At 40.4% G+C, this 71776-nt stretch overlaps 6 protein-coding genes and 2 pseudogenes across 9 annotated transcripts; 5 read left to right on the forward strand and 3 right to left on the reverse strand.

Annotated features, from left to right (window-relative positions):
• The first annotated feature begins 16656 nt into the window (after nt 1-16656).
• Nucleotides 16657-18281, forward strand: LOC121761005 (annotated as a pseudogene).
• Nucleotides 18282-24551: 6270 nt separating this feature from the next.
• LOC121760539 lies at nt 24552-25127 on the forward strand. Its single transcript, XM_042156192.1, has one exon. The coding sequence runs from the start codon at nt 24552-24554 to the stop codon at nt 25125-25127; it is 576 nt and encodes a 191-aa protein (XP_042012126.1).
• Nucleotides 25128-28266: 3139 nt separating this feature from the next.
• LOC121760047 (ankyrin repeat and zinc finger domain-containing protein 1-like) lies at nt 28267-32594 on the forward strand. The gene is given in 8 exon segments (XM_042155649.1): nt 28267-28612; nt 28615-28628; nt 29233-29696; nt 30078-30192; nt 30657-31334; nt 31721-31798; nt 31931-32041; nt 32134-32594. Coding segments are annotated over 8 exon segments (1800 nt in total). The 5' UTR covers nt 28267-28536; the 3' UTR covers nt 32398-32594.
• Nucleotides 32595-34361: 1767 nt separating this feature from the next.
• LOC121760540 (phenolic glucoside malonyltransferase 1-like) lies at nt 34362-45524 on the reverse strand (the record flags this gene model as incomplete). The annotated part of the gene is made up of 4 exons (XM_042156193.1): nt 34362-34670; nt 39356-39672; nt 42291-42301; nt 44845-45524. Coding segments are annotated over 4 exons (1317 nt in total), but the record flags the coding sequence as incomplete, so codon positions are not given.
• Nucleotides 45525-49937: 4413 nt separating this feature from the next.
• LOC121760219 lies at nt 49938-51842 on the forward strand. Of its 2 annotated transcripts, none has more exons than XM_042155865.1 (4): nt 49938-50096; nt 50361-50434; nt 50542-50884; nt 50971-51842. In XM_042155865.1, the coding sequence occupies exons 3-4, from the start codon at nt 50591-50593 to the stop codon at nt 51568-51570; spliced, it is 894 nt and encodes a 297-aa protein (XP_042011799.1). In that variant the 5' UTR covers nt 49938-50096; nt 50361-50434; nt 50542-50590; the 3' UTR covers nt 51571-51842. The 2 variants fall into 2 exon arrangements, with proteins under 2 accessions (XP_042011799.1, XP_042011800.1); XM_042155866.1 differs by having other exon boundaries at nt 50375-50434.
• Nucleotides 51843-52322: 480 nt separating this feature from the next.
• LOC121761175 (putative nuclease HARBI1) lies at nt 52323-54558 on the reverse strand. 3 transcript variants are annotated; one of them, XM_042156780.1, is made up of 5 exons: nt 54429-54558; nt 54324-54353; nt 53268-54174; nt 52969-53184; nt 52323-52877 (listed from the first exon to the last, which is right to left on the reverse strand). In XM_042156780.1, the coding sequence occupies exons 3-5, from the start codon at nt 53275-53277 to the stop codon at nt 52426-52428; spliced, it is 678 nt and encodes a 225-aa protein (XP_042012714.1). In that variant the 5' UTR covers nt 53278-54174; nt 54324-54353; nt 54429-54558; the 3' UTR covers nt 52323-52425. The 3 variants fall into 3 exon arrangements, with proteins under 3 accessions (XP_042012714.1, XP_042012713.1, XP_042012712.1); XM_042156779.1 differs by having other exon boundaries at nt 53268-53828; nt 54134-54174; nt 54324-54558; XM_042156778.1 differs by having other exon boundaries at nt 54324-54558.
• A 4309-nt stretch (nt 54559-58867) lies between these two features.
• LOC121760293 lies at nt 58868-60605 on the reverse strand (annotated as a pseudogene).
• A 6000-nt stretch (nt 60606-66605) lies between these two features.
• LOC121760981 (peptidyl-prolyl cis-trans isomerase CYP18-1-like) lies at nt 66606-70076 on the forward strand. Its single transcript, XM_042156561.1, has 5 exons — nt 66606-66759; nt 66897-66971; nt 67832-67993; nt 69434-69592; nt 69705-70076. Exons 1-5 carry the CDS (start codon nt 66757-66759, stop codon nt 69786-69788), a joined length of 483 nt encoding a protein of 160 aa, XP_042012495.1. The 5' UTR covers nt 66606-66756; the 3' UTR covers nt 69789-70076.
• The last annotated feature ends 1700 nt before the right edge of the window (nt 70077-71776 follow it).

Below are 71776 nucleotides of genomic sequence, written 5' to 3' on the forward strand. Positions count from 1 at the left end.
TCGTTTGATCGATTCTTCCGGATTGTTACATGGTTTGGTTATGGAAGAAAACTATGGAACAAGAAGGTATAACATGTATGCAAAGCTACTACAACACATGCTTTGAGATAGAAAAGAATTATACCTCCAAGATAGTTGAAAATGGTAGAAGAAAACACAAAGTGGTGGCTCAAGCTTCCTCCTTCCCTCTCGGCACTCTCTCTCGCCGCTTCTCCTTTTCTCTTCTCTCTTTTTTTGATAAGTGAAAGTGATGAGTGGGTTAGAGGGGTTTAAGGAGGGTGTAGATATTGATGGGGGAAGTGGAGAGGTGGAAAATGAGGAGTCTCCCCCTTGAGGAGGAAACCGCCGAATCATGGGGGTGAGGAGGAAACCGTCGACGCGGGGGGGGGGGGGGGAAAGAAAAGGAAACTTTGGGCTTAGTTAGCTTAGGTCCATTTTGGGCTTCCATAAATTAATTTCAATTGGGCTAAAATCAACAAACAAGTTACAAGCCCCCCCAAAAAAAACAACCACTTGAAGAAACTAAAGAGTGATTAGAATTCAAGTTGTTTGATACTTAATTGTACTTCAAATTTATTTTGGAAAAACCAAAATAAATTCGTACATTTTTATATATCTTTTTTTTTGGTATTTTCCTTCGTTAATTAAAATTCACGGCCTTTATTAAATTTTGTTGTCTCGTCCTTCATAACCAAGAATTAAAGTACGAGAAATCATGCAAAATTTATATTTGGTATTGTTCCAAACATAATATTCCTTCAACCGTTCCTTGATTTACGCACATCGTTATCCAAAAACAAACATATATTCCTTTCTACATAAATTCATTTGTGTTGCTAAAAAAATAGCAATTTCATCGTCATTCCTTCGACGAGACCTTCAACATGTCTCCCATCATCCATAATTAAACAATTAAGCACGTTCATTTTCACATTTAACACATAAACCATAACTTTTCCCATATCACATTTGACGTGAAGCACAGCATCTCGAGAAAAAAATTTTATCAATTATTTCGTTACATAACATTAATTTCTTACTTAAGGTACGAGTGTTACATTCTACCCACCTTAACAGAAATTTCGTCCCCAAATTTACTCATTTCTAACGAATAACTCCGGGTATTTCTCTTTCATTTTATCCTCGAGTTCCCAAGTAGCCTCCTCGTGGCCATGGTGTTTCCAAAGCACTTTCACGGACACGATCGATTTATTCCTCAACTCTTGCACTTTCCTGTCCAGAATAGCTTCGGGCTTCTCCTCGTAACTCAAGTCAGGATTCAAAATCATTTACTCCTGATGAACCACGTGCTTGGGATCGAACACGTACTTTCGTAGTTGTGACACATGGAAAACATTGTGCACAGTCCCAAAACTTGGTGGTAGTGCCAACCTATACGCTACGGGTCCCACCTTCTCAAGGATTTCGTAAGGCCCTACGTATCGTGGCTTCAACTTCCCCTTTACACCGAACCTCGTTATTCCCTTTGACGGAGATACTTTCAAGAACACCTTATCTCCCATATTGAATTGTAAATCGGTACGCCGGACATCAGCATACGACTTCTGTCGGTCTTGAGCTTCCTTTATCCTTTGTCGAATTTGTCGCACGATCTCTATCATTTCTTCGACCGAATCTAGCCCGAGTATTCTTCTTTCACCAACCTCATCCCAGTAAAGTGGTGATCTACATTTCCTCCCATACAATGCTTCATACGGGGCCATATTTATTATCGCCTAGAAACTATTGTTATAGGCGAACTCGATCAATGGTAGTACTACTTCCCAATTTTCTCCTCTGTCGAGCACCACGGCTCTCAGCATGTCCTCAAGAGTTTGAATCGCTCTCTCGGACTGTCCATCGGTTTGTGGATGGAAGGCAGTACTAAAATTCAGTCGTGTACCAAGCTCCCGTTGCAGACTTATCCAAAACCTTGAAGTAAACCTTGTATCCCTGTCTGACGTGATTGTTACTGGCACTCCATGTAGCCGAATGATTTCTTTCACATAAATCCGAGCTAGCTTGTCGGATCCATGTGTTATAGGGATATGTATAAAATGCGCACTCTTGGTGAGGCGGTCTATGATTACCCAAATGGCCGTATTCCCTTGCCGGGTCTTTGGTAAGCCTGTCACAAAATCCATAGTGATATGTTCCCATTTCCACTCCGGAATCTCCAACGGTTGCAACTTCCCATAGGGTCGTTGATGTAAAGCTTTTACTTGTTGACATGCCAAACATCTCTCTACAAACGAAGCTATGTCCCTCTTCATTCCATCCCACTAAAATGATCCATTCAAGTCCTGGTACATCTTTGTACTTCCAGGATGGGTGGTGTATGGAGTCTCGTGTGCTTCGGTCAAAATTTCATTTCGAAGTCCTTCGTCGCCTGGCACACATAGTCTCCCCTCGTAGGTGAGAGCATTATCAGCCTCTTCTCGAAACTTCTCTTGTTCGCTCTTCCTCACATTCAGTCGAATTTTCTCCAAATTTTCATCGTTGCGTTGCCCTTCTATTATCCTTGTTCGTAGATCGGATGCAATTACCAAGGTGGCAATCTTTCCCTTCACAGTTTCCGGAGCTCTCACCACCTCCAATCGCATCTTGCTAAATTCGCGAATCAACTCCGCTTCCTGAGTGAGAAATGTAGCCAACTGCGGTTGAGCTTTCCGGCTCAGAGCATCCGCCACCACGTTTGCTTTACCCGGATGATAGTTAATACCACAATCATAATCCTTGACTAGCTCGAGCCATCTGCGTTGCCTCATGTTCAAATCTTTCTGCTCAAAGAAGTATTTCAGACTCTTGTGGTCGGTAAAAATCTCACACCGAACTCCATAGAGATGGTGCCTCCAAATCTTCAATGCGTGTACAACAGCTGCTAGTTCTAGGTCATGAGTAGGGTAATTCAACTCGTGTGGTCTCAACTGCCGCGAAGCGTAGGCAATCACCTTACCATTCTGCATCAAAACACACCCCAGTCCAACCTTCGATGCATCAGTGTAAACCACATAGTCTACTCCCGGTTCCGGCACGGCTAGAATAGGTGCGGTGGTCAATTTCTCTTTCAACCACTGGAAGCTAGCCTCACACTCCGGTGTCCAATTGACCTTGGTCCCCTTCTTCAATTGTTGAGTCATTGGTCTTGCGATTTTAGAAAATCCTTCAATAAATCTTCGGTAGTATCCTGCCAGTCCAAGGAAACTCCGAATCTCGTTTGGGGTCTTTGGCGCCTTCCACTGTTGTACGGCCTCCACCTTTGCGGGGTCAACTCGAATCCCTTCGGCTGTCACAACATGCCCCAGAAAATTCACTTCCTTTAGCCAGAATTCACACTTACTGAACTTGGCGTATAACTTCTCTGTTCTGAGTGTTTCCAGTGTGATCCTTAGATGCTCCTCATGTTCCTTTTCATCCTTCGAGTAAACCAGCACATCATCTATGAATACCAGGACGAACTTGTCCAAGTATGGATGGAATACTCGATTCATTAGGTCCATAAATACCGCTGGTGCATTTGTCAGTCCAAATGGCATTACTACAAACTCATAATGCCCATACCTCGTTCGGAATGCCGTCTTGGGTATGTCCTCCCTTCGTACCCTCAACTGATGATATCCCGACCTTAAATCCATCTTCAAAAATACTCCTGCTCCCCTGAGTTGATCGAACAGGTCGTCTATTCTCGGCAGAGGATACTTGTTCTTGAGAGTCAACTTGTTCAATTACCGATAGTCTATGCACATTCTCAGTGTCCCGTCTTTCTTCTTCACAAACAGCACAGGTGCTCCCCACGGCGATACACTTGGTCGGATAAAACCCAAGTCCAGTAGTTCTTGTAGCTGGATTTTGAGTTCTTCCAACTCCTTCGGTGCCATCCTATATGATGCTTTCGATACTGGTACGGCTCCTGGTTCCAGATCGATAGTAAACTCCAACTGTCGGTCAGGCGGAGGGCCTGGCAACGCATCGGGAAATACGTCGGGAAACTCACGTACCACCGCCATATCTTCAACTTTCCTCTCCTTCTTGTCATGTCCTTGTAAATACACCAGATAGGCCGGACGCCCCTTTCTAATCATCGTGGTTGCTTGAAGTGCCGATATCACACAGGTTCGTTGATTCATTGAAATTCCGTGGAAGGTAGAGGGCTCCTTCCCCGGGGTTTGTAACGAGATTTGCCTCTCTTGGCATCGGATAGTGGCATAGTTTTCAGCTAGCCAGTCCATCCCCAGAATAATGTCTACATTATCCATCGGCATAACGTGCAAGTTGTGCGCCACTAAACTAAGTTCTCCCACCATGAGTTCTATGTTCGAGCAAGATTGTGAGATTTCTACAAGGCCTCCTACCGGTGAGTTCACATTCATCTTATGTTCAAGTTCATCAACAGGCGGTCTTAAAGCATTCACGCAGGAGTGCGATATAAAAGAGTGCGACGCACCCGTATCAAACAGAACAGCAACAGGCATGTCAAGTAATGTTCCCATACCTGCCAGATTTTCTTGTTTCGGTTTCCCCTGTGGGGCTTTCGCTTGCTTGCGTCCCAAGGCATAGGCCCTAGCTTGAGTCGGGTATGGCTGGCGACGCTGCTGCTGCTGTGGAGGTGGTGTAGGATTCCCTCGAGGTCCGTTCGGCGTTCCCCCACCTCCAGTATTGTTGTTGCTCGGGCACTCTTTGGCGAAGTGTCCGACCCCACCACACTTGTAGCACACGTTGGTCCCGACTCTGCACTCTCCCATGTGGTTCTTCTGACATTTGGCACAAGGAGGTGCTCTCTGACGGAAATCTCCACTGTACTCTGGAACCTCTTGTTGTCGAAGGGTGCGCGGTTCCCGTCCCATTTCCTCTTATCCCAGAAATTCTGCTATGAGGTCGGCGGTGTTGGAGTAGTGGGTGTAACCGTCCTTTCCCGTGGCATCGCTTCCTCCACGTCCAATGCACGAGATAATGACTCGGCATACGAGAGTCTACCACAGCATGCCAACGCCATCCTGATTTCGTGCCTCAGACCGGCACAAAACTTCTCCGCCATCTTCTCGTCGGTGTTTACTTGCTCGGGTGCATATCGAGACATGTCACATAGGGCACGGTCATATTCTGTCACAGTCATCCGCCCCTATTTTAAATTGTAAAACTCGGCCTCCTTTGCCTTACGGTAGCTCCTTGGAATGTATTTGTCATACAGTTCCTCCTTAAAGTCTTCCCACGTCAGGGTGTCTAACTGTTCCTGCGTCATTGTCCGCTGCTTCGTCTCCCACCAGAATTCTGCGGACTCGGTGAGCTGATATGTCACGCACGATAGGCGCTCCTGGTCAGTGCACCTCAAGAACTTAAAGATGCGTTCTATGGCCCGAATCCAGGTCTCGGCGTTGGTTGGATCTCCCATTCCATCGAACACGGGAGGACGTTCATTTCGAAACTCTTTCTCGATGTTCCGTTCCGGCTGTGGCGGTGGTGGAGGTGGTGGTGGTGGTTGTCCTTCAGGACCCACACTGCTTTGGGTCTCGTTGCTTGCCCCATTCTCGTGGTGAACTGAGGCACGTCGGGGAGACATTCTGTTCAGCACATGCGTTAGTACAAAATCCAACTTTTACCATCACCACACCACACAACCTTTCCAAAACGATAACACAACTTTCCATACACAACGAGGTAAAATAAACACAACGATAAAACAACGGAAACTTAATTATCTTAAAACCAACAAGTACGTGTTTCCACAAGGTCTTTGAAACAGAGAGGGAAAACAAACGGCAAAAGAAACTACTACATAGTTCGTCAAAGCAAAACATTCGAAACTAACAAAACAGCAACAGAAGCACTACTCCTCGGGAGCTCTCTCGTAATTCGCCCTTTCCTCGCTTTCAACCTCAACCTCCCTTTCAAGGGGCTCTTCTTCGGGGTCTTCCTCATCCTCCATGGGATCCTCCTCGTCTTCAAGGGGATCTTCTTCCTCTTCCTCATCACTCTCCCGCACATAAGTAGCAACATCGATATGCTTATCGACCACAAGAACTTCCGTCGCGGGAGGTGCGGAGGTGCGCATCCCAAGCCTTCTTCTCTTGGGGCAGTTTGGTTGCGGCGTCTCACTCTCGTATCGACCCCCGCTGTAGGGGCTGCGGCTCGATGAGGACGCCTCCTTCCTAGGAGGAGCATAGGGTGGCGGTCCATCACGAGCATCGACCAGTGCTTCCAAGAGAACCTTCACAAAACCATGCATGTCTCCCTGCATGCTGTAGCCGGGAAGCTTATGCCAGATGTATGACCGTGAAGCCTCGTCGGCCCACCTATTCCAAGGTGCCGGTAGTCCATCAATCAATCTCTTGATTCCCTCATAGTGCCTCACTCCGCAGCCATGAGCATCCCGCCATAAGGTCAAGTAATCAGCGACATAAGATATCAAAGGGGCCCTCGCGTCCCTCTCGAACTCGCGATACATTTCCACCGCCCGCAATCCATTCTTGACGTACCTTCCCCTTAGCGGTGCGTGGATCGTGATCGCCATCTACATAAAAGGTAAGTTCCCTTAGCAACCAATCGTAGAAAAACAAAAAGGGCGAGGTAGAAAAGATAAAATGTATAGAGAACGTCATATGTGTTACCGTGCATATACCTGTCGATTTCCATAAGGAAAAAGTCATAACAGTTCTTTTCTTGTTAAGTTATCATCTAAGGATAGATGTTTCGTATTTTATAAACGTGGTACTATTACAATTTCGTCTATCCTTCAGCCTAACACTAATCGCGCTTCACAAGGTTTTCCTCGTCTCGTCATCTCATCATTCCTTGGGATTCGCGTCTTTCTGCGCCCCATTCATTCTTTTACCTCTAATATGCTTCGTTTTAAACTTTTGCCTTCTTTCATGTTGAGCGCGGTGAGACGGAGTGTTGAGCTTTAAACGGATACTCTTTTAGTCTAGCGAATAGAGTCTAGACTAGATTGAATAAACGACTCTCGGTCCAGAGCGGAAGGAAAAACACGGCTCTGATACCATTCTGTCACGACCGCACTTCCTAAGGATAGGAAGCACGGGAAATCGTGACTAGTGGGGGAAAAATAAGAAGCGGGGAAGAAGGGGGAAACAATCAAACAGTTCAAGGCAATACAACTTAACAGTCAAAGGTGAAATGCCATTCAAGTTAACTAACGTTTCAATCCCGAAGTTTACAAAATGAAAGATAACAGAGTTCGATAATAAGGAAAATAACAGAGTTTCTTAGGACATTGAATAGCGGAAGCAATTTGAGAGTTTAGCTACTACTACGTATGATGACATAGTGGTAACCGGACCAGTTCTTGAATCATCACTCAACATCCTCCGCCTCCCGACCTCGCCCAACCTGCACATAGGGAGAACATATGCAGGGGCTGAGTACTTGGTACACCCAGTGAACTCACACCCGAAAACATTCATCGTTAAGATACGTCAAGCCATCATCGTGTGAATCTCGGGTTTTACTTTAAAAAGAACCGAGAAGCACAAAAATTCATTTCCATAAAATAGTGTCCGCGCAGACTAACATCATCCTCCATCATATACCATATCTGAACCATCATGTGAAACGAGACTGTGGCAACAATCTCGATCACTGGACCGGCCGACCTAGGGGACGACTCACGATCCCCATCAGTGCACTAGTCTAAGTAGGGCGTAGACCCTAGTTAGACCCGAATTCGTTAACCATCAAAGTCTAGTAGAGTTTTATTCTAGTAGATAATCAGATAGGCAGTTTCAAACATAAACACGGCATGACATACTTATAGAAACATCCTTATAACACCGTAAACATATTGATTAAAAAAGAAAATAAACGTTAAAGAATAAAGCCCACCTCAAATGCTTAAGTTTTCCGTAAAAATTCCTCGTTCCGACTTTCAGCGTGCGTGCGAACCACCTTTTCGGAAAACACATAAAATTCATATCAAACCTCTGTAACGACGATAATTAGAATGCATGCACTCTAATTAAAATCTTTTAATTTTCTTTCTCGATTTTCGCACATTTTCGACTATTCGGCGGCCGCCCAAGACGTCGCGTGCGACGCCGGTCGGCCGCTTACGCTCGTTCTTTCCTCCGTTGGCTCCTCGTATTTTCCACAACATCGAACATAATTTCTAAAAAAAAATTTATTTAAGCGCATACTTAAATTTTCGTAATTATTTACCGTTGAAACAGTATTATTTCAAACTTAGGTAAATTATTTATTCTTCAAAAAAATCTTCCGGGAATTAATTAAATACTCTCCCCCGATTTAATTTTAATTACTGGCCCAAAAGATTAAGCTTAGCCCACCTTATTCCTCAAAATTAATTAAGAAGCCCCAACAATTAAAAGTGGGCCCAAGCATCAATTAAATTTCCCAATCATTTATAAGGGCCCAACAAAAGATTCAAATCAAGGCCCAACTAAAAAGAAAAACACATGGCCCAAATCTCTCTCTACCATCTTCCTCTCTCTCTTCCCCCTCTCTCTTCTCCCTTCTTTCTCTCTCCCCGACTCTTTCTCTCTCGGCCAACCCTTTCTCTCTCGGCCAACCGGCTGCCACCACGAGCAGCCGACCCATCCCGTCACCGTCGCTCTGGAGTCGCCCGCCGTCGCCGTCCCTACTCGCAGCCGCCGCCGCTGCTCGCCGTCGGGAAGCTACTGCCGCGGAGGAGGGTGCACGGCGCCGCTGCCGTGCGGCTGGAGCTGCTGTCTCGCCGTCGCGCCACTGCCGCCGTTGTCTACCGTCGCAAATGGAGATGCCTGCCGTCGGGGAGACGTCGAGCGGCTGTCCGCCGCTGCCCGTCGCAGGCGGCGGCCTCTCCTCTTCCGAAACCACTCCGAAACGTCCCGCAACACACGTTATGTTTATAAAGTTACGTTCTTTCTTAGTTTCAGTTATGCGCGGCGATCGTTTGATCGATTCTTCCGGATTGTTACATGGTTTGGTTATGGAAGAAAACTATGGAACAAGAAGGTATAACATGTATGCAAAGCTACTACAACACATGCTTTGAGATAGAAAAGAATTATACCTCCAAGATAGTTGAAAATGGTAGAAGAAAACACAAAGTGGTGGCTCAAGCTTCCTCCTTCCCTCTCGGCACTCTCTCTCGCCGCTTCTCCTTTTCTCTTCTCTCTTTTTTTGATAAGTGAAAGTGATGAGTGGGTTAGAGGGGTTTAAGGAGGGGTGTAGATATTGATGGGGGAAGTGGAGAGGTGGAAAATGAGGAGTCTCCCCCTTGAGGAGGAAACCGCCGAATCATGGGGGTGAGGAGGAAACCGTCGACGCGGGGGGGGGGAAAGAAAAGGAAACTTTGGGCTTAGTTAGCTTAGGTCCATTTTGGGCTTCCATAAATTAATTTCAATTGGGCTAAAATCAACAAACAAGTTACAAGCCCCAAAAAAAAAAAACCACTTGAAGAAACTAAAGAGTGATTAGAATTCAAGTTGTTTTATACTTAATTGGACTTCAAATTTATTTTGGAAAAACCAAAATAAATTCGTACATTTTTATATATCTTTTTTTTGGTATTTTCCTTCGTTAATTAAAATTCACGGGCCTTTATTAAATTTTGTTGTCTCGTCCTTCATAACCAATAATTAAAGTACGAGAAATCGTGCAAAATTTATATTTGGTGTTGTTCCAAACATAATATTCCTTCAACCATTCCTTGATTTACGCGCATCGTTATCCAAAAACAAACATATATTCCTTTCCTCATAAATTCATTTGTGTTGCTAAAAAAATAGCAATTTCGTCGTCATTCCTTCGACGAGACCTTCAACATGTCTCCCATCATCCATAATTAAACAATTAAGCACGTTCATTTTCACATTTAACACATAAACCATAACTTTTCACATATCACATTTGACGTGAAGCACAGCATCTCGAGAAAAAAAATTTATCAATTATTTCGTTACATAACATTAATTTCTTACTTAAGGTACGGGTGTTACATTCAAAGACATGATGGCAAACAAGGAGAAACTACAAGACGAGGGGATCGTGGCATTGAGCATGAATTGCTCACAATTGATTTCGGGAATGATGCCAATGAAGAAGAGGGACCCCGGAAGTTGTGTGATTCCTTGTGAGATCGGGAATACAATCTTCACAAAATGCCTACTAGATCAAGGATCGGGGATTTCACTTATGGCTTTGAAAACTGCTAGAGCCATTGGATTAGGGGAGAGGATAGAGCCTATTGATATTGCTCTACAATTGGCGGATCTTTCCATCATGAAGCCCACTGGAATAGTAGAGGATGTTTTGGTCAAAGTCGACAAATTTGTCATCCCCATTGATTTCATAGTCTTGGATATGCCCGAGGACAAAGAGGTACCAATTCTGTTTGGTAGACCATTTCTTGCTACGGGGGATGTGTAGCTTGGAGCAAAGGACAACTCTGTCACGTTCAGAATCAATGGTGAACAAGTGACCATTAATGTAGAGAAGACGATGAAGCACCCTAATGATGCAAAAGCGTGCTTTAGAGTTGATGTCCTCGACAAGTGCATATTTGACAAGATGTGTTGCTCGGCTACAATGGAAGGAAGCGTATATGACAAGGGGAGTTGGATAGAGACTATGGTTCGACAATCAAAGTAAATTTTGATGAATTCGAAGATTCTCAAGTTGATCAACCAAGTCTCGAAAATGATTGTGTGGTGGATACTTTCACGGCATATGTGAAACCTTCCATCGAGGTACCACCAAAGTTAGAATTGAAGCCACTCCTGTCAAATCTGAAATATGCTTTCCTTGGTGATGATGAAACCTTTCCGGTTGTAGTATCGGCAATGTTGAATGATGAAGAGGAATCCAAGTTAATAGAGCTACTGAAGCTGCACAAGCAAGCTCCAGGATGGTCCATTGCCGACATCAAAGGAATTAGCCCCGCGATTTGTATGCACAAAATTTTGATGGAAGATGGAGCTAAGCCGGTAAGAGAGAGACAGAGGAGGTTGAACCCGCTTATGCAAGAAATGGTAGAAAAAGAAGTGAAGAAACTGTTGAAATATGAGATGATCTACCCCATTTTCGATAGTGAGTGGGTTAGCCCGGTGCAATGTGTACCGAAGAAAGGAGGAATAACCGTGACTGTCAATGAAAAGAATGAAGTATTAGCAACTCGATTGGTGAACTCATGGAGAGTTTGCATGGTCTATAGAAGATTGAACACGGCGACAAGAAAAGATCACTTCCCGTTGCCATTTCTAGATCAGTTGCTTGATAGGATTGCGGGTTATTCTCACTACTGTTTCTTAGATGGATACTCGGGGTATAATCAGATTGCAATTGCCCCGGAAGATCAAGAAAAGACGACATTCACATGTCCTATTGGTACGTATGCCTTCCGCCGGATGCCTTTTGGTTTGTGTAATACACCGACTACATTCCAACATTGCATGATGGCAATTTTTTCCGACATGAATAAGACATCATGGATGATTTCTCCGTCTTTGGATCCTCATTTGACTTGTGCTTAGAAAATTTGAGAACGGTCCTACAAAGATGTGAAGAGTCGAATCTCGTGCTTAATTGGGAAAAGTGTCAATTCATGGTCAAGGAAGGCATATTTTTGGGACACAAGGTGTCGGAGTTGGGATTGGAGATGGACAAGGCGAAGATTGATGTGATTTCAAAGTTACCTCCCCTAACGAATGTGAAGGGCATCCGTAGTTTCCTTGGTCATGCGGGATTCTACCGAAGATTCATACGAGATTTTTCAAAGATTGCAAAGCCACTTTGCAACTTACTCGAGAAGGATGCCAAGTTCGTCTTTGATGATAAATGCCTTGAGGCATTTGAATTGCTTAAGAAAAAGCTAGTCGAAGCTCCTATTATTATCACACCTGATTGGTCGAAGCCATTTGAGTTGATGTGTGATGCTTCGGACTATGCTGTGGGGGCCGTTTTAGGCCAAAGGAGAGACAAGGTCCTACATGCCATCTACTATGCTAGCAAAGTACTCAATGAAGGTCAATTGAACTACACCACGACGGAGAAAGAAATGTTAGCAGTTGTGTATGCTTTCGAGAAGTTTCGTGCTTACTTACTTGGCACGAAGGTGGTAGTGTTCACGGACCATTCAACTATCAAGTATTTGATGAATAAGAAAGATGCAAAGTCTCGGTTAGTGAGATGAATCCTCTTATTACAAGAGTTTGATGTGGAGATTAAAGACAAAAAGGGGACCGAGAATTTGGTAGCTGATCATCTTCTAGGCTAGAAGGATTGGAAGAGACGGAAGATGAGAGAAAGAAGAGGATCAATGAAAAATTTCCCGACGAGCAAGTGTTGCAAGTGGAAGCTCGGGAAACGTATGTACCGTGGTTTGCTAATTTGGCGAACTACCTTGTCACGGGCATTATACCAGAAGGGTTGTCTTCTAACCAAAAGAAGAAATTTTTTAGTGACACCCACACGTATGTTTGGGAAGATCCATTTCTCTTCCGTATTTGTAGTGATGGAGTGATTCGAAGGTGTGTGGGAGAGCATGAACACCTTCAGATTTTGTTTGCATGCCATGATTCTGTGTATGGCGGCCACTTTGGAGCACGTCGAACCGCATTTAAGGTGCTTCAGTCCGGATTCTATTGGCCATCGATCTTCAAGGATGCAAAAGCCTATGTAGTGAGATGTGATAGTTGCCAAAGAACCGGCAATATCTCGTGGAGAAATGAAATGCCGATGAATAACATTCACGAGGTAGAACTCTTTGATGTTTGGGGAATAGACTTCATGGGACCGTTTCCCAAGTCTAATGGACAACAATACATTCTCGTAGCTGTCGATTATGTCTCCAAGTGGGTGGAGGCAGTGGCCTCGGCAACCAATGATGCCAAAGTGGTGTTGAAGTTTATTAAGAATCACATCTTTAACCGCTTTGGGACACCTCGAGCTATTATCAGTGATGGATGAACTCATTTTTGCAACAAGTTGTTCGAAAACTTCCTAGGGAAGTATGGTGTCCAACACAAGGTTGCTACCTCTTATCATCCCCAAACTAGTGGCCAAGTTGAAGTCTCCAATCGAGAGATAAAGCGGGTGCTTGAGAAAGTAGTGAAGCCGTCTCGAAAGGATTGGGCTCAAAAGTTAGATGATGCTTTGTGGGCATATCGAACGGCATATAAGACCCCGATTGGAACTTCTCCATACAAGTTGGTATTTGGGAAGGCTTGTCATTTGCCGGTGGAACTTGAGCGTAAAGCTTATTGGGCTTTGCAAAAGCTCAACTTGGATTATGATGCGGCAACCGAGAAGAGAATGTTTGACATGAACGAAATGGATGAGTTTAGACTTAATGCATATGAGAGCGTTGATCTCTACAAGGAGCGTGGTAAGAAGATACATGATGCAGCAATCAAGCCTCGTCATTTCCATGAAGGACAACTGGTCCTTTTATATAATTCTAAGCTCAAACTGTTTCCGGGCAAGCTCAAGTCAAGATGGTGGGGTCCTTATGTGGTGCACAAGGTGTACCCCTATGGCGCTGTGGAGATTCGAGATCAGAAGAATGACACTTTGTGGAAGGTGAATGGCCAACGCTTGAAGGCCTATGTTGGAGTTGAAGAGGGCATGGATGCAAGAGAAGAGGTCACACTAGAGAGTCCGAAAGTGTAGACCAAGGATGAAGAAGGTCGAGCCAACGACTATAAACAAAGGCGTTGATTGGGAGGCAACCCAAGTTTTTATTTTTTCTTTTATTTTTGATTTTATATGTTGGAGGTTTTGTTTGCTCAATTCTTTCCTCTAACATTTATTTTGAATTGAGTGTTTCTTTTTGTAGGTTTTGTTTCTTTTTGTAGGAGCAACATGGAGATGTGATGTGACTTATGTTGGAGCTTAGGAGGAAGCACACCCACAAAGGAACTTGCACCCGCCCTCCCACCCGAATGCACTATGGACGTCATGCCAAGTTTGGGGGAGTTTTCTTTCCCTTTACTTTATATGTGTTCTTCTTTGCATGCATTGAGGACAATGACGCATTCAAGTTTGGGGGGGTTGTTTGAAGTTGAATGATTTTTATGCTTGATGCATGTTTTTGGGTGTATTGTTTAATAAAAGTGTTTTGAATCATGTAATTGACGGATGCATGCTAGATCTTCGGCTTTCTGGTTAGGAAATCTTGCTTGATTTTACTTGATCTTTGAAGCCTATGATGAATGGAATTTGTGCATGATTTATTTGAAAGAGCATGTTGTGATTACATCCGATTTCTTGAGTTGAGGAGAGTATGAAAGTCACATGTCTTGTGGAAATTATCTTGGATCGATTTGCTTTATCGAGATGCGTGCTTGCATTCATTTGTGTTAATGATATGGGAGGATAAGGCACTAGGATGAACTCCATAGCCAAATGATCACATGCCTAGTCCTACATACGTTCCCCTAGAAGCCACTTTGAGCTTAATTCTCTATTATTTGTGTAAACACTTAGCCAATCACTTAGCCACTTAAAAAAGCCTCATTTTAGCCTCATCAATGGACCTTGCTACTATTTGGGTGCTAAATACAAGTTTGAGCTTTGGTGATTTGAGTTTTGAGTGTTGGGTGGTGAATTGTAATGTGTAGACATTTTTAGACGTGATGTAATGTATATGTGAAAAGAATGAAGTTCTTTGCAAAAAAAAAGAAAAAGAAAAAGACGACCTCCAAATTTGCAAAAAGTCGATGTCTTATTTAGAAAAAAAAGAAGAAAACAGTTTGTGAAATAAAGTTAGAGCTTCTATTTGTGTTTAAGATGTAATCGTGTCTAGATTTGATCTCAAGTTTGGGGGAGTGAGAGTTGGTTGTAAAATCTTGTTGTTTAATCTTTGGAAGGAAGTTGTAGGAGGGAAGAATTTGGCACTCAAATGTGTAGCATTTGAGCTCACTATCAATATCTATCCTACCTCATCCCTAGCCCCATTACAACCTTGAATTAAGACCTTGGACCTTATTGTTGATGCATGTGGATGCTTTGTAAGTAGCTTGGTAGAGTTAATGAAGTTTGATTTGAAATCCGCGAGTCTATGTGATAAGTAATGCTTGACGAGTCGATAGTGACGATTTGAGTGTTATGATCACATGCTTGGACTTACTTTGAAATACACCTTGACTTGAAGTTCTAGGTTGATAAGTGATGGTTCATGAGAGTGAGAAATCTTGATTGGAAATGTTGGAGGTGTAGATTTTGTCACTCTCGTGCCTACTTGATTCTTTGTGATGAAAACATTTTGTGGGTCAGAATTTGTTGAGCTATTGTGTTTAAAGTTCATCTTGCTCGAGGGCGAGCAAGAACTTAAGTTTGGGGGTATTTGATGCGAAGCATATTTCCTATATTTTTTCCCCTTAGACTACACATTTTTATGTTAATTATGGCTCATCATATTGTGCTTTTATTGAAGTTTTGGAGGGTTGAAAGCTGGAAGTTCGCCGGAAGTGCACACTCAATGCTCCATGAGGATTCCAGAAAGTTCGCCCAATCGGGCGATTCTGAGCTTCAAAACGCCCGGTCGGGCGAAACGCATTAGGAGTCCAGAAAGTTCACCCGGTCGGGCGTTTCTCTCTTCTAAATTCGCCCGGTCGGGCGTTTTCAAGCTTAACTGCATTTCGGCAGTTTATTTGGCAGTTGAAAAAGAAAAAGGCTGAAGAAAATGGGGGAGAGAGAGTGTGGATGTGACGGTTTTAGGGGGCAGAGAGAAAAGAAAGTCAAAAAAAGGGGGCTGAAGTGACGTCTTGGAGGGGGGACGAATTCAGAGAAAAAAACAGAGAGAAAAGGGAGAAAGAGAGGAGAAGAAGAAAAGGAAGGAGTTCCGGCCAACATTTTGACGATCCGTCTTCAAATCTCAATCCCACTCATTGAGAGCATGGTTCCTATGGTTTTATTTGCAAATTCCATCATGTGTTTAGGCTAAGCTCTCTATGTTGCTCCAAGTTGTAATCTAGAATTTGTATGGATGTTTTTACACCATTGAACTCATGTGTTTGATACCAACAATGTGCTTAATGTTATTCACTATGTTTTTGGCTAATAATGTAGTGTGATTATTTCATTTGCTATTGTCTCTTTAACATAGTTTAGGATTGTATGATTGTTGGTATGCTATTGAATTAGAATTGTTCAGAGGATAATTTGATAGTGGATTAAGTATGTGATTATAGTAGATGTTTATTTCTCTAGCGCTTCCGTAGGAGTTTATAAACATTGAAGATTAATTCATGGAACAAGTGTTCAGCTGACTGTGAATTATACGTCGAAAACATGTTCAGTGCAAGCGATTAGGTTGATTAATTAATCTCAAATATGTGCTTTTGATATAGGTGTATGACCATACAAACCTAGTGAGCAATTTGGAGTGGCATATTTTTCCCATTTGAATAGTCTTTCTTTAGTTAATTTGTAGCTCTATTTTGTCTTTAACTTTCGAAAATCAAACCTTCAAAACAAATCATCTTTTTGTATGACTTTCCTTTGTTTTAGAGTTAAGTAATCAATTCCTTCTCTGTGGATCGACACTCGAAGTATTACAATCGACACTGTATTCTTGCAGTATTGCTATAATATTAGAGTCAATTAAATTAAACTCGTGTGATCATACACTTTATAATTGAACTCGAAAATTACACATCACTCTAACAATGATAAAAACTTAAAATGGCTTTCGATCAAAATTCCTTCTAGCATTTGAAGCTGAACGCTGCTCTCTCTCCTCCAACGGCTTTAAATTCGACGTGGCACCCACGAGACTACATCAAAACCCTATCCCCAATTCACTCCCAGTCAGTCCAAGCAAGCAAGCAAGCAAGCAACAATGGCCGCCGCTTCCCTCTCCCTCTCCGTCTCCCTCTTGATCATCGCCCTCCTCTCCGCCGCCATTTCCGCCAACAACATCACCGAAATCCTCTCCGGCTACCCCGAGTACAGCGAGTTCAACGACCTCCTGTCCAAGACCAAACTCACCGACGAGATCAACAGCCGCGAGCCCGTCACCGTCTGCGCCCTCCCCAACGGCGCCCTCTCCCCCGTCACCTCCAAACACCCCCTCAACGTCGTCAAAAACGTCCTCGCCCTCCACGTCCTACTCGACTACTTCGACGGCCCCAAACTCCACAAAATCTCCGAAGGCTCCGTCCTCTCCACCACCCTCTACCAGACCACCGGCAATGCCGCCGGCCAGCTCGGCTTCGTCAACATCACCGACGTCAAAGGCGGCAAGGTCGCCTTCGGATCCGGCCTCCCCGGCTCCCCCCTCGACTCCACATTCACCAAATCCGTCAAACAATTCCCCTACAACCTCTCAATCATCGAGATCAGCCAGCCAATCGCCCCCGCAGCCGTCCTCTCCGCCCCCCCCCCCCCCCCCCTCCGATGTCAACATCACCGCGCTGGTCGAGAAGGCAGGCTGTAAAACGTTCGCCTCTCTCATTGTTTCAACCGGAATGGTCAAAGTTTACGCCTCCGCCGCGGGGAAGGGTTTGACCGTTTTTGCCCCCAATGATGAAGCGTTTAAGGCGGCGGACGCGCCGGATCTGAGCAAGCTCACCAATGCGGAGGTCGTTTCTCTCCTCCAGTCCATGCGCTCGCCGCATACAGCCCCGTCGGAACTCTCAAGCAGACCAAAGGGAGGATCTCCACGCTCGCCACCAATGGCGCCGCGAAATACGACCTCGGCGTGAAAACTGCCGGCGATTCGGTCAGTCTCGTCACCGGAGTCGACGATTCCAGGATTGCTTCCACCGTCATTGATTCCACTCCTCTCTGCATTTTCACCGTCGACAGTTTGCTCCTCCCCGTCGAGCTCTTCGGGAAAGCTCCTTCTCCGGCTCCTGGACCGGCGCCGGAGACATCTCCATCTCCTTCTCCGGCGGAGGAGCTCTTCGGGAAAGCCCCTGCCTCCGCTCCGGAGCCTGCCGCCGCGCCGTCGCCGTTCAAGTCTTTACCGGCGCCGCCGACGAGCTCGCCTGACGGAGCGCCTCGCAGAACAGCTCCTCCGACAACTCCAGCGCCTCGTTTGAAGCTCCGGCGGTGATGAAGGTGCTGCTCACAGTGGCAGTTTCGGTATTTGGTAGCATTTTGACGTCCTAAATCGTCATTTCCTTCCCTGGTTTGTTAATTTCTTTTAATTTATTTCTTTTACTTTATTTGTGTGTATTTCCGATTTCGTGTTGTTTGTGGAGGAAACGTTTTTTAGTATTTTATTTATTTTCTCTTTCTTTGTGTAATTGTTGTGTTTGTTTAGCACATTTTATGTGAGACACAGACACTGAATTCAAGTGATTTATATTTTCCCCTTTTCTTAATCTTAACGATCACTGGTTTGGATTAGTGTTGCCCACGGTTCAAAAACCGGCGGTTCCGGTTTTGTCGAAGGTGGAATCGGAACCGAACCGTGAGGCTATTTCACGGTTCCGGTTCGAAAACCGGCGGTTCCGGTTCCGGTTCGGAACCGCTGGTTTTTCCGGCGGTTTCGCGGTTCGGTTTTTTTTTTGTTTTTTTTTTTGAATTTGAAATTTGGATTTATATAACAAATTGGAACAAGACAATGTATAATTCAAATAGAAATACGGCGAATAAGGAGAAAATGATATCAATTTTATTGAGTTTGAGTTGTAACGGACAACGATACATTACAATTTACAATACATATACATAATACATCTACAAGACTACAACTACAAGTATACAAGTATACAACATACAATAATGTAATATAATTTACATTGAAAAAAACATGAAATGGGGGGAAAAAATTGAAAAGGGCTTGAGCTCAACTTAAACTTTCAAAGTTAAACTTTTCAAATTTAAGTTGAGTTGCCTACGTATCCACAATTTTATTGAGGAATCAAAGTCCACGTAGTTCTCGGGATGATGACATATTGCTATGTAGAAATGTAGAAATATGGAATAATATATATTTTTTTGTTTTAGCAATTGAGAAAGAAAGACAACTTATAGAACTACGGGAACAAGTATAAGTGTATAACAATGCGTAATAAGAGTAGCACTTGCGTAATTAAATGGAAGAACGATAGCACAAATGAGAAATTGGAGACAAAGAGAGAGAATTGGGAGATTGAAGAGAGAAACTCTTATAGAAGAATTCGAATTTGAAAAAAAAAATTTGAATATTCGGAAAACCGGCGGTTTTGGCGGAAAACCGCCGGAACCGCCGGTTTCCGGGCAAAACCGCCGGTTTTCACGGTTAACCGCCGGTTAACCGCCACAAAACCGCCGAAACCGGCCGGTTTTGCACCTGAAAAGCTGCCGCCGGCGGCCCCATCCCCGATGCCTTGATATACGCGCCCGAACCGGCGGTTCCGCCGGTTAACCGCCGGTTCCGAACCGTCCCGAACCGCCGGTTCGGTGACGGTTCCGGTTCGGAATATCTTGAACCTGAACCGGACCGCGACCCGAATTGCGACGGTTCCGGTTCGGGAAAATTGCGACGGTTCCGGTTCGGAACCGGAACCGCCAGTTCCGGTTCGGCGGTTAACCGTCGGAACGGGAACCGGTGGGCATCTCTAGTTTGGATGGATGATTTAATTTTTTTAATAGTAGTAGATTAAATTAGTGGCCTCGTTCTTGAAAAAGTGAAGGTTCTTGAAGTGTCGGTTGTGAATCTTGATATGAGCAGGTGGAGAGAGAAAATCTTGTAGGAACGGACCCACAGGTCAATTTAAGACTGCAATTATGAATGTCGCAAATCTTTAATTAAAAATGTAGCAAATCTATCATTTTCCGAAATGTCGCACATCGAATATTTTTATCAACTGTCACTTTAAATTGCATTCGAACCCATGTACCTATTTAATGGTATTCAACAACCACACCTCGAATTAATAATATTGCCCCTATGTTTTTTAATCACTTCTTAAATTCTGCTATTTCAAATGGTCATTTTATTTTATTTGGAGGACCTATTTCAATAGGTCATTATTGATTTATAACAAATATATTGAACCCTATTCTAATGGGATAGAGAAAGTAAAATTTTATCGATTTTTTTAAAAAAAAAAAGTTATGACAACTGTACAAAATAATAATTATTATACGGTTCAAATTATTATCTTGGCTTGATTACCAAAAGATATAGTTACAAAATTAAATCATCATTACTTCTCAAACAGTGTTCTGCTTTCATCTGCTATGTAATTGGGCTGGCATGTTTTTATTGAGCCTATACATTGAAATTCTAGGGCCCAGCTTGGGCCCAGCTAATTTATAACAAAAATTATTTTGTTATACTAACTACTGCTCGTCTACTCCCTCCGTCCCACAGTAGGAATCACTCTTATTATAGACACGAATTTTAAGAAATGTAAATGATAGTAGGTTGAAAAAGTTAGTGGAATATAAAATCCACTTTTTTATATTAGTTTTATAATAAAATGTGAGTAAAGTAAATTAGTGGAATGTGGGACATACTTACCATTTATAGTAAAAATAAAATGCGACTCTTAATGTGGGACGGACCAAAATGACAAAATGTGACTCTTATTGTGGAACGGAGTGAGTGCTATCAACTTTTTAGAAATTAATGTAATTCCTTTGAATACGATTACACATTTTGCTTTGTTTAAAAAGTAAATTTTATATTTTATTATAAAATTATTATATAAAAATAGATTTATGTTAGTAACTTTTTTCATTTTTCTTTCACATTTCATACCACTTGAAAATAAAAAATAGGCTGAGTAATCCGGATAAATCGAGTTTTTTTTATTATGACTACCTTTTTTTGAAAGGACTAATACCCAAAAAATACAACAACTTTTAGTCAATTCAATTTTTCCGACGAACCTTGAGTTCAGTCAATTTCTCATAAAATCAATTTCACCTTTATTTTATGTTATGTGGATGATCAAGATGTCTATGTCATCTGACCGCAGTTTGTGAAAAAGCACACAAAATGTGAATGTTGTAAAAAAATAGATGAACAATGAATGTTTAAAAAATACATAACTTCTGGATGATATGTTCGTAACACCTTGGATATAAGAGCACCTGCATTGGTGCTCGATGCTAAGGCGGGCCGCCGTGCCGCTGGCGCGGCAAACACTTGCTCGCCGCTATGCTCTTGCCAGTGGCACGGCCCTGCTCGATGCATCGAGCACTGCCATGCCCTGATCAGGCTGACGTGTTGCGTTCTGATTGGCCAACGACAAAGCCGTTGGCATTTTCCTTTTAAAAAAAATCGAACTATATTAAAAATTCAATTTAAATTTTTAAAAAAATATATTTTTCCACTTCCCAGTAAAATATATCCGTTTTTTCTCCACTTTTAATTTATTTTTCATTATTTTTATCCAAAAATTCACATTTTCATCTATAAATACCCACATTTCCACACAAAAATTTGTACACCACACTACACATCAATTCGCTCTTAATTCTCTCATCAATTCTCTAAATTCTCACTCTTTCACTCTTGCATAAAATGTCCGGCTCCGGCGATCACCCCTCCGACTCCCGCGGATGGAACCATGAATGGTTCGGCTCATCGCCATTCCCTAATCCGGATACGGATTTGTCGCCCCCTCCTCAAACCCAAGGTTCGCATATTCCGGGTGGCTACCGGCCTTACCCGGTGGATGAGCAAGATGCCAAGGGACAATACGGGTGGGCTCCCGAAACTGGCACGGGAGGGAGCGCCCGACGCCACCGGAGGGCGGTTCCGACGCTCCTCCTCATCCTCGTAGTGTACGTGTTCGTACTCGTGGCAGTACCAGAGGTGACATCAACGTCCGCACCCCGTACACTCCGAGCAATTTGATTCACATCACGCAATGATATGAACTCTCCGAGCTCAATTGGGGATACCGCCATCGGGCTAGTATTCTTTGAATTTCCACGGATGTATTAGGATTTAATTATGTAATTTTTATTTTTTAGGATTTTAACTATGTAATTTTTATTTTTTAGGATTTTAATTATGTAATTTTTATTTTTTTGTAATTTGTAATAGTATTTCGGGTATTTTTAATACATTTTAATATTGTGGAAATGTTTTTATTTAAATCGAATAATAGTATGGTGGGACCCTTGAGCATGCTCTTGCGGAAGAGCATGGATGTTGGTGTTGTACTCTTGGCAAAGAGCAGATAGTAAAAAATAAATAAAAGTGAGTCCGGGCCCACTTCTATGTGGATGCTCAAAGACCACGTTTATCGGTCAATTTGGTCGACCTCCATGCCACATTTACAATTTAAAAAAAAGAATTAAAATAAAGGTGTGTCTCTCTCCTCAACCATGGTCGGTTGGTTGGCAACCAGCGACCAAATGGTCTCCCAAATGAATTCATGAATCAGCCAATGATATTGTGCCACATGGCACAATTTCATTAGTTGATATTTTTTTAAAATTGATATATCTTTTATATATTATATTGAAAAAATAAAAAATTATACCAAAATTTTTAATTTTTCATTCTATATAAATAGAGACCACATTTGCTATAGTTTTGCACACAAAAAAAATCTTATCTTTTCTCCTCCTATAATCCTTTCTTTGGTATAATTTCTTATTTTTTTAGTCTTCTTTGTTGTTCATCATGGATGATGATGAGAATAACATATTCTTTGATTCTCAAAATTTCTATTCAACATAAAATTTCAATCCTTCCCAAACTTTCAATCATTCCCAAGATTATTTCCCCAGCTTTGATGATTTTTCGAATTCTAGCCAATTTCAAACTAACATGAATGCTTCAAACGCTCCACATGGTTCGAGTGAGCAAGAAGACATCTCACTAATGTCTGCTTGGTGTTTCATCAACACAAATGCAGTTGTTGGCACTAACCGAACTAGTGTGAATCTATGGGAAAATATTCTTGATCAATATGAAAAAACAAGAAAAGAAAATCCAACAATGGGCGAACAAAGGAGTTTGGAGTCATTGAGACAGTGCTACAGACGGAGTCATTGAGACAGTGCTACAGACGACTCAACACAAATGTCTCCAAGTGGATTGGTGCATACAAGCATGCGCACGATCGAGCTACGAGCGGCCAATCTAATGAAGACATTGAGAAAGCCGCTCAACAAATCTATTGTAAGAGTAAGTTTACTCACCATAAGGTGTTTGAGAGCGTGATGCGACACAATCCCAAGTGGGAATTGAAGTTGAATAGCACCGGTTCATCGCGATTTCAGCCAGATGGCGACAACCTTGAAGAAAGTCGTGGAATCTCAAAAAGGTCTAGGACTAGTGAGGAGGGAGGACCTCAAATCATCTCCACGCCTGTGAGTGTTTCTTCAACATTACAACGTCCTATTGGAAGAGATAAAGCTAAGGCTAAGGCTAAAAGAAAAGGCAAAGAAGTTGCAACACCATCATATACAGTTCCTAATGATTTCACTGCAGCACTACGTGAAAGGGAATGTGATATTCAGGAACGAAGATCAAGGCAACTAGTGATATTCAAGAACGAAACATCAAGGCAGCTATCCTTACTCCGCTGATGGCTAGGAGGGACTTAACTCCTAAAGAAGAAGATCTGAAACGCGATCTATTAGCAGAATTGTTTGGGAAGTGATCGTAGTTTATCTGTTTTCAATGTATGCTTCTTAGTATATAACTTTCAACTTCTGTTGCTTAGTATGTAATCTTCAATTTTCGTTGCTTAGTATGTAACCTTTATTTTCTGTTGCTTATGTAACTTCCAGTTTATGTGACAAGCCCTTCAATCAAAGCATGAATAGATAAAATGTGCTCACAAGTCATGGAGGAATCCAATGACATCTCATGTGATCACGAAAATCAAAGTTTGACTAGATGACAACACACACTCTATCACAAGTGGTGGTGGAATCCAATGACATCCCATGTGATCACGAAAATCAAAGTTTACTAGATAACAACTCACACTCTATCAGAAGTGGTGGTGGAATCCAATGACATTCCATGTGAATACGAAAATCAATGTTTGACTAGATGACAACTCACACTCTATCACAAGTGGTGGTGAAATCCAATGACATCCCATGTGATCACGAAAATCAAAGTTTGACTAGATAACAACTAACACTCTATCACAAGTGGTGGTGGAATCCAATGACATTCCATGTGATCACGAAAATCAAAGTTTGACTAGATGACAACTCACACTCTATCACAAGTGGTGGTGGAATCCAATGACATCTCATGTGATCACGAAAATCAAAGTTTGACTAGATGACAACTCACACTCTATCACAAGTGGTGGTGGAATCCAATGACATCCCATGTGATCACGAAAATCAAAGTTTGACTAGATGACAACTCACTCTCTATCACAAGTGGTGGTGGAATCCAATGACATCCCATGTGATCACTAAAATCAAAGTTTGACTAGATGACAACTCACACTCTATCACAAGTGGTGGTGGAATCCAATGACATCCCATGTGATCACGAAAATCAAAGTTTGACTAGATGACAACCCACTCTCTATCACAAGTGGTGGTGGAATTCAACGACATCCCATGTGATAGTGGTAGAATCATATGCTCAATTCTATATATTTACCTATATGCTTCACGAAAATTACACACAAATCCTCTCACAATTATTGAGCCATCTCTCCCTAAAAATGTCATCAAGTTCTAATTTTGAAGCTTTCAATCTTCTTGAAGACAATGAATGGGAAGAAAAAATTGTTGAACAAAATCAGCAACTCGATCAACTAATCGGGGATATAGCTATTTGGCCAACAACCTTGTCTTCACAACCTACAACCCAGACGGTTAGAGCTAGAAGGAGATACATTGAAAGGAAACGCGAGGAGGGTCATGATACTATTTTCGAGCAGTACTTTGCTGAAGATCCAATCTATCCTCCACATTTCTTACAAACAAGGTATCGCATGCGAAAACCTTTGTTCGAAAAAATAATGAACAAGCTCGTCAAGACCGATAATTTTTTTGTGCAAAAGCGTGATGCTACTGGTCGGCTTGGTATGTCTGCAATTCATAAATGTACAACAGCGATGAGGATGTTGGCCTACGGGACGGCGGCCGACTTGCACGACCAATATTTGAGAATGAGCGCACAACTCATTCGCAAATCTCTCATCAAGTTCGTTGAATGTGTAATTTCTAACTTCGGCGATGAGTACTTGCAAAAGCCCACCGAACAAGACTTGGCAAGACTTCTGCATATTGGATAACAACGTGGGTTTCCAGGCATGTTGGGTAGTATTGACTACATGCATTGGGAATTGAAAAATTGTCCCACTTCATGGGCTGGACAATATGCCGGAAGAAGCGGGACTCCGACAATCATCTTGGAAGCAGTAGCATCTCAAGATCTGTGGATCTGGCATGCTTTTTTTGGAACTCCAGATTCGAGAAATGATATTAATGTGCTTGATCAATCTCCTGTTTTTGATGATATTTTGGAAGGTCGAGCACCGAAGGTCAATTACATAGTAAATGGTCACGAAAAAATATAGGATATTATCTTACTGATGGCATATATCCTCAATGGGCGGCGTTTGTCAAATCTATTCCAGGTCCACAAACGATGAAGCACAAGTTGTTTGCTCAACATCAAGAGTCCGCGCAAAAAGATGTTGAGCGAGCTTTTGGTGTTTTGCAAGCTCGTTTTGCTTTTATCAAATGTCCATGTCTTATTTGGGATCGTGATATTATGGGGAAATAATGATTGCTTGCATAATCTTGCACAATATGATAGTGGAAGACGAAAGAAGCACATATACTTGTGATCCAGCAGAATTTATTCAAGATCGACTTGGACAAAGTAGTTGTGAGAATGAAGATGGAGATGAGAATAATGATTTCATATATTCTACAAATAAGATTGAGAATCTAGCTTCTTACATGAAAAATAAAGCCAACTTCTAAACAGAGAAGCTCACAAAGCTCTGCTAAACGATTTGATTGAACATATATGGGCAAAACTCGGCAATTGCAATTGAATGTCTAGTTTTTATCTTATGTATGAGCACCAATTATGTATTTTCAATTTCGTATTTCAATTATTGTAATTTATGTTTGTCTTTATAATTTTTAGTTTGTCATTTATTGTGTTTTTTTATAAATTTTATCATGCAATAATAAATACTATTCATATTATTATTAAAAATATAATAGAAAACAAAATACTCCCTCCGTCCCGGACTACTCGCACATTTCCTTTTCGGCACGGAGATTAAGGAATGAGTGTATAGCAAAGTCAACAATTGCGGCTGTAGGTGATAATTTTTACTAAAAATGGAAAGAGTGCAAATAACTTGGGACGCCCAGAAAGGAAATAAGTGCAAGTAGTCCGGGACGGAGGGAATATATAATAGTGTGGTTGGGTGGTCATTGATAAACCATGAAAATGGGTGTGGTTGGGTTGGATGAATATTAATGATGTGGAAAATGGCATGGAGGAGATAGAAATAAATTAAATATTGAAAAAGTGAATGGTTGGGTTGAGTTGGATGGTTGGTGATAAACATGGTCTAAGAAATAGTCTAAGAATGATTTCTTGATTTTTTTTGTACAACCACAATTTGTACTTTAACATATCCTACAATGTTAATGTTCATTTGCTGGTTCGTGCATTATTGTAATCATAAATATGAAGATTCTACTGCTAGTATTTATGATATGAATTGGGAAAATTGGGAACAAAATAAAAATTGGAAGCAAATTAAATTCTGGAAAAAAATTATACTGTGCTTATTATCTTACAGCAGTCAGATTTTGTGTATATGATTATTCCATGAAAAAGAAATCTAAGATTTGATCACCAATGCTAAAAATATATTAGCTTTTTAATAAGGCCAACTTAACTGACAAAAACTATTTAACATAACAAAAGTTGGAGCACATTTTGACATCATTGAAAGTTTTTTTTTTTTTTTTTACAACATTCATAGTTTGTGTATTCACAAATCGGTTGGTAGATGATATGAACATCCAAATGCGCGACATAATGTTAAAACCGAGTGAAATTGAATTTTATGGAAAATTTACTATAAATTCAAAAGTTGATGAAGTACTACTCCATTTTATCACCTTTTTTCAAAGTTGTTGGAAAAAACTTGAATCAACAAATATAAATATATTTTTGGCTAAATGAAACAATTCTTCACTCGCAGTACACCGCAGTGGTGTATCCAAGGGGTAATTTGGGGTACTTAACAATAAAATTGAATTGCAATTATATCCTCAATTTCTGGCTAAATGAAACAATTCAATAAAATTGCAAGACATCAGGTGGTTGAGCAACAGCATTCTCAAGTTTTGATTCATCTATTTTTTATGTTCCATTTCTCTTTCTTTATCTTAATTTTAATTTTTTTTTTATTCTCAACTTGAGACATGAGATCGAGTTGTTTTACTCTATTTGTGGTTTATGTCTATTTTTCTTTCTTTATCTCAATTTATACACTTATTTCTTTATCACAATTTTAATTTATATTAATGAATAGTTTGTATTTTTTATCTAAATTTGTACTCTTATATTAATGTTTTGGCTAAATAATTTATAAGACTGAATAATTTGTCAATTCTTTCTTCTTTCTATCCTATTACTTTTGATATAAATATATTATTCTTTTGATAATTTAGTTTTTATTTAGATAAACAATATAGGATTATATCACATCGAACGATTATTGCAACATAAATTGCTAAATAAATGGTGTTACACTTGTTATTTATTATAGAGTTTTATTTTAAAGATTATTTAAGGAGTACTTGTTTAGGTAAACAACATATAATTATCTCAATTTATATATTCACGTCGAATGAATTTGGCGTAAAATTGTTAGTTTAATTGTATTATAAAATAAGTGTTATTTGTATTTTAAAACATGCAATTTTAAAATTGAATAGTATCTATTATTTAATGAGTTATATAATTATTTATCATACATTTCGCACCCGAATTAAATATACTGGATACGCTACTATTACACCGATCGGTTTTATCAATTACTCATGGATCACTTTTATCAAAGTTTTGTTGCACTCATGATTTTTAAGCGATGGTCATAGATCATAGATGAGTTTAATTAAAAATGCCAATAAGGCTCTATGCATATGCATATTATACTAAAAAGTAAAAACTATTCCACATACATGCCCATTAAGGTTAGTTATTATTTTAATGTAAAATTCAGAAAATTTACAGTAATTTAAAACCTTAACCTTTTATATTATATGTTTGCAATAATATTTGTACATGTATCGATAAAAAATTCTGTTATAAATCGGAAAATAATTAGCAATAAGATTTATTTTAGCAATAAGATTTATTCTTGAAAGATATAACAAGCGTGGAACGGAATTTCTGAGCGTCTCAAAGAGGGAAGTTATTTAATAGCCATGGCTAGCGACGCCGGCGGCGGCGAAACCACTTCCGCGGAAGCACAACAAGCCGGACCAGACGAGGCGACACCGTTCGATATTTGAAGTCCCGCCGAACTTCTTCGATTCCTGCCGCCTCTTCAACTCCACCTCCTCGGTTCGCCCGACGATGGCGTTGAAGAATCGAAATCGGAAAAAGAAGCTTCCGAAAACACCAATCATGACGGAAATGTTAATAGCAGTGGTAAAATTATGCAGAGATGGTCTTGCAATACGTGTAAGGCGGAGTTTGAGTCTCTCCAAGACCAGCGCTACCACTTCAAATCCGACTGCACCGTTTCAATGTATGTTATCCTGTTTTCCTATGAGGTTTCTTTTAATTCTCGATTGCAGATACTGAGCATGTGTGATTTAATGGAGTTGGAATTAGTTTTCAGTTTATTCATTTTTAGGTCATTAAGCATTTTGATTTCGATTTGATGATTTGGAGCGTATGCGGTCTGTGATTCAGTTTGTTTGTCGATAGGGTAGTTGAGATGCTTGCGGAAAATTTGAGTTTGGAAACTTGCAAATTGCCTTCAATTTTCAGGGCAGGGGTTCTTAACTACGCTAGATTGCCTTCAATTTGTTGATGCCTAAGCTTTAGTCAGTTATATGGCTCTGTTTGGTAATCCAATTGGCTCATAGGGTAATATAATCTGCAGCCAATTTTAAGCATAAATTCTTGTGAATTTTATTAATGTAAACAAGTTTTTTTTTTCTTATGACAAGGACTGATTGGTTGATTTGTTGTTGTATTGTTCGTATGTAGTAGTGCACTTCTTTCGCCTACATTTCAAGTGGAGTGTTCAAAAAACACAATTGTTCACCCACTCCTCACCTGTAATATAGGCCTCATTTTTTTGGCATCTTGATTTACTTGACGATGTGTTGATGTCTGATCCCCAGATAAAGCTAAGCATTGCTGGAAAGAGCATCCTTAACGAGGATGATTTTGATGAAGCAAGTGCAAATTCATTGTCTAAAGACTACGATGTGTCAAGTATTTCTGGATCAGATGACGAGGACGAGAGAGAGACTAGTCTTCTTGGTGACAGGAAACGTGAATTCGGTGGACTATCAAAACGTAAAATATGTATAAAACTAAAAGATGGGGAGATAGTTTCAGTCTTGAAATGCTTATTTCTTGATGACTCTCATAGTATTTCATATGACACTGATAAGCCCCATTTCATGGATGGGGCTGGAGTTGTATATTTGACCCCAAGAGAAGTGATTGAAAAGCTGAGATACATAGTTCATGAACCTAGAGATAACTCCAGATTGAGGATTGTCTTACTTGCAAGGGGTGGGCATTTTGCTGGATGTGTATTTGATGGGAATTCGCTTGTGGCTCATAAGACATTTCACAGGTTAGTTCCTTACTTCCTTAGTTCAGAATACAAAATGTATGACCAATTTAAATTGTTTTGGTTTTTTGTTTTATCTTGCTTGCACCTCAAAGGACGTCTTCCTGCCCTCATTTGTAACAAAATTGATTTGGACTTCTATTTCTTGGTTTTATTTTGACCTAAGTATGCGAAGATGGAAAAAGTGTTGCAATTGTTTCCAACTTCCAACTTGTTTTGCAGTTAGGAAAAATTTTAAAGTTCATTCATATAACAATTGAGTGATTTATATGTGAATATTGTCATCCTCTTCCTCTTATTATTTTCCTTCCTTCAGGATTCCATGTATCCTTTGCCTTCCATTGTCCTAGTTGATTTAATAGCACAAGTGGTTCTTTGATGTAGATATGTTGTGAGGGCCAAGGCTGGTAAAAAACAATCATTAAAAGACGCAGGTGGACAAGCTATTCATTCTGCTGGGGCTTCACTTCGTCGCTATAATGAGCTTGGTCTCAAAAAGGTATGAGGTTCTTGTCTAGTCATGTCAAATGATTTTGGTAGTATGTGCTGAACTTTGTTCTTTTTTTTTCCTGAAGAAGGTTTGGTTTAATCTGTGATTTGCGCCTCCACATTACTTAGACAAACGGTGAAAATATTCTTCGAAAATATGTTCTAATATGTTGAAATTCTTGCATTTTTCATACTTTAGTGTATGTTTCTAGAGTTCTATCATATGCGATCCTGTCTAGTTGCCACGAAGATAATTTGCCCTACCATGACAAGCAATTTTATATCGTTAATAACTCTATACTTTTGTTCTGCAATCAACTCCTCTCTGCAAAACCAAATCATATTTAGCATGTAGTCTATTCCAGCCTCTTACTAGTTTATTTTGTTGACTATATTTGGCAAAAAATGCAGCCTTTATTTTGAAGTTAATATTCTTTGGGATGCTGGACTGATTCACGTTTCCTCAATAACCAGGATACCCAAGAACTACTTACTTTATGGAAGCCTCATTTTGCCATGGCCTCCTGCATCTTTATTTATGCTCCTCCTAATAACCGTCAACTACTTTTTGATGGAGAAAAACCTTATTTCATCTGTCAAGAACGTGCAATAAGAAATATTCCATTGACAGTTAGGAGGCCAACCTTGAAGGAAGCTAGGCGAATATACAGCTTGCTTGTACAAGTTTCCTCCGAGATCGTTGAGGAAACAACCCCTGATACAAAAGAGGAATCATTATCTAGTGTAAAGAGTGGAAACCACAGCTATACTGAATCCAGTGGATTGAAGTCCAAAGAAGATTCAGATGGTACAAAAGTTGCTGAAGCCAGTTCCTTAGTATCTCAAATGGATGGTTTGTCTGTTTCATATGAATCCAAAGATGTGCTAAATGCTGTTGGCATATCAACACTTTTGCATGAAGCAGCAAAGTCTGGAAACGTTCAAAAAGTTCTGGAACTCCTAGAGCAGGGTTTAGATCCTTGCATTAAAGATGAGAGGGGCCAAACGCCATATATGCTTGCCACTGACAAGGAGGTTAGAAATACGTTCAGACGCTTCATGGCATCAAACATGGAAAAATGGGACTGGCATGCTGCAAAAGTACCCAGCCCTTTGACAAAAGAGATGGAGGAATCTCAAGCAGCTAAGCAGGTAAAGCATTTCTTTATGAATTTGCATCAATCCTTTTCAGCCTCATAACTAGATACAAGTTTGACTTCTTAACAGTTAACCCCTGTGTGTAATAAAAATATGTAAATCAAATCAATTTTGCTTCCTCTTATCTCCATTATCATCTGAATAGTATCTTCCAATTTACTTGAACTTCATCATCTGAGGGGACCACTAGTGGTGGAATATTTTCAAGTTGATAATGTGTAGTAGTGTTACTTAAATGCATTTTAAATTGGATTCAAGATCTTATGTTCCTACTGTGACGTACAAGTTTCCATTAGCCTACTTGATGCTATGGTTGTGCTAGTCAGCAAATAATGCTGTCACTTATTTCTAATTTTTGTTTTATCTGAAATTTATATTAGGCAGAAAAAGATGCCAAGAGGAAAGCCAAAGCGAAAGAGTTAAAGAAAGTTAAGAAAGCGAAAGAAAAGAAGGCCCAGGTTTGTCTCCTTTTTGTTTTGCTTGCCCACGTATTTAATCCCAACACTAGTCATTTATATTCTAATTGCTGTGTCATGATCATCTGTTGTTAGTCTGTATCCTTATTTATACATTTTTCATGCGGTGAACAGGCTGAAGCTGCTGAATCCAGTAATAACTCGTCTAAGCCCGGTAATCCAGGAAGTTCTTTATTAACTAATAAAGGCCAGTCTCACTCTACCGGTTCAGCAGCATCAAAAGAGGTATCCATGTGTTGCATTTCCCAATTCTGGTATCCATCTTGCCAGCTTCATCAGATGCCTAAAACCACTTAAAATTTTCCCCAAATATGTAGGAGGTGCTTAAAAGAAATCAAGATGCGGAGAGGGAAAAGAGAGCTGCAGCCGCGGAGAGGCGAATTGCAGCATTAAAAGCTCAAGAATCTGCACCAGTTGCTGCTCCAAGTAATCTGCAGTCAAATAATTCAAGTGGAAGTGATGTCTTATGCTCGTGCTGTTTTGTGTCGTTGGCTGGTATAGTACCCTTTCATCGATACCATTACAAATACTGCAGCACTTCATGCATGCATGTGCACACAGAGATCCTTGAAGATGGATGAACAGTTTCGGATCATTGGCCTTCTCTTTTCCAATTTTTTTTCCAGAAATATTAATGGATATATACATTTTTGGGTTTGAGATACTCAGTCTTAGATTTTTGGTGGCTACAGTTTTTGTTTTCCTCTTCTACTCTTGACATTCTATTTTAATAATGTTAATGAAAAATAAAACTCTATTGGTTGGTAGTATGGCTAAATATTGAATTTTATCTCATTGTTTTTGTGTTTTAACTTATGATGTATCAACCTTATTGTAATTAAAGAGAGGTATTAAAAGTTTCGTCGCTTAAAAGTGTACTGTGAAAATTCTGGTCCATTGAATTTGTCATGTAAGTTGATAGGAACCTCATGCAACATCACAAACATATATTTTCCAACAAGATTACGTAAGCTCCAAAAATTATTTGATTTAACATTATCTTTTATAATCTTCTTGAGTATTTTATAAATTCTTCTAGGTTTTCTATATCTATACTGCTATACATATTCTATACGTATATTTAGCTCAAAAAATTCAAATTCATTCTTGAGTATAGGTCCCCTCAAAAAGTAGTATCACTTCATTCATTTACAACAAACTCAAACTCAAAAGAATATTCCATATTCACCTACTTTTGATGTTTTTTCAATTATACCATATACTTAATTAAATTACTCATTAATCCCATAAAACTTTAACAATATTTTAATTAATTAGCTAATTTTTTATTAACATATTTATATAATAAATATACTTTATCGTCAAAAATAAGTACACTAACTTAAAAATTAAAAAACACTAAACATGCTATAATAAAACTGAAATATAAATTGTAGTAACACATTTAAAAATATTGCAGTTACACAAAACATATCACAATAAGCATGTAAAATACTCCCTCCGCCCAAAGAGTATGCTAGTTCCTTTTTCGCTCGTCCCTGAATAGTATGAACTTTCTAATTTTGAAAATTTCAAACGACTTACATAATTTTATTTACAACTTATATTATTACTATTAACAACTTATATCATTACAATAATGTGGACCTCACTCTCCACTAACATTATTTCCACTACCCTTTCTCTCCCTCTCTTACTTTTCTCCTTATTTATTAAAATCCATGTTGAACTCATTGTTCATACTCTTTGGGGACAGAGGGAGTAACTAAAATTCAAGACTCGAAATTTATGTGTTGTTCCCACAAATGATCAACTAGCGCATTTCGAAGTTCTAGATGAACTTTTTTAATTTCTCATTGCGTCATATCGAGTCAAGTACTCTTGAAATCGAGCATCTTCATTGTCGCCATCTCAACTTTTGACTGTGGCGCTTGTCTAGCTATGAACTTGAGCTCCATAGACGATCCTCATAGTCGTGCTTATTTTTAAGCTGAAAGAAGACGCATTTTAAGAAAGAACTTAACAACAAGAACAACCAAATGATGATGCAAATAGAACATATTTTTACTTCGACAATATTAGAGGATCTGGTTATGATTTATCGGATTATTAGATACGTTTTTTATTTTGTTATTGTAATTTATTGTTGGTATTTTAGTTCACATTAGTTAAAAAATAATAAGCTGATTTGTAATAGTATCATATTTGGTATTGTATTTCATATTTGTAGAAAAATTAAAAATGGATTTGGGTTTATTGTGTGGTTGGAGATGTTTTCAGGATTTTGGTTATGATTAAAAACAATCTTATAAATGTTTTCTACACGGTGTAGCCATGAAGATCAAATTAGGCATATTCAGTTTATGTGACGGAGTTAGTATGAAATTTTACATCAATAAAAAAAACATTGACAGCGTTCTTGTTCTTGGTCTTTTTATCCACAAAATATAATTCTGAGTATTTTATTAAACATTTTAAATTGAAAATTGAAACGCATGGTACAATCTCAAAAACAATGGAAGCTAGTAGTTGAAAAAGTGGAAATTCATAATGGAATCCATGATAGAAGGCAGTTGCAAAGGTATCAACGGCTCTCTTCCACATCGAAACCCTCAAAATCCCTAGATTTGCACAGCGATATGGACGCATTGGGATCGCCATCAATCGACACCGACTCAAACTTCGCCGCCTTCCCCAACCCGAAATCCACGCCGTACACGTCGAACTTGGGCGATCCCGCCACCCCGAACGCGCGACTCCCCAACAGCGGCCCGAATTTCACCAGCCACTCGTCCGCATCGCTCAGCAGTTCCCCCTTCCTATTCACCTTATCCCTAACCACCTTCGCCGCCGCCAGGAACCCCTCCTCCCCTTTTATCACCCCTGAAACGCTCTATATTGACGATCAAGATGATGAAAAACTCAAGAACACAATTATGGAGAGAAATCTTTATTCAACAAGAATGAATGAGAATACACGATACAATGTGTTGTATATGAATACAACTTTAGCTTCTTCACATCCAACAACTTCTAACTAACCGAATCAAATCTAACGCCTAGAATTATATCAGCTAACTAATAAGCATCGGACGGCTCAGATTGTTTACACACATCTTGTTCACCTTAGCTCATAACCGAGCTTGATTAAGCTCCATGCTTCACGTTGCATGCAATCACACAACAGTCTCCACCTTGATTGAATGCCTACTCCTCTATCAGCCTGCATACATTCACCAAGGATTTGCATTTCTCAAACTTGTCTTTAAGCAACGGCTTTGTCAACATATCAGCCGGATTATCCTCCGTGTGCACCTTGAAGACCTTTACTTCACCCCTCTCTATCCCCTCTCTGATGAAGTGTATATGTTTGCTCCGTTCATGATATACCTTGTGTTTAGCCAAACACAATGCACTATTGTTATCACAACCGATTGAGATAGCTGCTTGCTCGAAGCCAAAATCAGTAGCTATTCCCTTCAGCCAGTAGCTTTCCTTCACAGCTGCAATCAAGGCCATAAATTCAGCTTCTGTAGTAGATGGAGCAACCACACTTTGAAGAGATGATTTCCAACTTATAGCTACTCCAAACATTGTGAACACATAGCCGGTTTGTGATCTCCTATTGTCAATATTTCCTGCAAAATCAGAGTCACAAAATCCAACTATTGCATCACCTTCATACTCATCATCACCCTTGAACAGAATACCAAAATCACCAGCTCCTGCCAAGTATCTCATTAACCACTTGAGTGCCCTCCAGTGTTCTTTCCCATGATTGGCCATATATCTGCTAATTACACTGATTGAGTGAGCCACATCTGGTCTTGTTGAGATCATGGCATACATTATACTCCCAACAAAGTTAGCAAATGGGATTTTCTGCATTTCAGCAGCTTCTGTCTCTGATTTTGGAATCTGCTGCATTGACAGTTTAAACTGTTGAGCCAATGGAGTTGCAGTCTCTTTTATGTTGTTCATCTTGAATTTCTTCAAGAGTCTTGATATATAGTCATGCTGGTTTAGCCATATCAGCTTTCTCTTCCTGTCTCTCACAATGCTCATGCCCAATATTCTCTTGGCCGGACCAAGATCTTTCATGTCAAAAGCTTCTGTCAGATCATTCTTTACAGATTGTATCTCCTTCTTGCACTCACCAGCTAACAACATGTCATCTACATAAAGTAGAAGGTAAGCAACAAGTACACCATTCTTGCTCTTGATATACACACATTCATCATATAGAGATTTCTTGAAGCCACAAGTCACCATGTGATCATCAAATTTCTTGTGCCATTGCCTACTTGCCTGTTTCAACCCATAAATGCTCCTCTTGAGTAAACAAACTTTCCCTTCATCTCCTGGACTCACAAAGCCCTCGGGTTGTGCCATGTAAATGGTCTCTTCAAGTTCACCATGCAAGAAAGCGGTTTTCACATCAAGCTGTTCCATTTCCCAGTTCTTTCTTGCAACCACAACAAGCAATATCCGGATGGAGGTATATTTTACCACTGGAGAAAATACCTCATTGAAGTCCACACCTTGTTCTTGAGTAAATCCCCTGGCCACTAACCGTGCCTTGAATCTGATGTGATCTCCATCAGTTACTAACTCCAGCTTCTTCTTATAAATCCACTTGCGCTGACTACCTTCCTTCCCTCCACCTTCTCAACAAGTATCCAGGTACCATTCTTTAGTAGAGACTCTATCTCCTCCACCATTGCTAGCATCCATTTATCTGCCTCCTTGCTCTTTATGGCTTCTCTGTTGTTGGCTGGCTCATTGAACTCCACCTCCTCAGCAACACAGAGCATAAAATAGCATCTCTGAATCAGAAAACCTTGCAGGGGGCTTCACATTTTCTCTTCTCAGCCTATCTCTTGCAAGCTGGTAATTCTCAAGTGGATCTGCATTTGCACTTGATGGATCTGCACTGGCACCTGATTGTCCAGAATCATTGTTGATGTTCTGATGTGAATCAGTGTCCTCAACACCAGGTTGTACCTCATTTTGCTCCACCTCAAAATCAATATTCCATGATCTCTGATCTGCTCTTGCTTTTTCTTTCAGAAATGGCATCTCTGACTCCCAAAATACCACATCTCTGCTAATTATTATCTTTGCATTTCCAGGTTCTATGCACCATAGCCGGTATCCCTTAACTCCACTTTGATACCCAAGCATAATGCACCTCAGTGCTCTGGCTTCTAACTTCCCTTGCCTCACATGAGCATAAGCTTGACAGCCAAACACTCTTAATCTGGAATATTCACCAAGAGTCCCATGCCATCTGAAATCAGGAATATCCCCTCCAATACTGGTAGCTGGACACATATTCAGTAGTTTGACAGCTGTGGAGGCAGCCTCGGCCCAAAACTTCTTTTCAAGACCAGCCGAGATCAACATACACCTAACTCTCTCAACAATGGTCCTGTTTGCACGTTCTGCAACACCATTTTGCTGCGGGTTCATGGGGACCGTTCTATGCCGCTTAATGCCCTTACTCTTACAGTAATCATCAAATTCTCGAGACAAATATTCCAAGCCATTGTCAGTTCTGAGACATTTCAAAACAACTCCCTTTTCAAGCTCAACTGCACAGCACCATTCTGAGAATTTTTTGAATGCCTCTGATTTTTCTCTAAGTATGTAGATCCAAATCTTTCTTGAGAAATCATCGATTATGGTCATGTAATACTTGCCACCTCCTATAGAATTTATTTGAGCAGGCCCCCCAGAGATCACTATGGGCATAGTCCAGTGGCTGAGTAGACAGGTGTTTACCTCTTGGGAATGACATTTTCTTTGATTTTCCAAGCACGCATTCTTCACACTTTAACTGCTGCTTATCAAAGACAGCCTCCAAAGCTCCCTTTCTCACTAGCTCCCTCATACTCCCTTCCCCAGCGTGACCCAATCTCATGTGCCAGAGCATCACATTTTCTGTCACTGAGTTGGCTTCAACCATTGGGACTTGTACTTCTGCCAGTAGATAGTATAAACTCCCTCTTCTCTCAGCCTCCATTACCTCATTTCCACCCTTACTGACTGTCATTCTCCCCCCAGAAAAAGCAAACATACATCATTTTCTCTCCAGAAGTCCAAGAGAAATCAAGTTCCTCTTTACTTGAGGAATATATCTCACATCAGTAAGCGTTCTTGTACAGCCATCTTTCATCTTCTACTTTATAGAACCAATTCCTTCAACCTGGCAAACTTGATTGTTGCCAAGAATTACTAATCCAGTGCTCTCACTAAGATCCTGAAACCATATCAAGTTGGAACTCATATGAAAACTACAGCCTGAATCCATAATCCAAGATCCACCAATTCCATTCTCCATTACATTGAGAATCTGATCATCTCCATCATTATTCAGGCTGTCAGTTGCATTAACCAACTTTTCCCCAGATTGAGCTTGCTTCTTCTTCCAAGCAAAGCAATCTCTCTTAAGATGTCCAGGCTTCTTGCACCAATGGCAAGATCTCTTCTCAACCCCACTATTCTGGACATTCTTTGAAGAATCATAGTCCTTCTTCAATGGTTTCTTGAACCTATGTTTCTTAACATTTAGGCTCTCTGCAACAGATGAAACGGCCTCAATTCCCATCCCCTCCTTGTGAAGTTCCTTAGCTCTTATAGCAGTTTGAACTTCCACAAAAGTGATAGCCTTATCTCTCCCATATAGCAACGCATCACGCAATTGATCAAAGGATCGAGGAAGAGCGTTCAACAACAAAATTGCCTTATCTTCATCTCCTATGGCCACATCAATATTCTGAAGATCATCTATCGATTTATTAAACTCTTCCAATTGCTCCAAAACACCTTTATTCTCCAGAAATTTATATGAATACAGCCTACGCTTCATATATAACCGATTGGCCAAGGATTTTGTTAGATAGAGGTCCTCTAACCTTGCGAGAATGCCTGCAACTGTGGTCTCTTTTGCCACTTCCCTCAAGACTTTATCAGCGAGTCACAAAACAATTGTGTTGTGAGCCTTGGCTTCAATTTCCGCTTGTTTCGCCAAGATCTTCTCATCAAGAACCCCTTTCTCTTTTGGATCCTTTTGCTTCGTTTCCAAAGCCGATGCAAGGCCCTGTTGCGTTAGCATGGCTCGCATCTTCATTCGCCACAATGCGAAATCATTCGTACCGGTAAATTTCTCAGCTTCAAGGCGAGCGGCCATCCTCAAGACTTTGATCCGTTCCTCTGCTTCGATCAACAAGAAAAAAGAAATTGTGGATTCGATTCCGGCAGACGGCGCCAATTGAAACGATCTATATTGATGATCAAGATGATGAAAAACTCAAGAACACAATTATGGAGAGAAATCTTTATTCAACAAGAATGAATGAGAATACACGATACAATGTGTTGTATATGAATACAACTTTAGCTTCTTCACATCTAACAACTTCTAACTAACCGAATCAAATCTAACGGCTAGAATTATATCAGCTAACTAATAAGCATCGGACGGCTCAGATTGTTTACACACATCTTGTTCACCTTAGCTGATAACCGAGCTTGATTAAGCTCCATGCTTCACGTTGCATGCAATCACACAACAACCCCGTGCCTCGACTCCGCCAACACGAATCCCACGCAGTCACCGAAATACGTCGCCGGCAGCGGCGGATCCGTCCTGCTCCGTGCATCCGCCGCGAACCCGAAGTATTCGGCAACTTCGTCGCCGATCTGATCCCCTGCCTCCGCCGCGGATCGGTCGGTGCACCACCAGAAATAGGCTGTCGCCACGGTGAACGACGAGATGTGGATGGAATTGGAATCCGGTTCCCCCTCCAGCACCAGCTTCTTCAGCTTCTCGATATCGGTTTTCTGCAAAATGAACGTTGCTCTGACTTTATTGGTAGGGGTGATTGTGAAAGCTATACCAGCAGCATTGTTGCGTTTGAATATGAATATAAGAGAAGAAGATATTTTGGAGACTTTGAATCTATTTCTTTATTGATTGAATTGAAAAATACAAGCGAAACACCACCTTATATACTATCATGGTGGTGGTGTAGATACAACAAGATACACACGATAACATCTCAAGTAACTAACTAACTAACTTGACAACTAACTCCAGCTGTACAACGGTAACTACCAACGGCTCTTTCCACGTGTGATGAGCTGAGCTAAGATGACTTCACGTCGTTGCATGATACAAGCGTCGTCGCATTGCATGGCTCTTCTCTAATACTCCCCCTTCAAGATGGACTATAGACTGATTTGAAGTCCATCTTGAACAACAAATTATGGAAGGGTCCTGTTGCCAAAGGCTTGGTAAAAATGTCTGCAAGTTGAAGATCATTACGCACATGAAGTGGTTTGATTATTCCGTCGGCAAGCTTTTCTCTAACAGTGTGGCAGTCGATTTCGATATGTTTGGTGCGCTCATGGAACACTGGATTTGAGCTTATGTAAACTCCAGCCTGATTATCGCAATAAAGGGGTACCGGTTGCTTCATTTCTATCCCAAAATCTTTGAGCAAGGCGATGATCCAGACCACCTCACAACATGCAAGAGCCATGGCTCTATACTCAGCCTCTGCGGAGGATCTGGACACTGTGTGTTGCTTCTTCGAGCGACATGATATAAGCGAAGTCCCTAGAAACAAACAAAATCCAGAAATGCTTCGCCTAGTATCTGGGCAAGCTGCCCAATCGGCATCAGAAAATATGCTCAATGATAGATCTGATTTGGCTGAATAATAGAGTCCATGACCAATGGTTCCCTTCAAATACCGTAGGATTCGTTCACCAACAATCATGTGAGTAGTGTGCGGTTTTGCTAGGAACTGACTAAGCTTGTTGACTGCAAAGGTTATGTCAGGCCGAGTGATGCATAGATACACAAGTCGCCCTATTAGTCTTCTATAAGATGTAGGATCAGCAAGAGGTTCACCTTCATCTTGTTGTAGTTGCTTGCTTGAATCCATTGGTGTAGCAGCAGGTTTACAACCTAGTAGTCCAGCATCCGTAACAAGATCTAGAGCATACTTATGTTGTGAGATGAATATGCCACTCTTGTTTCTTGCAATTTCAATACCCAAAAAATATTTGGGATTCCCGAGATCCTTGAACTTGAAATGTGCTGCAAGAAACTCCTTAAACTCAGTAATAAATGTGGTGTTACTGCTAGCAACAAGGATATCATCCACATAGATCACTATCCCAAAGAAACCACCATCTGTAGACTTTTTGAAGAAATAGGAATGATCTGATGCTGACTGAGATAGGCCAAATCCAGATAACACTTGAGAAAACTTCAAATACCACTGCCTAGAGGCTTGCTTTAATCCATAAAGTGACTTCTTCAATCGGCAAACAAGTTTCCCAGATTCTGGATTTGGATGCTGAACTTCCAATCCAGGAGGCAGCTCCATGTAGATTTCCTCATCAAGCTCACCATATAAAAAGGCATTGTTGATGTCTAGATGAGCAAGGTGCCAGCCATTTACAGCAGCCAAGGCTAGCAACATCTTGACTGTAGTCAGCTTAGCAATGGGTGAGAAAGTGTCATGAAAATCCACCCCAGCCTGCTGTGTGAATCCTTTGGCAACCAACCGTGCCTTATACCTTTCCACCGTAGCATCTGCTTTGAATTTGATCTTGTAAACCCATTTACAAGATATAGGAATCTTGCTCGATGGCAAAGTAGTGATCAGCCATGTATCAGTTCTCATCAAAGCTTGGAGTTCCTCTTGCATGGCCAAAACCCACTCAGGGTGTTGTGAGGCTTGTTTATATGAGGAAGACTCAGTGAGAATGGAAAGGAGTATGATGAATCTTTGATAAGGTTCAGAGAGTTTATCCAAGGAAAAATATGAAGAGATAGGATATTTAGAGGATGAGACTACAGAATTGCAGATGTAGTCTCCAAGATGATGAGGTGTTTTAATGTTTCTTCCAGATTTGGATTGAAGAGGGGCTTGGGAGGTATTATGCTGCGGCTGAGTATTATGCTGCGGCTGAATGGTGTTTTGAGAGATATGATACTGAGGCTGAACAGAAGTGTGTAGGGAATCAGTGTGAGATGAAGTAGCAGAATTGTGTTCAGGGAAAAAAGATGGTGACTGATGTGATAAGGGAAAATCAGATTCATGAAACACCACATTTCTGCTAATGAAAATGTGATTAGTCTCCAAATCCATAACTTTGTATCCCTTATATCCAGAGGGATATCCAATAAATATACACTTGATAGCTCTTGGAGAAAATTTATTTTTGCTTTTGTCTAGTGTTGAAGCAAAACAAAGACAGCCAAAAACTCTAAGATTGGAGTAGATGACTGGTTTGTTGAATAGGGTCTGGAAAGGAGTTTTATTGTGTGGAAGAACAGAAGAAGGCAGCCTATTTATAAGAAAAGAGGCTGTGAGAACACACTCCCCCCAGAATTCCAAAGAAAGATGTGATTGGAATAACAAACTCCTTGCAACATTTAAAAGGTGTTGGTGTTTTCTCTCAACCCTCGCATTTTGCTGAGGTGTTTCCACACATGAGTGCTGAGTGATAGTCCCATACTTTGAGAGTATAGAAGTGAGGTTAAACTCGGGTGCATTGTCACTCCTTAGGATTTTGATTCTTTTAGAAAACTGAGTAAGCACAGTGGAGAAGAATTGTGCCATTATGGATGGGACTTCTGATTTTTGAGAGAAAAGAAAAGTCCATACAAATCTAGAATATTCATCCACTATAGTAAGAAAGTATTTGTGTCCAGAGTGTGTGGGGGTGGAAAAAGGTCCCCAAACATCACAATGAATCATATCAAATATAGCAGCTGAACTGTGGTTTGATATGGGAAAAGGTAGTCGTTTTTGTTTTGCTAAAGGACATATTTGACAAGTGGATATGTGTGAGTTTGATGGAGACAATCTGATATCAACTTGAGTTTATTCATAGAGGGATGGCCCAAACGTTGGTGCCATATATCAAGATTTACAACAGCATTCACAGAAGCTAAATCATTCACAGAAGCTGAATCAGTAGCAGAGTTTTCAAGAGCATCACTTGGATTATGTTTCTGGTTGGGAAGAACAGCAGAAGATGAAGCTGGAAATTCAAGAATGTATAGGTTTCCAACACGGTTACCCCTCCCAATCAGAATCCCCTGTAAAGCTTCCTGGATTTGGAATTGATTGTGAGTGAAAGACACAGTGCAGGCAGAGAATTTTGTGAGAGCACTCACTGAGATTAAATTGAAAGAGAATGAAGGAACATAAAGAGCAGAGGATAAGGTAATGAGAGGAGTCAATATGATGGTACATATGTGTGTGACAGGTGCTGATTGTCCATTTGGAAGATTCACAGAAGCATTAGAGATAAGAGTTATAGATGAGAAAAGAGATTGGTCATAGCAAACATGATGCGTAGCACCTGTGTCTAAAATCCAAGTAGATGATTTTGCACATGACGATTTAATAGAATTGATAGTAGATGAGAAAGAAATTGTACCAGAAAAAGTATTAGGAGGCTGTGATGCAGGTTCAGATGTGGAAGGAGCATTTTGAGTGTGCAATTGGCTTTGCAAGAGGCTCACAAGCTGTTAATACTGATCCATGCTAGGTAAGTTCATAGCATTCAGAGGAGATGCCTTCAAATCTGAACTAGATGAGCTATCTTCAACAAAGTTCACTGATCTGTGTTGCTGTGGTTTTGAAAAACTAGATCCACCACCAGAAAAACCAGATCCAGATGATCCAGATCCATATCCAGCTGATCCAGATCCATTTGCATTTGATGTTTTATTCTTTCCTCTGCCAAAGCCAGGAGGAAAACCGTGCAAGTAGAAGCATCTATCCACACTATGGTTAGTTCTTCCACAGTGAGTGCATAAGAACTTGCTCAAACCCCTGCCATAGTTTGAAGTTGCATTTGCAAACGGCTGTTCACTAGGAACTGGAGGTGTAGATGTGGATTGATTTCCTTCAATATGTCGTTGCCTCTCCTCTTGAATCGCCAAGGCAAACACCTTTGAAAGTGAAGGCAAAGGAGTTAAGGATAAAATGTGAGATCTAATTTGTGAAAATGAAGGATTCAAACCGATTAAAAACTGCATGGTGCAGTCATTTTCCTGATGTTGATGCCAACGAGTAGCACTGTGACAAGTGCATCTAGCACAAGTACACCATGAGAGCGGCTGAGAATTTTTGAATTCATCCCAAACGATCCTCAAATTGGTGAAATAACTGCTAACATCAGAATTTCCTTGTGAGAGAGACATTAGTTGCTGCCTCAGTTGATACAATCGAGCTGAATCTCCAATGGAGAAACGCTCCTTGAGATCTGACCAAATTTCACACGCATCATCCAGGTACACGATGCTTGAACATATTTGAGAAGAAACTGAGTTCTGCAGCCACGCCACGACCATACTATTGCAGCGAATCCATGGCTGATATAGCAGATCTTCGCGGTTAGGCCTGGGAATAGATCCATCAACAAAGGCAAGCTTGTTCTTAGCAAGCAAGGCAGTAGTGAATGATCAGCTCCAAGTGGTGTAATTCGAGCCAACGAGCTGCTGTGTGACTAGAATAACTCCAGGATTATCACTCGGATGTAGAAAATATGGACTAGAAGTGTCTTCAGGTGGAGGTTGAGCTCCGCGACCGCCGCAAGCATTCATCTTCGATCAATTACAGAAGGATAAGATTGATAAGAAGTAGATCAGAGAGATATAGCGGAAGATATATGCTCTGGTACCATGTGAAAGCTATACCAGCAGCATTGCTGCGTTTGAATATGAATATAAGAGAAGAAGATATTTTGGAGACTTTGAATCTATTTCTTTATTGATTGAATTGAGAAATACAAGCGAAACACCACCTTATATACTATCATGGTGGTGGTGTAGATACAACGAGATACACACGATAACATCTCAAGTAACTAACTAACTAACTTGACAACTAACTCCAGTTGTACAACGGTAACTACCAACGGCTCTTTCCACGGGTGATGAGCTGAGCTAAGATGACTTCACGTCGTTGCATGATACAAGCGTCGTCGCATTGCATGGCTCTTCTCTAATAGTGATTGCTCCTGGCTTTGATTCGCCGAACTTTAATGAGCGCATTTGGTTCCAATATAGCTCCGTTCTCCCCGTCGGATCTTTCAGCACCGATCGGTCGTAAAACGGAGGAGCGAATTCGGCTTCTCCGCCGAGTTTCGCTGTTGAGCTCCACCCTTTGAGGAATCCGACGATGGAGCTCGCATCTCCGGCGACGTGGTGGTTAGTAACGCCGATAGCTATCCCAATCTCCGGAAAATGCGTGACCTGGATAGCTAGTAGAGGAGATTTTCTACATCCGGATTCGGAATCAGTTGTGGATTCCGGCAGCTTAGGCACGAAGAGGTGGAAATCATCGGCTTCCCGCGGCTGATTTCCGGTGAGATAATCGAAATCAGCAGGATCTCTGTTCGATTCGGCGAAAGTGACAGCGACTGAATCGCCGGAGAAGTAGCGTAGCTCCGGCATACCGGAATCGAGAGGGTAGAGTAAGTTACCGGCGAGAGGGAGGTAGTGGCGGAGCGTTTGGGAAAGAGAGCTCTCGAGGTGCGGGGAGATGGTTTCCGTGAAATCGGCGGCGGAGCAAGGGTGTTTGTAGAAGAGGAGGCGCTCGATGGGGTGGAAGTAGAGCCAGAGCATGTCGAAGTAAGTGAGAGGGAGGCGCTGCTCCGCCGCGTCGCTGGCTGGAGCAACGGCGGAGGATGGAGAGGGTTTTGGTTGTCGCCGTCATGGATTTAGGTGATAAGTATTCAGATGTTGGACTTGGCGGAGAATTTATGGCGATGCTGCCAAGTTATGTAAGCAATTTACGTTTTTGATGATCCTATCACATAAAGTTTCGTGTTTTTTCATTTCAAGTTATTATTATTGGAGTAGTATATTATTATTGTTGATCTTTCTTATTGAGGTAGGCAAATTGCAATGCAATTCTCTTGCAAAGTTTGAATATTCTTAATTTGACGAATATATTTGAGGAGGAGTACTAAATAAGTTCTCACAATATAAAAACAAAGATAAATTATCAGCAAACACTATGAAGTTTGTTTCAACATCAATTCTTCAACATTTGATAGTAAACTTTGATATTTTTCTAATTATCTTTTTGATTTAGATATATGATTTGAAAGTTAAAATACTTTAGGCTAATTTTATATTTTTACTATCTCATGCTATTCTTTATATTTTCTCTGTTACATACTATTTGCATTTTTCTATTTAGGCAATAAATTTTAAATTGATTAATTAGCATAAAATAATTAATATTTTAAGTATAATTAATATTTTAAGTATAATAAGAAAAAAAGTTAATAGTGTGAGTACCATGAGATATATGAGTACTAATTGCTTTCCTATAGTATTACACAATTTTTTCTCGTTCTCTCTCTTACCTTTATTCATTTTTTTTTATTCTTTCTTATTTTACTATTTTACATTAGAGCATTCCCAACGGTGAGCAGCAGCTCACCGTCCGTCCTTGCCGCTGGCAAGGACGAGCTCCGCCACCATTGCTCCGTCCGTGCCAGCGGCAAGAGCACGGGGCGTCGACGTGGCATGCTCTGATTGGCCAGTTGATTTTATCATTTTTTATTATTTTTTTTAAAAATTCGAAAAAATCTGAAAAATGCAAAATTAATAAAAAAAATATTTTCCCACTTCCTAATAAAATATATCCATTTTTTCCACACTTTTAATTTATTTTTTTTCATTATTTTTACCCCAAAATTCATACTTTCATCTATAAATACTCTCATTTCAAACACAAAAAAATGACACTATACCAAACAACTCTCTCAATCTCAAATTTTAGGAGTTTAATTATGTAATTTTTAATTTTTAGGAGTTTAATTATGTAATTTTTAATTTTTAGTATTTTAATTATATAATTTTTAATTTTTAGGATTTTAATTATGTCGTTTCTATTTTATTTGTCATTTGTAATATTATTTAGGTTTTTTTAATGAATTTTAGTATTATGGAAATGTTTTTGTTTAATTGAATTTTAAATTAATTGTATTCGTCCTTGCGGAAGAGCATAGCTGTGGGTGTTGTGCTCTTGCCAGAGAGCATGCAGAAAAAGTGGGGCCGGGCCTACAACCGTACCGCTGGCAAGAGCACGATTGTGGATGCTCTTAAACTCATATCATTTTCAAATTTTATTTTTATAAAAAATGGAGGAAGTAGATTTCTTCGTCAAAGACTATTTTGGTCTTTAGAGAAAGCAATAAGACGACAAATAATATATTTTTTTTCCAATCAAGACAATTTTTCCAGAAAATTAAACAATGTCACTCACTCTCAAACACTTTGTTTCCATAAATAATTCCAGCTCAGCTCCTTTCTAGAATCAAGGATTTCATGCTACTTGTTTGTTTGGATTTTCGTACAGTATCATTTTACATTTTAACCACTTGAGGACACTTAGGCCGTTCACTAGGCGGCGCGCCACCGTCCCGCGTTCAGTCGCGGAGAGACGGAACGCTCGCGCGACGCATTGCGGCACACCGGCTCGTCGCACGCCCGTCGCGATCCCGTCCCGAGACCCGTCCCTGCGAGACACGAGACGGGCTGTCTCGCCACGCGCCATGGCGACGTGGCGCGCCCCTGCTCCATGTGTGACGCCCACTCGCCGGCCCGCGAGTGGGCGTCGTCACGCGCTGACGCAATAAATCTTTTTTTTTAAAAAAATTGAATTTAAAAAAAATAAAAAAAAATTGTTTACGGTAATATTACCGTTTATATCCGTTTTTTCTTTTTTCTTTTATTTTTTAATTAATTTTTTTACTCTATAAATACTCCTAATTCATCCTCATTTCACACACAACAACACATCTATTCTTCCTAAATCATCTCAATTTCCTCTCCAATTTTCATCTAACATCTCATCACAAAATGTCCGGCGACGGCAACTCCGGCGGTGGAGGCTCCGGTGGGTGGGATCTCAACGCGTTCGGCGATTGGGAGACCATGTACCACACACTGGGTGGTTCCAGTTCGTCGACGCCGGGCACCCAGGGTTCGGCGACTCCGGGGGGTACCAACCACCCAATTTTGACGTGGATGCATATGTCCGTCCCTCCGCCCCGCGGAGTTCGCAGGGATTATCCCAGATTCGGGAGGATTTACCCTTTAAACCCACGCCGGGAGTAGGCCGAGGCGGTGGAAGCTCAAGGGAGGAAGCCCAGGCGGGCGAGGAGGAGGAGGAAGAGGAAGAGGAAGAGGAAGAGGATGAGGATCTAGGCCGGCATCCGTACAACAACAACGAAACGATGGCGGTGCTCTCGTACGATCCCATCGTCGGGAATCAACAACCCCGGAAGTGCTTCTGGGAAAAGCTATGCGAGATCTACCATCAGATCAAGCCGAAAGGGTCCCGCAAGCGCACATATAAAATGCTCCGCTCTCACTTTGACCGAGTCGACAGACAGGTCATAATATTCTGCGGCATCTACTCGACCGAAGCGGCGCACTACCAAAGCGGTGCCACGGGAGCCGACATTCTGAGGGCGGCTTTGCGCGTCTACAACCAGGACACCGGCAAACAATTCAAATTTGTTGATGTTTGGCAGGCCGTCAAGGACGAGGAACGGTGGGCAGGCGGTGTCCGCTCCAGCTCGAGCTCAACCTCGAAGCGCACGAAGCACACGGCGAGTGGCCAATACTCGTCTGGTGACATCGGTGGGGGCAGAGACGCACAAGAGGCTGCCTCGCATGAGTTTGCGGGTACGGCCAGCGATGACGGGGGATCCAGCTGTGGGCGCCGTCGACCGCAAGGGACGAAGGAGGCGAAAGCGGCTAGAGCGAGGAAGGGCCGAGGCGAATCAAGCCAGGCGGCCTCGGGATCGGGCTCGGGGGAGGCTCGAACTCCCTTATGGCCATGTACATGACCGCCACAATGGCGGACTCTTCCCGCTACTCGCCCGCCCAATACCAAGCCTGGTGGAACGGAATTGTGTACATGGCAGCACAACTTGGCCTTCCGCCTCCTATTGCACCTCCACCGCCTTCGGGGGATGATTCGCCGGCTGAGTAGTTTTTTTATTTTCTTTAAATTTGTATTTTAAATTATGCAGCGTTTAATTTTTTAGGATTTTAATTGTGTGTTTTTTTATTTTTTTAAATTTTAAGTTGTAATTTTTTTTATGTTGGGTGTTTTTTAATGAAGTGTGTTTGTTTTAATTGAATTGGGTTGGAAATAAAAATAAAAAATGAAATTGAATGAATAGTAATTTAAGGGACGGAGGGTTGCAAGTTACGTCCCTTGGTTAAGGGATGGAGTAAAAAAGTACAGTGGGCCCTCAAATAGTAGTTTAAGGGACGGTTAATGGACTGTATAGAGACAGCGTAGTGGATGCCCTTAGGTATGTCAATTCAATTCCCAACTCGATAGATTAATCTAAAAGGTAGTGATAAGACGTAAAACCATCTCCAAAGGTACATTAAAACCTAAAATGAGATGAGTAATTAGCTCCAATAGTACTCTTAGCTCCAATAGTACTCAAAAACCAATCCCATTTTTTGTTTTTGAAAAAATACCTATTTTTAGGTTTACACTAAACCAAAACCTAAAAGTTTTTCAAATTTTGTGAGCAAAAGAGGCACAATATAAAGAATAATATTTTAAGTTTGATTTTAGTATAAATGGTTGGTGTAAAATCATAATGTAACATTTACACTAAAACGAATTTGAGTCTAGTGTAAATGGTAGGAGATACTCTAGATGGATTAACCTACTGGGCTAGCGGGTCAGCCGATTTGGGTTATACTACTAAATTATGGTTTTTTTTGTCATTTCTACTTGTATTTTCAATATGTTGGCGCCACCACAAAACGTGTAGGCAAACTTTTCAATTTTAGGTGTTCTTTATTTATTAATGCTACTTATTAATTATTTTAAATATTGGCTTTATTAAATGGATGGTGTAGTTTTTAGTTCATACCTTAACTTTGGGCGTGTTCTCCTTTCTAGTTGAGATAACCCAAGAAATCAAATCTGGGTGTGTGTATTCAGCATGGGCCCACAGAAATGAAAAATTATGTTGTTGTTCGGCTTATTTGTCTAAAACCCATTCCTGTTTCCAACAGTGACCAACGATTAGAATAATATTTAATTCTTTTTGCTCAAATGTCAAAAAAGTCCTCAGCATTGGAACCCTAGTTTTTATTCACCATCATCATCTCAAAGCGAGAAACAAAAGCGGGAAGCATACGGGGGAAAGAAAAGGGCGATTTTCAAGTACGTGTGAAAAAAGAGGGTGCAATTGTTGATATTTGGCTTCAAGAAACTGAATTCACCAGGTGAGTCGTGCCCTATTCCACTGCTTGGTGTTTGTATTGGTCTGCAACTTGTTCTTCAAATTTGTTTGTGCTAAAATATTTGCCGCAAAACGTGTAGAGGCGTAATCACTGGCTGGAGATGTTTTGCCCTAGTTTGTTGAGATTACTTTGAATTATTTTTCCATTAAAAATGTGCGCATTTTTGCTTTTGTCTGTTTGACTAATGGAGTAATGGATAAAGGGACGAGGTCGTTTATAGCACAAAATTGTGAATGATGTTGTTAGGTTCATTGTTGTAGTTATCATGTCTCAGTCAATGCGCTTCGGTTGTGGATCCAACAGTGGGTTTACCAGCCAAGGTGAGTAGTTAGTAAATCAATTTCTCTGGAATTTTCAGAGCACCCTTTTCGATTTTCGTTATGTTAACATTATGCCTTTCGTCGCTTCCCTTTTTCTGTGTGCAAAGGGGGTACCCAATTTGTGCGAACGAAGTACTAGGGTAGCGCAGTCGGCGTATGTGGACAACACGTGAAGAAGATATATTGGCTTCTTCTTTGATTGAGCTGGTCGCTAAAGGGTGGAAATCTGACAATGGTTTCCGAGCTGGTTATCTGGGGCGTATTGAGCAACGTCTGCGCGAGGCATTCCCCAATACTGATATTACGGCAACCCCCCACATTAACTCAAAGATTGGTGCGTGGAAAAAGTTTTTCAAGAGTCTTTCTCAAATTCTATCGAGGAGTGGTGTGGGCTTCACTGTTGACTTCAAGATTGATTGCGATGACGAGCAGTGGGAGCAGATCGTCAAGGTAAATCCGACATGAATGAACTTAATATTCGTTTTCTATTGTGCTTGAACATTCTTGTTAACTGAGCTTTATGGTTGGCATCTCAGCTTGACAGCAATGCCAAAACAATGCGCGATAAGGCCTGGACTCATTGGGATCAGTGGGTGCTCATATTTGGGAAAGACCGTGCAATTGGGACCAGTGCTGAAGATATCGTTGATGCTGCCCGATCACTCCAGCAGCAAAATGTTGCTGATAGTGAGAACTACTCGAATGACTACTATGTGAACATGGAAAATATACCTCAGGAGGACAACACTCAGCCACGACCAACCCCGACACCTGAGAACTACCAGGAAAGCACTGGTCAGAGTGAAAGCACTCTGCGTAACAACAACAAAGTTGGAAAGAAGCGCAAAATAATCTATTCTGATGATTCAGCTCTAATGGAGTTCCTTGGTAAGTTACATGCTGACACTAACACCCGGCTAGAGATGATATCGACTAGGATCGGCTATGAGTTTGATATCGGGAAGGCGAGGCAGGAAGTATTTGATAAACTTGGAAGTGTTGTGGGCTTGACCCTGACGCAGAGGTATGATCTTTGCGACATACTGTGTGAGAAGACGCAACGCCTTGAGATCTTCATGGGCATGCCTGTCGAGTCCAAACTAGGCTACGTGCTCAGGTTTCTCAATCAGAATTAGATCTCGAGGTCAACCAGTTAGCATGTTGGTGGTCGATTCCTCCTAACTCTTGTGACAACTATTCGGTCTGTTATAATATATTGGCTAGAAGACTCTTTGCACTTAGTTTGTAATTTCAGACTCTCACTTGATGTGTTTTTTGTATGTGCCCCTTTGTTGCACCTACTAAGACCATCCGTCCAATCGGGTCGGACCTTTTTGTAGTGGTGCTTATGAACCTATGCAAGGGGTTAATTATGTTCAAACTTTTATGGTTCTATCTTATATTAAAACACCTTCCCAATCAAAATACCCAGGAAAACAAACACAAATGCCATGAATCCAAACACAAGATGCAAGGTGAAGGAGGAGTGGGCATTATGCAACCCACATATGGTGCAAATAAAAGGGTTTATCGCATCACAACCTGGACGTGGGACATCTGCCTTTGCGGCCTGCCCAATTGCATTGAATTTCTGAACAATGTGGCCCTCAACGGGGGGCTTCAGGGGCTGCGTTATACTTGGCTTTCTCATCGCACCACATGAATGATCCTGGATGTTTTCCTCCAGTTGGACACTTCCAGTAGGACCTGCCCGGATTCATAGCCGCCTTCCCTGCGATTCGCAACTCCATTTTTCCCTTCCCACAAGAGCAATCAGGCAAAGCTTCCATAGTCGCCCGAATCAGATACAGTAATTATCCAAAAAAATGTATAATACACCACACATACACGGTAAAAAGGGTGCACAAAGTATAGTAGACAACACATAAACACAAACAATAACAGAGATGGATAAAGGTTGAAGTGATAATGTTAGAACACACATGTCACATAAGAAAAGGTCTTAGTTTAGTTAAATAACATATTCCAAATCATCTATTCGTCCACATTTCTGTTGCAATGTTCTCTCGTAATTGGGTCCAGTCGGTGGTTGGCTCAACGGACTCAACAAACTGTGTACCAATGACCTCATCTTCAAGTATTGAGTTGTACTGGGCACCATCTAATTCGGCTTCTATCGGATCCACGGGCATCTCACGACGGATGAAGTTATGCAACAAGAAGCAAGCCATAATTAGACGGATCTGTGTTTTAATTGGATAAAACGACGTACTACGAAGGATCCCCCAACGCATCTTTAACACGGCAAAAGCACGCTCGATAACATTACGCGCCTTTGTATGACGCATATTAAACAGTTCAATTGCATTCTGGGGGGCCTCGGTACCTGCACCCCATTCCTTGAGATGGTACCTAACACCTCTAAAAGGCGTTAGGAACCCATTGCTGTTGGCGTAACCGTTATCGCACAAATAATAGTATCCTGAAAAATGTTCAACACACCAACAACTCAGATTATAATGTTCAAAACAATTTAACTATATTCCTAATAAGCACTCAGGTTGTTAAACCACCTTGTGGGACTTTGAGTCCATTTTCCCGTGACAGCGCATCCCTCAACACACGAGAGTCCCCGGCTGATCCCTCCCATCCGGGCAGGACATAAACAAATTGCATGTTACGGTCACAGGCAGCTAGTGTGTTTGTAGCTATTTGCCCCTTCCGAGACCGGTACCGAGGTTTGTCTGAGCTACTGACTAACAAGGGTATATGTGTGCCATCCAAAGCACCTAGACAACCATACAAGCATGTGATATCTGTGTCAAATAAACGAATATCAGAAAATGATGTGGAACATGGACACAAAGGATACCTTGAACCATTTCCAGCGATTATCAGCACAATTGTCAGTGACTGGTGTAGGTTTTGAAAGCAAAATTGAATGCAAGGACAAAACAACAGCTAAGACCTTGTTTGCATAGTATGAAACAGTGGCCCCCGACCTCCAAAACTCAAACCCGACTTCCCTATTCTTTTTGTGGTGCGCAAGAACTCCAAGAAAGATGGCAACTTGTTCCTCCACCCCAACGACCTTGCCGGTATGCATCCCACAACGCTCAGTGAGAAGATAGCATAGACGTGCGAATGTGTTACGATCCATTCGTATATTGGCAACACAGTATGCATCACTCAAATGAAGTAGACGGCCAATTCTATGCAGTTGTTTAGGTACCCTACAAATCACATTGTACCGTTTAGCCGTCTCGAGGATTCGACGCCTCGAACGGCCTGTGCGAGCCCTCAGATACCTATGCATAAGTAGAAATGTCTCCCTCCGAAATATGTACAGAATATCCTCAACCAACTGACATAGCCATAATTGGCATTTGGTTGCCTTATCTTCCAATCAAGTCAGTTCACAGAAGATAATTTGCTGCAACGAAATTTGCATAATTTATACAACAACAAACCGACAATTGCATAATTTATACAGTTAAGAGCTTCGCACTGAAGTTTAGATTCAGTTAAAAGGTGAACACAAACCGACATGACCTACGAATTACATACAAACTGAATCAAGAATGATAAGATATAAGCGAACCGACACCACCTAAATAGACATCATCTGGGCCAACATAGATGGAAAATCACAAACAAGCCACATTTGTTAATACAGTTTCGTATTTGAAGAAGACGTAATCGACATAAGTGAAAAATAAGATTCCAATCAGTACTTACCCTGCAGATGTGAATTCGACGACAGTGCCCGATCTGCACAGCTGTGGTCAGACATTCAAACAAATAGTTTGTCAATGGAAATGTTCTCAACACGCTTCGACATTTACGTAGTAGTTAAAGCTTTAGTTAGAGCTCAATTGACATAGAAACAACTACAGAAGTGACAAATCGAGAAGAGAAGTTGACCTACCGCGCAGTATTGTGCTTTACGCTTCCAGATCTGTGGACATTTGAAAAAAAATTGATTTTTAGGTAACGTATATTGATTCGCCCAACAGATTCAAAGTTTACACACAATATTATATGCTCCGTTTGTCGGATGTCGAAGAATCCCCAAGCGACCCGCCGCTCCGCAAATTGAATGAGATTTTGAATCCAATTTTTCACTCCCCCAGTCGAAGAAGATGGAGTGTATTCCTCCAATGGACACGTCAAAAGCGAGGGCACATTAGGGATTTAACCTCCAAGTCTGGGTACACAGCTCGATGCAGATTAAAAATCTCATGTCTTTTGGAAGATTTAAAATCTAGCCCAAAACGCGTGAACAGTGTGGGCCTGTCCTTTTTTATCGGGCCATCTCGATTTTAAAACACAGAAGGCAAACACTATGATGTGCACAGATTTGGAGTGGAATCTGGGCATAACCGATAAGGTGAACACGCCCTGACTCTTGATTGGAAATTTAATTTAAATAAAAACTCAATTAAAATAAGTTAAGTTAAACTATTCTCTAATAACATCACACATCCCAAGCATGCAATGTTCTGAACAATAATTTAAAACTCGTCTACTTGTTAACTAAAATGAATTTATTTGGCAATTTTTGTCTATATACAGTTATACACACACGAGAATTTTGACATATTACTGCTCGATTTCTAGGCAATATTATTGGTATCTAAAAATCCTATGAAATATTAGAATATGAATCATATAATTCTAATCTTTAATTTAATCATATAGGATGAAAAATTATTTCTCTTACTATTAATATTGCTTATAATGAAAAGGGAAGATTCTAGGAGATTAACAAAAATGAATGTTAGATTTTACCTTACCAGATATTTTATCTACTATATTTTTTTTTACATATTACGTACTTACTAATTTACTATAGACATAAGATTACTAAGGTTAAAAATATATACTCCTAGTACTTGATAATTTTTTATTATTTGTTTTTACCCTGATTAACCCGAAACCCGACGATTAAGGTTAGAGTTTAAAATTTTAAACCCGATAAAATTTCAGTCTAATTAGTACGCAAGCCGTATAGAACTGACCCAAAATTCACTGGATTGGCCTGATTGACATCCTTGACACGTGTAGCTAGTTAGATTGATCACTATCACAACCATATTCTTTGGTTACGTTGTACGCTTGTACAATACTTCCTCTCATTCCTAAAAGAATTTTGGTAAACAAACAAAAACTAAGTAGAAAAATAGTTGAATTAGTATTAATGAATAGTAGATTCATATTATTAATAGTATTATTATCTAAAATTCCAATTACAATCAAATTAAAATTTAGGTTTTTTTATACAATAAATATGCTATATCGATATGTCAATATTATTTCCACTTCTAATTTTTATTAAAAATAGTTTCGATCTTCTAACGAATTCAAATCAATCGAACAAAATAGAGAGAGTTTGGGAGAGAAATTAAATTTTATGCCAAAAAAATGTCTTGATTGGAACAAAATATTATATTGTGTTAGAGAATCTCCAACTATTTACACTAAACTTAAACTCATTTTAGTGTTAAATAGTAATTTTATTTAAACCATTTGAACTAAATTCAAACTTAAAAGAATATTATCATTTACTACATAACTCATAAAATTTAAAAAAGTGATATGAGTTTATTTTAGTGTAAACTCAAAAAAAATGCTACTATTTTACTTAAAAATGAGAAAAATAGAATTGATTTTGCACTACCATTGTAACCCTATACTTAAACTAATTGCCTACTCTATTTTGAGTTTTAAATTATTGGAGATGGTTTTAGCTCTTTGAGTCTATGTCATTTCATTGCTTTCTAAAGTAACTAAAATAGCCCATTATAAAGAAATGGTATCTTGGGTTCAACATATTGTAAAAATATTCTCAACAGAGTATTATATATAAAAGGTTAGATATTTGTAAGAATATTTCGAGTATGATATTTTTGATATAGAAGTAAAATGCTCAAATTAATGAGGGTAGTGAGTAAAAGTTCAGCAGAACACTAACAAAGCTCTGCAGCAAAACAAACACATGCACACGAGCCAAAGCCAAAACACCTCACAATCTCCCGATATCTTCTGAGACGAGGGCACCCCGACAAACCACAAGCACAAATGGAGAGTAAGAACAGAAACAAAACACCCAAGCGGCAGCAGAGCTAAAAAAGTCAACAACAAAGAAACACCCTAGTCTCGCACATCCTCGGGCCACCCGCAACGCGTCTCGCCGGTGACTCGTATCTCGTCCCACCGAGACGAGAAGGCGGCGAGACGCGTTGCAGCGCCCCGTCTCGTCCCGGTCTCGCTGAGACGCCCGTTCAACCGAGATGTCTCGCGGGCTGTCTCGCCACGCGCGACGGCGACCTGGCGCGCCCCGGCTTCATGCGTGACGCCCACTCGCTGGCCCGCGAGTGGGATTCGTCAAGCTGAAGCAATAAATATTTTTTAAAAAAAATTTGAATTTAATAAAAAAATAAAAAAATCGAAAAACGGTAATATTACCGTTTTTTCGACCGTTTTCAATTTTTTTTTATTTTTTTACTCTATAAATACTCCTATTTCATCCTCATTTCACACACAAATTCACATCTATTCTTCCCAACTCATCTCCATTTCCTCTCCAATTTTCATCTAACCTCGCATCACAAAATGTCCGGCGACGGAAACTCTGGTGGTGGCGGCTCAGGCGGGTTCGACATCAACGCGTTTGGCGATTGGGGGCATGTACAATGTGTTGGGTGGTTCTGGTTCCGGTTCGTCGACGCCGGGGCACCCAGGGCTCGTCGACACCGGGGGGTACCAACCACCTCATTTTGATGTCGATGCATACGCTCGTCCCTCCGCCCCGAGGTATTCGCAGGGATTATCCCAAATCCAAGAGGATTATCCGGGTGAACCCCATCCGGAAGGAGGACGAGGTGGTGGAAGCTCCAGGGCATTCGACGCTATGGAGGAAGAGGCGGAGGCGGCCGAGGAGGAGGAGGAGGAGGATGTAGGCCGGCATCCGTACAACCGCAAGGACACGATGGCTGTGTACAACGCCTGGATCAGCGTCTCCTACGATCCCATCGTCGGGAATCAACAAACCCGGAAGTGCTTCTGGGAAAAGGTCACCGAGGCCTACCACGAGCTCAAGCCAAAGAGCTCCCGCCGCCGCACATTGAAGATGCTCCGCGCTCACTTTGACCGAGTCGATAGAGAGGTCAAAAAATTCTGCGGCATCTACAAGAACGAAACGGCTCATTACCAAAGCGGAGCCACGAGAGCCGACATTCCGAGATCGGCTTTGCTAGTCTACTTCGATGACACCGGCAAAGAATTCAGACATGTCGATGTCTGGGAGGCCGTCAAAGACGAGGAAAGGTGGGTCGGCGGTGTGCGGTCCAGCTCGGGCTCGACCTCAAAGCGCATGAAGCGCACGGCAGGTGGCCAATACTCGTCTACTGAGGGCGATTCGGGCAGCGTGCCAGCGCCACACAAGAGGCTGCCTCGCAGGAGGTTGAGGGCACGGCAGACGATGCCAGGGGGTCCTCCTGTGTGTGTCGTCGGCCGCAAGGGACCAAGGCGGTGAAGACAGCTAGAGGGAGGAAGGGCCGAGGCGAATTAAGCCAGGCGGGCTCGAGCTCGGGCTCAAACACCCTATTGTCCATGTACTTGACCGCCACGCTGGCGGACACTTCCCGCATGACGCCTCCACAATACCAAGCCCATCTTGCCAGAATTGAGTATATGGCAAGACAAATTGGTATTCCGCCTCCGGGTAGATTGAGTGCACCGCCACCGCCTTCGGGAGATGATTCGCCGGAGGAGTAGTTTTTTTATTTTTTATAAAATTGTATTTTAAATTATGTCTTTTTTTATTTATTTAATTATGTATTTTTTTAGGATTTTAAGCTGTATTTTTATTTTATTTAATGAAGTGTGTTTTTTATTAATTGAATTTGTTGGGAAAAAAATAAAAAATGAAATTGAATGAATAATAATTTAAGGGATGGTTAAGAGACGGATAAGAGATGGAGGGTTGCAGGTTCTGTCTTTTAGTTAAGAGATGGAGTGAAAAGTGCAGTGGAGCTCATGAATAGTTAAGGGATGAGACGGTTAAGAGACGGATTAGAGACATCGTTGCGGATGGCCTCATGAAGAGAAGAACATACCCGTGAGGACTCGTTCGCCGATCTCGACCCCATCTAAGAGTGTTCTGTAAAGAAATTCGTCACAGGTTGATGATCCAAATTCACTCTCATTCTTCCCTTTATGATCTCTGGGTCTTGTCATTCTCTTATGTCTTTTAAATTTTCCACCATTTGTCTCAGTGAAAAGGGAAAGTTAATAACAACAAATATGGAATTGGCAAAGTACATATAGGAGTACTAAATTTAGAATTCTCCTGTTGAATTTCACTTGAATAGTTATAATTACAATAACAATACTACCACCCATTACCAATATGAATTAAGAAAGTACCAAACAAATAAAAAAAATATTAATATTCGATAATGATGTCCATTTTAGTAAAAATAAAAATAGATTAATTTTTCTAAATTGATCAAAATGGAAATATTACAATATTATGGGATTATTGATTCAATGAAATATTTATTTTCTAATATTCATTTTCCAATATTTATTATTTATAAATGGAAAGTAGAAAATCTAAAGCTTCAACCCCTCAATGAAAATATTTGCAAATGCATCCATCTTCTTCTTGGGCAATGAAACACCGATTTCCAAACCGCCCTCGAATTCTCTGGATTTGCAGAGCGACATCGATCCATCGCCGTCTATGGACACCGGTTCGAGCTTCTCCGGCTTCCCCCACCCGAAATCGGCGTCGTACAGATCGAATTTAGGCGATCCCGCCACTCCAAATAGGCGTTTTGCCATCAGTCCGCCGAACGTCTGCACCCACTCGCCGGCGTCGCGGAGAAATTCTTCCTTTTTGTTCATTTTGTTTGCGATCTCGTCTCCGATCAACTCGACGGCAGCCAGGAATCCGTCGCCTCCTCTCAGCTCCGAGTGTGTCGATTCCACCAAGCCCATGCCCACGCAGTTGCCGAAGTAGGCGGCGGGGACTGGCGGATCCGTCCGCGATCGCCCGTCCACCGCGAAGGCGAAGTACTCCGGCTCGTCGTCGGCGACTTCCTCGCCGGATTCCGCTGCTGATCTGGCTAAGCTGCTCCAGACGTAGGCGGTCGTGATCGTGAACGACGATAAGTGCGTCACGTGCGGTTTCTTCGCCTGGACGAAATCCCTAAGTTTCTGGATGTCGCGCTTCTGCAGAATACACGTCGATCGGACTTTGTTTAAGGGGAATTCCAGCGGCCGCGACTCAATTCTGAAACTCTTCAATTGCTTCCAGATGTGATTCAGCAATCCGGATGGATCGCTCACCACGGATCGGTCGAAGAGCGGAAGCGAATCGGATGAACACAGCAATCCATCGTCGCTCCCGAATTTAGCAACGGAGCACCACGCTTTGATGAACCTCACGATCGAGCTAGCATCTCCGACGATGTGGTGGTTGTTGAATCCGACGCAGACGCCTGCATCTGGAAACAGCGTTATCTGCGCAGTGATGAGCGGAATCTTCTCGAATTCCGACTCCGGCGAGGTTTCCGACGGCGGCAATTCCGAGAAAAAAGCGTAGAAGTCGTCGGCGACGCGCGGTTGGTCGCCTGTAAGAAAATTGAGATCGAGAGCCTCAGAAGCCTCGGCGACGGTGACAGGAACGGAATCGCCGGGAAAGTACCGGATTTCAGGAATTTATCCGAGTTCAACGGATAAAATAAGCTACCTGCAACTGGATAAAAGTGCTTCAGTGTTTGGGAGAGAGATTTTTTGAAATTCGGTAGAATTGAATCGATGAAATGAGCCTTGGAGCAGGGGAATTTGTAGAAGAGAAGGCGCTGGGTTGGATGGAAGTGCAGCCATGGCATATCAAAAAAAGTGACAGGAAGTGTTTGCTCCGCCGCGGCGGCGCCTTCGAGTGGTGGCGCAACGCGGCAGCGCTCGAGGATGGTGGTGGTGGATGCCATGGATTCCGATGCCTATCTCTTAGGATTGAAAATCGATTAAATCCTAGTCCAAAAGATTGAACACGTCGCCGAAAGATTTGAATTGCTTATTGTAGATCATGGAATGCGCATGGCACTAGTATTATAGACTTAGTAATTTCGAATTTTCCTCGTTTCATATACAAAAAGCTTTCTGCAAAATGTCAACGGAATCATTATGTGGGATTGCTGAAAATAGCTGTCAAGATAGAAACCCCATCTCTAGACAACGGGAAAAAGACAATATAAGAGCATCGACAATAATAGGCGAGCGACCGGCTCGCCGATTTTTGGCGCTCGCCGAACTATTGCAGCCGGCGAGCGCCAAATCGGCGAGAATTTCGGCGAGCGCTCGCCGCTATTGCAGCCTCCCGATCGGCGAGCGACCGGCGAGCGGAATTTTTTTTATTTTCGAAACTCTATATATACGCGATTTGCAAGTCATTTTCATTCGCACCACTTGTTTTAACGAGTACTCTCTCTATCTTAATTTCTGTACAAGATCAACAATGCGAAATGAGTAACGCGGGTGGTAGTAGTAGTGGTAGTGGTGGGGATGCTGAGGAGTACGAACGGCGTTTGAACGAACATTTGGATGCTTGTACGTCCCGAGAGATAGACCGGCTGCTACAACGGGCCTTGCAGCCGGCGGTACCTCGACCTCGACCCGTTGTCCACCGCCGAGCAGTGATTGAGCGGGATCACGTAGCTGCACGTCAGCGGCTATACGAAGACTACTTCGCACCGGAGCCGCGGTTTAACGCCAACCTTTTCAGGCGGCGTTTTAGGATGAGCATGGACTTGTTTATGCTATTGTTAACGCTTTGGAGCAACGATATTTGTGTTTCCGCTTCAGGCACGATGCGTCTGGTAGACCCGGCCACACACCTATTCAAAATTGCACTGCGGAAATCAGGCAGCTGGCCTACGGAGGCGCTGCAGACATGTGGGACGAGTACCTCCACATCGGCGAGTCGACTGCCCTTGAATGTATGAAATATTTCTGTCAGGGCGTGATTGAAATATTCGGTGAGCAGTACCTTCGAAGCCCACCCCCGAAGACTGCCAGGAGCTGATGCAGATGCACGGGAAGAAGCATGGGTTCCCGGGTATGTTAGGCAGCATAGATTGTATGCATTGGGAGTGGAAGAACTGCCATGCTGCCTGAAAAGGGTTCTACACGACCGGTTACAAGGGAAAGAATCCCACGATGATCCTCGAGGCCGTAGCTTATTACCGGCTGTGGATTTGGCATGCGTATTTTGGGGTAGCCGTGTCGAACAACGACCTCAACTCGTCGCCCCTTTTCAACGAGCAGTGCCAGGGCGTCGGTCCGGCCATCAGTTTTGTCGCCAACTGGAGCCAGCATGATATGGGCTACTACTTGGCGGATGGGATATACCCTAGGTGGCCCGTCTTTGTGAAGACGATCAGATGCACATCGGATGAGAGGAAGGCATACTTTGCGGAACGGCAGGAGTCGGCGCGCAAGGACGTGGAGCGCGCATTTGGTGTGCTCCAGTCTCGATGGGCTGCAATTAGGAGTCCAACGTGTTTGTGGCATGTCGACTGCATTGCTGATATAAAGTACGTCTGTATTATCATCGACAACATGATTGTCGAAGATGAAGGTGGACAGCTGACTAGTTGGGCCAACGACGATAACGAAGTCGGTCCAAGCCACGGCGTGGCCACCCCGAACGTACGAAGTGGGGTACCTCACGATGACGTCGGCCGCCTCCAAGCACATGCCGACATGCGCCAAGTGGAAGCTCATATTCGACTCCAAAAGGATTTAATTGAAGAGTTGTGGGCGCGGAGGACTGCACGACGTTAGGGTTTTTTTTAATTATGTAATTTTTTTTAATGTACCTTTTTTTAATTTAAATGAAATTATTGCATTTTTCCACATATGTGTCGTATATTTAATTCCGTATTTTGTGTGATTGTTAATTATTTGTTTTTAGTGCTGATGGTGTGGCTAGGCTATGGTTGGGCTATTGCTTGTCCAGTTGCTTGTCCTGATGATGTGGCAGGAGGATTTTAGTGCTGATGATATGGCAGATGAGTTTGTGGCTGGGCTATGACTGGGCTATTACTTGTCCACTAGCTATTGGAGATGCTCTAATAGGATTTCTAATCACAACTAGTTCAGTAAATTAATTGCAAACTTCCGAAAATATCATTAGAAATGACTACATTTATTTGTAATTATCATACAATAATAAAATATGGGTGTTATGTCATATAGTAGTATCTGTCCCATTTTATTAATTAACTTTTTATTTTAGAATGTCCAATTTAAATAATTAATTTTCCTTTTTAGAAAATACTCTTTCTATCTCCAAACAATATATGCTTTGAGTTTGACACGGATTTTAATACAAAATTGGTTAAGTAAGAGAGAGATAGAGATAAAAGGTAATTAAAGTTTTGTTAGTGGAGAATAAATCTCACCTCATTAGAGAGAAAAAAGTTTCTAAAATTACAAAGTACATATTCTTGTGGGACTGACAAAAAATAAAATAGTGCATATTATTGTGGAAAGGAGTGAGTAATATTTTGTTTTTATTTTATTATCTATTCTACTTTATTATCTTGAATACTTTATTTTTATTTATCTCTCCTATTTTATTATCTCTTCATCTAACTCAATAATATCATTTTTTAATATTTTGTGTAAAAAAAGTTGATTACTTACGACGGGATGGAGGGAATACAATTTTACTAAAAATAATTAACATAAACTAATTATGAACAAATCTAAACTTTATAGTATTTTAGTATTGTGCAACAAACAGAAATATTACCAAAATTTTAAAAAATTTCTAACAATTTGCCCCTAGACTAACTTACTTCACGATGTCCACTATTTCTTTTTAAATTCTCTCTAGCAAAATATTTAGTTTTAATATTTGAATAAAAAATTTCTTCTTTTTCTTCTTCCCCGATTAAAATTCCCTATAAATATCAAACTTGATTTATTACAAAATAAAAAATGGAAGAAAGAAGCATAAAGCATGTGTTTTATGTATTTATGTATTTATGTATGATGTTTATTAATTCTTGTTAAACATATTTGTTAAAACATGTTCGATACTCCCTCCATCCCATATTAGGGAATGATGCGATTTTAGTGCGTAACTAATAAAGCATGAAAGATAGAAATAAAAAATTGTGTATTATTAGTGCATAATGTGAGTATGTGACCTATTTTATTAGAGAAAACAACTTTCCATAAACGAATACGAATTATTTATATGATATTGACGAAAATGGAAATAATGTCTATTTTTACGAGACATAGATGTTGTGAAATTAAAGTATTGATTTTATACGCTTAGTGGTGATTCATATAAATCGCCAAATTTTCCAGGAGTAACTTAACAGTGATTTTTTGTTTGATGTAGGTCATAGGAACTTCACGTTTATCAGGTTCGGCGGCTAACATATGTTGACAATGTTATTCTCTTCATATTTTTTCATGTAGATAAATGTATGACATGTAGAGTGGTGAGAGGGTTCCACGACAGTCTATAATGGTATCAATGTGTATATGATAACTGTTGGCTTTTGAAACTTATATGATATGAGTGATTTATGTATTTGACGCCTTGGTTTGTTTACCTTGATTGGAGTATTTGTTTATCATACAAGTATACGCCATAGGGAATGGATGCGACAAATATCAATCGGCAGTGGTGGAACTAGAAATTTAAGGAAGCCAGGGCTAAAATTTAATAAAAGTGTAGCATAACACGTCCTTGTTATATGCGGAAGAGGCTAGCCTTTATTCCGACGTATCCAAGATTATATTCAAAGTAGATATTAGTTCATTTTTATATGAACATACATACATATGAATTATAAGGATATTATAAAATAAACTAAGAGTCCTCTATTCGTTTGTGAAATAACATCTCAATTTACTATTTTATAATGTCCACAATTTAAAGTTTCATTTACTTTTTTTAATTTAAGGTAGTGAATCCCCACACTTTACTTAAAAAGTGGGATCTACATTCAATAACTTTTTCCACTACTTTCTTTCACATTTTTTAACCTCGTACTGAATCAAAATGAGAATGTAAATCATGAACAAATGGACTATTATTAAATTACCAATTTATATATAACAAAATACAAATAAATTACTACTATAATACAAGAAATTAATACATACTGTATATTATTACATACTCCCTCCGTCCTCAAATAGTATGAACTTTGGGTTTGACACAAGTTTTAATATATTATTGGTAAAGTAAGAGAGAGATGGATAGAGAAAGTTTTTTTTAAGTATTGTTAGTGGAGAATGAGTCTCACTATAGAGAGAAGAGAGTTTCCAAAATTATAATGTTTATACTTTTTTGGGAAGGACGGAAAATGAAATAGTGCATAATCTTAAGGAATGGAGGGAATATGAAGCAAAATTTTGAGTAATTGTTTTTTCTTAAAATTTTAAAAAATAGTAGTAATAAAATATTAAAATATAGTAAAAACTTTCCCCACACTTTTTAAAACTAATACTCCATATACATTAAGAAAATATACTAGTAATATATTGAATAGTACTCCATCAGGGATCCACATGGACTTGTAGTGGGGCGATTGCCCCTGCTCAAAAATTTACTTCTATACTAATTTTTCTTCACAATTGAATATTTATTTGAGTTACTTCTTAAATGCCCCTTCTCAATTCTTCAAATTATTTGCTTATGTATATTTTTTCCCCTCTTAAGTTTAATTCATGGATTCGTCCCTATACTCCATTGAGTAAAAATAAAAGATTTATTATTAAATTCCCAATCAAATGAATCCCCATCCATTTTTACGGAATTCCAATTCTGCCTCCTTTCTCCCTCCTAAGTCCTAACACTCTCTCTCCTCTCCTGCCCAATTAATTCTCTCTCCCACCGCCCCATTCTCCCACAGACTCGGCTACTCACTCCCCTGTGTAAAATGGCGGACGGCACCGGCTAAGCCCCCGCTTTGTCCTTAGCGTGTCAATCGGACAATAATATCATTGACATGTGTTATCTTCTCTATGTGATCCCTCAAAATGTAGATATAAAATGAAGAGAAATTATGAGTGTTGAGTGTTGGTGTTATGTGGTGTTGTATTTATAAATGAAAAATGGAATAAAAAAGTAGAAAAATTTGAATTTGTAAACTTTTTATAAAATAGTTTATGGGGTGATGTCATGATAAACAACCAATCAAGTAGTATGATTTACAGGGTACGTATCACACTGGGTACGTTGCACCTCCAATTTTATCGTGCGCAATGGCACGAGGGACTGTGATGACAATACCATGGTACAACACTTGAGTTTTATTTTTCGAACAAAATTATCCTTAATCATACTTGTTCTTATTTCAAAACACATATGAAAGTGCATCATCTCTCTGCTCCCTATTTTTTAAATCTCAATACATCTCTACTCCATATTCCCTCCAAATTATAGTCATCAATGCCAAAAATAAAACGCAATCCTTGGTCTAAATCAAACAGTAACACTAATGTTAGGTTCAAGTGTGCATTGTTGAACCCTCTCACTAGTACCGAGTCTAGTCGAGTTCTTTGTATGTGAAGTTCCAAGTGTGCTAGACTTTTGTGGTCTTGATCAAGACCTTGATGACCTGTGACATATGTGTGATCTTAGTTTACGTAATTTATGTTGTGTTGGTTTGAGGAAAGGTATGTCGGGATACAAACTCATCCCATGTCACTGAATAAGAAAGTCGTAAGAAATACTAGTATGTAAATATTTCTCTACTTTCATTGGCCTCTTAGAAAGTGATATAAAAAATAAAATTATGAACATTTGAATGAAAGCCAGTAAAATTATGCTTAAATTGAGTTCCAGGTATACATAGTAAAGTATGTATCCTGATATTTGTTCAAATTTTTGTTAGGCTGAAAGAGTATAATATGGCTTACTCAAATTGCATTTTTTAATATATACTATCTTCATCTATAAAACATAATCTTGAACTATAAAATTTTAATATATAACTAATAGAGTAAAAAGACATAAAAAGAAATACTACTAGTAAATAATAAAATTAGATTATTTTTTATATATGAAGATAGAATGAGTTAGAAAAAATGTAGAGCCTAATAAATTAAAGATATTAAGTACTCCTATATTTTTAATTTCTTGAAGGGAAAGTGATATGAATATTTCCATATCTTATTAATCTAAATTTATTCGAAAAAGAAGCCAGAAAAGGGTCTTCAGAATTCCTAGCATTCAACAGCGAAGGATAATATAATCCAAAGAGTTACTTCAGTTTCAACTGTAATCGTTTTAGAGTTCCGATAATCTATCTGTCAAAATGGTAATTTCCTTCAATATTTGTTTGTTTTGGTTGAGGACTTTTATCAAGCAGTTTCAAGATGGAGTGCCGGTGCTCGTGAAACCTGTGAATTGTGTTCGTTTTACTTCATTTTGTTAAATTATTTATGTGTTTTGCAGTCAGTGACGCTTCACACGAATTTGGGCGACATCAAGTGCGAAATCTTCTGCGACGAGGTCCCGAGGACAGCTGAGGTGCGTGTATTAAATCAGTTTGCAATTGTATATATGCGTGTAATACTAAGTAAAATTATGCTAGTTTTTGAGTGAGGGTGTGGGAATTTCTTTAACCGCTATCGGCCGTGGTTGGTAATATCTCCGGGAATAACGTGATGTTTGATTCTAGCATTATGTGCACTTACATGAAAATTATGTAAGGCCAAAATCAAATTTTAGGTTTACAATTGTGGCTGTCTGATGAATTGTTTGTTGCCTTTTGTTCTATATGATTTTGTTTTCGGATGAACTGGGATTCGAGTGTACGTATGTGTTTATTGATGCTGACCTATTGCATTTTGATATTTCTTCATAAGACATTAAGATGCCTATTGGTTTATTTCAGTAATTTGATCGGGTTAGTTCAGTTGTTCTGTTGAATTGTCTCTGAATCATCTTATGGATTCATCCAAATGCTTGAACTGCACAGCATTGTGTAGCTACAACATCAAAGTTGAGGGAATTGCATTTGTACTTGTTATAGATTACTACTCCTCATTTATGAAAATGCTGGTTCTTATGCTTGGTTGTGTTTGTTTTGGGAGACATTCGGGTGAGGACTTTTGGTAATCTAGGAGGTTTGTTGATATATATTGCGAGAATAATAGTTTGAAGTGGTGCTCTAAATTATAGTATTCTTCTGCAAGGTATTTGCAATATCTTGAAATATGCGGAACTCCTTATTCCATTAATAATCAGGTCGTATGATTCTCAGTGAATAGATAATGACATAATGTTGACCCTGTCCATGTGCTACTTCATTGTGCCTTTTTAGTCAGGATAAGCAGTGTCTCGTATGATATATTTTTCTTACTTGAACTCATAAAATTGTGCTGCAGAATTTTATGGCGTTAGCTGCAAGTGGTTATTATGATGGAACCATATTTCATAGAAATATTAAGGGTTTCATGATACAAGGTGGTGATCCAACCAATACTGGCAAGGGTGGTACAAGTATATGGGGTAAAAAGTTCAATGATGAGATAAGAGAGTCTTTGAAGGTAACTCCTGCAAGATTCAGTTCGTTAAGTTCTTAGTTCATTTTCCACACGATACATGCAAAAACTAAATGCATCAGTGAGATGGGAGCTTACAGTCTTTTGACTCTTTTCTCAATTGTTTGATTGGTTAAAGCTGAATAACTCTAATTGGCTAAGCACCAATGTGAGGTTTTCTGATTGTACTATGTATGCACCTAATTTTTTGACACAAAAAACAGCAAGTACAAGTTCGTAGATGAGTTTGTTATCAAAAATTGAGTGCCTTTTTTTATTAGTTCTATCTTATTTTGAGCTTTTTTGGGGGGAGGAGGGGTTGTTCAGGGTATAGAAGTGGTGGGAATCAGTGTTGTCAATTTGGCGTTCGGGTCGCTCGGGTCGCCCGGGTCGCCCGGGTCGAGACCATCACCGCCCCAACATGGGTGGGTTGATCGAGATGCATGGGTCGCGCTGGGTCGGTTGGGTCGGCGGGGTCGAGCGTTTCCGGTGGGTCGAGCGTTTCGTCTACAGCGTTGTTGCGCTTTAATTTACAGAGATTGATGAAGGAAGATGATGGAGAAGAGAGAGGAGAGAGGAGAGAGGAGAGTAATTATGAGTCATAACCTTGGGAATAGAGTTCTATCGTTTGTCACTATTCATTTGTTTAGTGGGATTAGAAAAATATTAAAAATTGACATAGTTTATCTCACTTTTTTAGGGAGCAATAAATATTATTTTACCAAATTTTTGATTAGTTAAATTAAATCCAATATATTTAAATGAATATATTGTCAATCCAAACACGGAGTATAATTTAATGGTGGAAAATGAGTATATTATTTTACGAATAAATTACTACTAATACATATTCATTTATTTTTTACTAATTTTTAAAATAGATTTCACATTCCACTCCTATTTTATTATAAGTTAATACTACATATATACAAAATGACACACATTTCATAACTTTTTTCTTTTGACATTTTCAGACAATGGTTTCAATTATTTATTTTGTGTTATACTTATGACTTATGAATTGTTTTGATATTTAGATAATTTCTATTTTCCACTTTATCTCTATTCACATGAATTACATCTACATTTATATTATTTGATATATTATAAAATTAGAGTAATATATTTATTTGATTTAATATTAAAAGGCAAAAAAATTAGCCTAGATTAGTGGGTCTCTCGACCCATTCGACTCGTCGACCCGCGACCCGAATTTTCAGCTTATCGACCCGGTGCGACCCTCGACCCTAACAACACTGGTGGGAATTGAGCCGGAGACCTCTCACTTTTATGTAGGAGATGTTCATTGTTTTGGGTGTCCGGAAAGGGAGATCTACTTACCAGTATTATCTTGATATCATTTTCCAGGCTCGAAGTTAAATTATACAAACATATATGGTATGTTTATGTAACTGTGTTTGATTACTGTTCCTCTTTCTGATTCAGCACAATGCTAGAGGTATCTTATCCATGGCAAACAGTGGGCCTAATACTAACGGAAGCCAGTTCTTCATAACCTATGGCAAGCAACCTCATCTCAATGGACTCTATACCATCTTTGGGAAAGTGATTCATGGTTTTGAAGTGCTTGATATAATGGAAAAGGTTAGCCCAAAAATCCATTCACTCGTACGTACTGGTGATAAGACGCCTGTCTGAGCATTACCAGCAATTCTTTCATAGTTTACACTGATCAAACATTTGTTTGAACTTCCAGGCTCCAACAGGTCCGGGGGATAAACCTCTCATGGAAATCAGGACCAACCGTGTAACAATTCATGCCAACCCACTTGCTGGTTAAACAATTTATTTTATAACACAACGCGTGCCTAGTTTGAAGACTGCTGTGCTTTATCATCCGGCTCTGGCCTTGTGCAAATTGCTGAAGAACCCAATATTAAAAAAATCCAACACTTGGTAGAATATTGGAGAGTGAGAGACTTCTTTTTGTCAGTTTTAACAAGTGCTGTTATAATTGTACTACATAGTTTATACTGGTGACTGCTTCAATGGCTGCCGGCTGTTTTCTTTACTCCGATGTTTCCATTTCTGAACCCGATGAAGTCTAACTTAGTTGGTCCTTGCTGCATTTGTTGACTGGATGTTAGATTGTTTTTGTTGATAGCTGTGTTATTGAAATAGTTAGAGATGGTGGTACTTACAATTAAGCTGATGGTGTTACAGCTGCTGCATTTGTTGTGGCTCTGCAGCCTGCAGTTTATGTCGTTTTATTTTTACAAGTTTATGTCTGAATTTCTGAAGGCTAGGGAAAAATAACACGCAAAAGATAATATCATCTGTAAACCTTGAGCACTAATATCTTAATATTCACATGTATTTACTATTTCTCACTTTTTAAATTCTTTCTTATTCCTAATTTAGATTTAAATTGATTAATGAGTAAACAAAACTATCAAATTAAACCAACAAAATATAATAAATTTGAAATGAATACAAACTGAAAAAATACTAGATAAAAAATAAGGAAAGACGCAAGAGTGAAGAATCAAGTTAACTATATGCATTTATAAATATTATTTAAATCAATGCCACACAACGTGTAACACCCCGATTTTTTTTATTCGTTCTCGTTTGGACGTCGTTTACACAGTCTGAAAATTTTTCGCGTTTGCTTCTTTTGTTGAGAGAATGAATGTACAAATTAGAGCTAAAATAAGTATACCATGAGAAGCCCAAAAAGATGGGATTTTTATTTTTTTTCTTTTGAGCCAATTTTGGAGAAGCCCAATTTTTTTTTCCATGAGAATTTAACGGCCAACACACACACAATTTTTGTTCCACAAAATCTGGCAGTTACCTCCACCAAATCCCAACCACGATTTATTTGGGTTTTTTCTTCTTTTGTTCTAAACTAGAACTTAGGTTCTTTATTTGTTCTAGACTTTTTTTTGTTCCGGATTTGGGAGAGACGCATGACCCTCATGCGTCTCATTTTAATGAGACGCATGACAGCCATGCGTCTTTCATAGAGACGCATGAGGGACATGCGTCGTTAATTTTTTAATTTTTTTCGGGCAAAGACGCATGAGGGTCATGCGTCACGGGCAAAGACGCATGATCATCATGCGTCGCTATTTTTGTTGCTTCGTTCCGGTTGTCAGTGGTTTTTATTGCTTTAATTTGTTGGTTTTTGTTCAGTGATTTGACCACACATTTGACACCATAAATCATGTGATGGGCTAGGATGGTCCACCTCCCCTTATTTTATGTATTTGTCCAGTGATTTGACCATACATTTCACAATATAATAACGTGATAGGCTAGGATGGTCCACCACCCTTTATTTGTCGGATAGAAAATCAGCCCTCTAGGAGTTTACCTATCTTAGTGGACTAGCAATTATTGGTTCAGGTGTCATGTCACCCAACGTGCTTATCATCACCGCATTTGAAGTGCTTATTTCATTATTGTTTGAACCAGGTCAGAAATAGCGACGCATGATGATCATGCGTCTTTGCCAGTGACGCATGATCCTCATGCGTCTTTGCCCGAAAAAAATTAAAAAATTAACGACGCATGTCCCTCATGCGTCTCTATGAAAGACGCATGACTGTCATGCGTCTCATTAAAAGGAGACGCATGAGGGTCATGCGTCTCTCCCAAATCCGGAACAAAAAAAAAGTCTAGAACAAATAAGGAACCTAAGTTCTAGTTTAGAACAAAAGAAGAAAAAGCCCCGATTTATTTAAATGAACACTCTTCCCTCAATCTCTTCTTTCACAACACAAAACTGTTACCGTAACTCTCTCCACCACCCTCCAAAAGCTC

Source organism: Salvia splendens, chromosome 13 (genome assembly GCF_004379255.2).
Source record: "Salvia splendens isolate huo1 chromosome 13, SspV2, whole genome shotgun sequence".
Taxonomy (NCBI): domain Eukaryota; kingdom Viridiplantae; phylum Streptophyta; class Magnoliopsida; order Lamiales; family Lamiaceae; genus Salvia; species Salvia splendens.

Bases quoted from the DNA above. Each gene is read 5' to 3' on its own strand.
- LOC121760539 (XM_042156192.1), top strand. From the start codon at position 24,552: ATGTCATCAAGTTCTAATTTTGAAGCTTTCAATCTTCTTGAAGACAAT.
- LOC121760219 (XM_042155865.1), top strand. From the start codon at position 50,591: ATGTGGACAACACGTGAAGAAGATATATTGGCTTCTTCTTTGATTGAG. The intron at 50,885-50,970 runs GTAAATCCGACA...TTGGCATCTCAG, and splicing joins AGTGGGAGCAGATCGTCAAG to CTTGACAGCAATGCCAAAAC.
- LOC121761175 (XM_042156780.1), bottom strand. The intron at 52,878-52,968 runs GTGGTTTAACAA...AACATTTTTCAG, and splicing joins TGGACTCAAAGTCCCACAAG to GATACTATTATTTGTGCGAT.
- LOC121760981 (XM_042156561.1), top strand. The intron at 66,972-67,831 runs GTGCGTGTATTA...ATTGTGCTGCAG, and splicing joins AGGTCCCGAGGACAGCTGAG to AATTTTATGGCGTTAGCTGC. The intron at 67,994-69,433 runs GTAACTCCTGCA...TTTCTGATTCAG, and splicing joins AGATAAGAGAGTCTTTGAAG to CACAATGCTAGAGGTATCTT.